Source organism: Pleurodeles waltl, chromosome 4_2 (genome assembly GCF_031143425.1).
Source record: "Pleurodeles waltl isolate 20211129_DDA chromosome 4_2, aPleWal1.hap1.20221129, whole genome shotgun sequence".
NCBI lineage: Eukaryota > Metazoa > Chordata > Amphibia > Caudata > Salamandridae > Pleurodeles > Pleurodeles waltl.
The window spans coordinates 271,628,301-271,700,389 of record NC_090443.1 but is presented as its reverse complement, the minus strand read 5'-3'; positions in this window follow the sequence as shown (position 1 = coordinate 271,700,389).

Genomic DNA, 72,089 nt, shown 5'->3' with positions numbered 1-72,089 from the left:
ATTAAAACTAGTAAAGCTACTTCTAAAATCCCTATTGGTCAGTTAATCGCATGTTCACACTTTGTCCAATAAAACTAAAACTCCAAATCTAAGAATTCTACCATTACTCCGTTAACATGTCGTTGATTGGTTGTCCTGCAATGTCCTCATCATCCGGCTTGTCAGGTAACAATATTGTTGCAGCTTCTACTCCAGTCAGTATCTCCATTATTCTTCTCCTGAGAAAATCAGTCTCACACACATTACACACAAAATGTTACATTAGCAAGAACAGCATCTTCTAGCAGTCAGTTCTCATGAGAACTTTCCGTTATGAGCACATGTGAACAATACAAAATGTAAAATCATAGTTTAACTTTTTAGGACAGCCATTTATTAAACGTTAAGAAATACAGCTTAGACATGAGGCCTGGCAAGTAGGACAAGACACTCGCTAAGTTAAGGCCTACAATAAATAAAACTAAAGCATAATGCAAACCCTTTAATATGTAGTATTACTACATTAGTCAAACATATATTCAACATTTCACAATATTAATCCACTAGTAAGTACACTTTGGTAACATTGATGGCCACTCTTCAAAATCACATTTTTAAATGCGTGTATTATTTTTCTAAGTTATTATATTTTCTACACAATTAAATTATTCAGAATACATGAACACTTGTTAAAAAAAAATATTAAAACACCTGGCTAGCACCTCCTTGTTCTGACCCTTGCACTATGGGTACCTCCATTTCACGTTTTCATAAGCAGAAGGTGTGGTTTAATTCGCATATGTTCTACTCGAAGTTTAATGTGGTATCACTATCTAAACAGAAGATTGACCTTTTTATTGTTGAGCCTGCAATAGCATTCACTAGCGTATGTGTATTGCTAGTAACATGCTGCTGTAGTTAGGAGATGGCTAGGAGCCCACCTGTGGTTTACCATTTGTTGGCTTGTGTGGCACTCTTCTTTACTGCCTCAGAATTCGCAACTGGAGACCTTATCATCATTTCCCTTCCCATCCGTGGAGCAGAGACCAATCACTGATTGATTCAACTTCATCTGTGCAGTCTGCTGCTCCCGACGTGATTGAGGTACTATTTTCTTCTTTTCACTTCTAATGCCCTGCGAAGAGAAGGCACATGACTAGCAAAAATGTGTCCAGCAAGACAAACAAAATTGTGAAGTTGTATTTTCTATACTTAACTTTTTTTGTATTTTGCCAAGACTTCTTTTCTCACTCTGTACTCATTTTTTGTATTTTTTTTAAATTCTAACACCTTGCAAATTGAAAGCATGTGACTGGCAAAAATGTGCCCAGCAGGACAACAAAAAAATGAAAAGTTGTATTTTCTATAGTTAACTTTTTTATTTTGCAAAGTCGTCTTTTCTTACTTTGCACTCATGTTTTATCTTTGCTCATGGGCGCTGTTCTCAAAAGATGACCATTGTCTTGGTCTAAATATTACAAAACAACATTGTTTTTTTCTTACGGGCAATTTTTGAAATTATACTTAAGCACAGAATTATGCAGTATGCTCAATCCACCCGACTCCAATCCAATCTGCCCCACTCCAATCCGAACCACTCACCTCAATCCACTACACTCCCAACCCACCCCCCTCCAATCTGCCCCAGTCCCAGTGCATTATTTGTAAAATATTAAGTGTTGGCACCCAAGACCCTGCTAAGACGCGCACCTGGATCTATAAAATGTCATAGCAGGGAATAGCAAGGCAGAGTAGTCCTGAATCCACCTCAGCCTTCTTCAGTTCACTGCCAGGCACTCCCTGCCCCGTTATCTCACCCTTAGAGGTGTCTGCTTTCTCTCTTTTCTGTATTTCTCTTCCTCTGTTTTTTTTGTTTTGTTTGTTTTTCCCTCTGTTGGTCTCGGGAAATGTCTGATCTAAAGAAATAAGTGCCAGTCCCCACAAATATATGCTGGTGTCCCCCACTGCCAACCACTGGCTCAAATGAAGCTTTACCCACCCCAGTACAAAGCAATCTGCCCCACTCCAATAAAAAAGAATCTGTCCCACTCCAACCTGCCCCACTCCAATCCAAAGCAATCTGCCCCACTCCAATCCGAAACAATATGCCCCACTCCAATCTAAAACAATATGCACCACTCTAGTCTGTCCCAGTGCAAACCAAAACAACCTGCCCCAATCTAATCTGCCCCACTCCAATCCAACACAATCTGCCCACTCTAACCCAAAATAAACTGCCCCACTCCAATCTGCCCCACCCCAATCCATAGCAATCTACCCCTCTCTAATCTGCCCCACTCCAATCTAAAACAATCCGTCCCACTCAGATTCCCTCACTGCAGTCCAATCTGCCACACTCCTATCCAATCCAATCCCCAATCCAGTCCATCTCACCCCAATCCACCCCACGTCACTCTGCCCACTCCAATGCAAAACAATCTGCCCACTCCAATCTAAAACAATATGTCCCACTCCAATACCCCCACTCCAATCCGCCACACTGCAATATACCCCACTCCAATCCAGGCTACCTAATCATGATTCACCCCAATCAAATCTGTCCCACTCCAATCCAAAAAATCTGCCTCACTCCATTCCAAAACAGTCTGCCCCACTTTAATCCAAAACAATCTGCCCTGCTCCAATCCAAAACAATATGTCCCATCCAATCTAAAACAATATGCCCCACTCCAGTCGGCCCCACTACAATCCAAAACAATTTGCCACATACAATCTGCACCACTCCAATCTGTTCCAGTACAAACCAAAATAATCTGCCCTAATCCAATCTGTCCCACTTCAATCCAACGCAATCTGCCACTCTAAGCCAAAATAAACTGCCCCACTCCAACCTGCCCCACTCCAATCCAAACAACCTGACCCACTCCAAACCAAAACAATCTTCTCCACTCCAATCTGTCCCACCCCAGTCCATAGCAATCTGCCCCACTCTAATCTGTTCCACTCTAATCCAAAACAATCTGCCCCACTCAAATTTCCTTACTCCAATTAATCCGCCATACTCCTATCCAATCTACCCCCGCATCCAGTCCACCTCACCCCAATCTGTCCCACTTCAATCTGCCTCACTCCAGTCTGCCACTCGAATTTGCCCTTCTCCAATCCAAAACAATCTGCCCCACTCTAATCTGGCCCACTCCAATCCATATCAATCTACCCTACTCCATTCCAAAACAGTCTGCCCTACTTCAATCCAAAACCGTCTTCCCCTCTCCAATCCAAAACCCAGTAGAAAACAAAATAATCTGCTCTACTCCAATTTGCCCCACTCCATTCCAAAACAATCTGCCACTGCAATCCAAGGCAATCTGCTCTACTCCAATCTGCCCACTCCAGTCCAAACCAATGTGCCCCACTCCAATCCACTCTAAGTGAGAAGGTTATGTCCAGAGGTGAGTCCCTTGCTCTCCATGCCGCTGGAGTCAAGCTAGTCTGGCTGATGAAGGGTGATATCCCGAAACCGGTCCCATGATGCTTTTTTCCAGTCCAGGGAGCACTTGGCTTGGCAGTACGGGCTGGACTTTTCCCATGGGCAGCAAGGTCAAGACTGATTTGCATATGGCTGGGTCCAAACAGGAATAGAATGGGTTGCAAAAAAACAATGGATTTAGGCCCAGATCTCTGTACTGGGGATGAATGTTTGACATTGTTGAGCATTCCATCCATCACTTCTTTTTTTTTTATTTGTTGCCCTAAGTGGGAAGGGTATGCCCAGACGTGGGTGCAGAGCTCCTCCATGCCAATGGAGTCAAGCTAGCCTGGCTGATGAAGGGTGATACCATTAAACTGGTCCCAAAATGCTTGTTTCCAGTCCAGGGAGGACCTGGCTTGGAAGTTCAAGCTGGACTGTTCCCATAGGGAGAAGGGTCAAGACTGATTTGCATATGGTTCGGTCCAAACTGGAACGGCATTGGTAGCAAAAAAATGATGGATTTGGGCCCAGATCTCTGTGCTGGGAGTGAAAGTTTGAAATAGTTCAGCATTCCATCCATCGCTTGTTCTTTTTGCATTTGTCACCCTAAGTGGGAAGGGCATGCCCAGACATGGGTCCCTTGCTCCCCCCCCCCCCACCATACCACTGAAGTCAAGCTAGCCTGGATGTTGAAGGGTGATACCCTTAAGCCGGTCTCATGATGCTTATTTCTATTCCAGGGAGGACCTGTGGCTTGGCAGTTCGGGCTGGAGTGTTCCAATGGGGAGCAGGGTAAAGACTGATTTGTATATGCTTGGGTTCAAACTGGAATGGCATGGGTAGCAAATAAATGATGGATTTAGGCCCAGATCTCTGTACTCGTGGTGAATGTTTGATATTATTCAGCATTCCTCCCATCACTTGTTCTTTTTCCACTCCAACCAAAACAATCACCCCCACTCCAGTCTAAAACAATCTGCCCCACTCCAATCCAAAACAATCTGCCCCAAACCAATCTATCCCTAACCCACCCTAACCCACCCCAGTTCAATCCAGTTCACCTTAATCCACACCACTCCAATCCAATCCATCCCACACCACCATAATCCAATCCACTATACTCCAATTTAATCCACACCAATCCACTGCATCCCACTCCAATCTAATCCACCCCACTCCAATCCAATTCATCCCTCTCAATTCCAGTCCACTCCAATCCAATCCAATCCACCCCATCCCAAACCAATTCACCCAACCCTAATTCAATCCACCCTCACAATCCAATACACCTTTCCACCTCAATCCAGTCCACTCCACTCCAGCCCACCCTACTCCCAATCACCCCACTTCACCACAGTCCATCCCACTCCAATCCAATCCACCTTCATCCACCCCAGTCCAATCCAGTACACCTTCATCAACCCCCACTCCAATCCAATTCATCCCACACCACCTTAATCCACCCCACTCCACACCAATCCAGTGCACCCCACAGCAATCTATTTCACCCCACCTCCAGTCAAATCAATTCCACAATCCACTCCAGTCCAATCCACCCACTCCAGTCCAGTCCACCCCATTGTCAAATAAAGCTGCTTGCAGCGCTGCCCAGGCGGATTAAGACTGCTGGCACCGCCAGGCTGTCGACTGGCGGAAACCTGGCAGTGCTGGCAGTCGGACCATGGAGGCTCCACCACTGTCATAATGTGGAGGCCGACCCGCAGTTTTGGCAGCGGTCCGACCTCCACCGCAAGTCTGCGGTCCCAGGACCGCTAGATTCGGAATGATGGCCTGGGTGTGTGAGGGTGGAATATGAAAGATATTGAATAGAGGACAATCAGGATGTAGAATGTAAAGTGAGTCTTAGAGAGACACAGGTTGGTCCAATTCGGCCTGGTGACCAAAAATACGTGGGGGCAAAATGAGAGCGATGTATTAGAAATGGCATTAGGGCTAGGCATGCAAAGACAGTGTGGGCAAGGGAGCAGAACTGGAGCAGTAGGACTGAGGGATTATGAGAGCACTCCTCAGAAAGTCATTATGCAGTAAGGAGGTGTTGCTCGAAGAATAAGGTTTAGGATCTCTTTTCTACACTGGAGGTGGGATGGTATTTTCAATTATTAAAACTGGTATGAAAAGCCACAATCTCTGTGCATAGTATAAAAGACCTGGCACTTGGTCTACTTCTGCCTGCATTTCCTCTTTTTCTGTCAGGTAAAGCTGCTGTGTGTCTCACGAAGCTGTCCTGATGTTGTGATCTTAAATGTCTGTTATGGTGGTACCACTATTGAATGCTTTGCATTCATATTGCTTAGATGTGCACCACATGTCTCCTGTACAACCACATTTACATCTGTCATATATATCTGTATTGCCTCTATCAGTACATTGTTGTGCTGCAATTGTCCAATACACCGCAGGTAATATAGGGCCACTAGCATATACCTTACCCCACCAGACCTAGATAAATAAATTCTTTATTTCTCCAGACAAACATTGTATTCCAATATGTGTTCTATCCACTTCAACGAACAATCCAATACTACAGTATTATACCTCATTTTCTCCATACAGCTTATATTTCTCTCATCGGATCGAGTTCCAATTTCTCCTTCGCTTAACAGGTACTTCAACAATGATCTCAAACATAAACCCGATCCTCCACCGCTTTATACATTCCTTGCCACCAATACATCTCCCTAACATTTGTCAAGGCCTTCCATTGGTGTCCCACATATACTAACTTATTCATATGCATCACAGGGAAAGGACAGAAATGAGTGGTATTTAAAAGAATACCACACATTCATATCCTTTCCGCTGGGCTGGCGCCCTGTAGGCAGACTAGCGCCACCGCAGTCACCCTTGCACCATGATGCAAGGTTGCCTACGTTGCATGCAGGATTGTTTTTGAGCAGGAAGGGGTACCATTGCAGGAAGCAGCACACATTGAAAGAGGAAAAAATGTGGAGAAACAAATATATTTCTCATCATTACAGCTCTCCTAGGGAGTGTAGCATCCACCCCAGCTTAGGGACCCGCCAATGAATATGCCCCACACGGAGCTATGTATACATACACATATCTTTATTCTTCAGCGTGTAACCGCAAACTTAACATTCTAAACCTGCATTCACTTCACCACTTTCTAAACTTTATGTCATTCTACAGTCATTCAGGATTCAAAAAGTATTCCATCATGCATACTCACAAGACACGACATCTCCTCCTCTGTCCGGATCGTGTCTTTGGAAAATGTGAATCAGTAGTCAGAGTGTCCATGGTCTGTTTTGGTGATATAGGAGAAATGGCTGTCTGAGATTCTCAAAGTGTCCACTCTGACTCTGAGCCAGTCTCAACATTGGCATTAGGGTCTGATGAGCACTGAACCACATGTTTGAAGTCCTAAAAATCTTGTGTGATACATTTTCCTGGACTTTGGACAGTCACCACGGGTCCTTTGCTGGTTACACGGTAACATGGGTTGGCATCAAAAGGAGCATCAGATTTACATTATTGTGGCTGATCAACAAACATTTGATCTTCTCTGGTAAAGATAATGTTCTTTGCATGTTGCCGTTTGTTGGCACAGACCTTAATTTTCTGTTTACAACTCAAGTCTGTTGCACATGTCTCTGTATCAGTTTTTGATCAGGCGTTAATCCACTGAGGAAACTTGGGGGCATATTTATACTCCGTTTGCGCCGAATTTGCGTCGTTTTTTTCGACGCAAATTCGACGCAAAACTAACTCCATATTTATACTTTGGCGTTAGACGCGTCTAGCGCCAAAGTTCATGGAGTTAGCGTCATTTTTTTGCGTGAACACCTTCCTTGCGTTAATGATATGCAAGGTAGGCGTTCCCGTCTAAAAAAAGGACTGCGATGCTATTGCGTCGGATTTCTACTCCCAGGCAAAAATGACGCCCGGGAGTGGGCGGGACTAAAAAACCCGCATTTGCGCCGGATTTTAGCGCCTGGGTCAGGGCAGGCGTTAAGGGACCTGTGGGCTCAGAATGAGCCCAGAGGTGCCCTCCCAAGCCCCCAGGGACACCCCCTGCCACCCTTGCCCACCCCAGGAGGACACCCAAGGATGGAGGGACCCACCCCAGGGAAGAGAAGGTAAGTTGTGGTAAGTATTTATTTTTTAATTTTTTTGTGGCATAGGGGTGCCTGATTTGTGCCCCCCTACATGCCACTATGCCCAATGACCATGCCCAGGGGACAGAAGTCCCCTGGGCATGGCCATTGGGCAAGGGGGCATGACTCCTGTCTTTGCTAAGACAGGGATCATTTCAATGGGGAATGGGCGTCGTAAAAAAATGGCGCAAATCGGGTTAAGACTTTTTTTTGCCTCAGCCTGACTTGCCCCATTTTTAGACGCCCAAACGCCATTTTTCCCTACGCCGGCGCTGCCTGGTGTACGTGTTTTTTTTTCACGCACACCAGGCAGCGCCGGTCGGCTAACGCCATTCAATAAATACGGCGCCTGCATGGCGCTTCAGAATGGCGTTAGCCGGCGCAAATTTTTTTGATGTAAAACTGCGTTAGCGCAGTATTGCGTCAAAAAGTATAAATATGGGCCCAGGTCGGTATGGCTCTCCCGAACATCAGTTGCTGGGCTTTCACCTGTGGTCGATTGTGGAGTCAAACAGTAAGCAAGACAGTTTTGAGGTTGAGCTTCTCTAATGTACATGCTGAACAGCTTTCTTTAACGTACTCGTGAAACATTCATCAAGGCTGTTAGTTTGTGGCGAAATAGGTGTACTCTTCTGATGCTACACAATAAGCAGATTGAGGAAGTCATTTTATTCTCTGGTATTAAAAGGTTGGTCATTGTCTGGTTTCAAAGTCGTAGGAATGTCCCATGTCGCAAGGATGCCCTCTAAACTCTCAATGACTCTTTCGTGAGCGATAGACAAGAGATTTTCAATTAATGGGAAGAAAGAGTATTCATCCACAATCACCATCAGGTGATGTTCATTGTCAAGTAGACCGAAAAAGTCAACAGCATTCCTTTCTCAGGCATGTTTTGCCAACTCTGACATGTTCAAGGGGTGCTGCATAGTTTATGATGACAGGCAGTTATAAGAATGACAGGTTTTCAACTCTTTCAACTCCATCATCGAGATGAGAACTTGATCTCAGAGAGCTTGTTTAGTGGCAACGATTCCAAGATGTCCTTCATGGGCCTTTTCAATCATTTTCTATCATAGACACTCCAGAATGACAGTTCTTGAACCCCTTAGGATGATTCATTTTTGTGACAGACAGTTCATCTTTGACATTTTTGTACTTCTGGTGCCCACCGTCACTTGTAAGAGGTTGAGTATGTTGATTCCATGAGTGATGGGTAATAATGTCTTTTAAATGTAAAATGTCACTTTCTTGACTCATGGTAGTGACAATTTGATCCAAGGAAATGGCAGCAAGTGTGTATGATTTTACAATGAAATGAATGTAGCTTTCAGCAGTCTAAGAAGGGGTATCTTGACATTGTGTACACACTTTTTAGAACTAGTCAGCAGGGTTTTGATCTTTCCCTGGATGATGAACAATTATGTAGTAATACTCTTGCAATCATAGACCACAACATTCAATTTGTGGAGGCATCTTGGCTTTTGGATTGCCAAAGATATTCAACAATGCTTGATGATCTGTCACAATTGTGTAAGGTTTTCCATACAGGAACACAGGGAAATGTTCACAAGCCCACACCACTACTCAGCTAAAAATATAACATTTTAATAGCATTTTCAATAGCTGGTTTAATTCTTTTGAACCATTGCTCGCATTCATGTGTCCAGCGAAAGTCAAATTTATTTTCATCAACTCTCTCAATTATTGTGGCGAAGTGTCTCTCATATATATATATATATATATATATATATATATACACACACACACATATACATATGTTAGGTGGCTATGCAAATGAAATAAAGGCTAAATAATTGGTCTTGTGGAGTGCTGTGAAAATTCTTTGTTAATTATATATTCATGTGGATGGTCCTCATCGTCACAAGCACCAGCAGATGAGTGCGCCACTCGAACAACAGACTGCCTTTGTTTTGAAATATAAATATATATATATATATATATTCAATTGTCAATCATCAATTGCCGCTTGCTAGTTTGCGTCCTGTCACGGCAGACTGAGGCTGGGTAGCAGAACCCCCGTATATTTCTCAGCCATTCCTTTTAGCAAAAAGGAAAACACCTCAGTCACTTACTGCCTACAAAAAATCCATTTAATAAATTATAAAGGAAAATCAGACATAAAAAAACAAAGGTTTCACCCGACGCATTTCGGGAATCCTCGTTCCCTTGTTCACAGGCATTACATTGTCCATATTTCTCTTTTCATTTATTTATAAACTGAAACTAACAGAGAGGAAAATGACATCAACAATGGACTTAACACTACTTTCCATTAAGCAAAACTTGTCTATTTTAATAGAAGCAACTCTGATGATAAACAAATATTTTATGTTGGTTTAGTGACAAGATTAGCTCCCCCGAAACATCAATGACATCTTGCTAATGTGCAGGATGGAATAGTTACCAAATCACATTTATTCAGATGCCCAAAGTCCACATAAATCATACTTTTGTTGTTCGATGCATGAGTGATCACTACTAAAAACAACTTATTTATGGCTCAACAAGCTCAATTATTCCCTCTTCAAAATATACCCCATCAAACCTCTCATTCACTTCATCTTATTCACAAGTATTCTTACCACATATTTTTCACTGGTACATCATTTTGTTGCAATTAAATCTTGCATGGGTAGTCTTTTAGCGTTCCAGTTACTCACTGAATAATTTTTCATTATCCTCCAAAAACATCTATAAACAACCAACTTCCTCTATCAGAACATGTTCTTTCACATTTTCACATCATCCGCAAAGAACTTTGGCGTCTTCAAGCCAAAATGTCTGAGCCACCATATGACACATATGCTTTTCCAAAGCAACTCTCCTCTTGGAATGTAAGGTGGCAATTGCACATTATTTTGACGTGTTGAGTCCAGTTAAAACCATCCCACTTCTCCAGAATTCTCACATCACCTTCCACAAACTAAAACCAATGCAGACTCTTAGCAAGCACATTTTGCCTCTCATCCCATCCGCAGCATTATAAAAATGCAACATAGGCCCTCATTATGAACTCGGGAAATCCCGCTGAGTTCGGTGCTGGCGGTCGAAAACAGTGCCCGCCAGCAGGTTGAAGATCCCGTCGGCCCAATAAACAACATTCCTCTGGGCCGGCGGGTGGAAACTGTGTTTCCCCCAGCCGGCCCAGCGGAATGCTGGGCCTGTACATTGCCCCTGGCTCCACATGGAGCCGTCGGCAATGTAGCAATGCGGTGGGTGCAGCAGCATCCGTCACGCATATCACTGTCTGTAAATCAGGCAGTGACATGCATGACGGGGCTGTGCAGAGGGGCCCCTGCACTGCTCATGCCAAGGGGCCCGAGGCACACATTCCGCCAGCCTTTCCCTGGCGGCCTAAACCAGTGGGAAAACAGGTTCATTATCTGGCGGGCAGCACTGCTTGCAGCGCTGCCATGTTGGATGAGGAACTCCGCCATCGCCAGGCTGCCTGGCAGTGGTGGAGTTCCCCTTTGGCGGTCTCCCCATGTGCATTATATGGTAGTCCTGACCACAATGCCCGTGACGGTAATTTCCGCCACCGCCGGGTCGGGACCGCCATGTTCATGATGAGGGCCATAGTGTTTTTTCATTTATTTGCACATTCTATAACTTTTTGTCTCTTCAAGACTCTGTTCTTTTCTTGTAATTGCTGTGCTGTGCAGTCCAGCAGTATGCCCTCCACAACCACACCTATACATTTTTTGTCAGTGGCTAAAACTGTTTTGATAAAACATAAATGTATGATGCTTTCACACTAATAGCAACAAATGTTACTGTTGCTCTGTTTCTCACATCTTCACCCCTTCAGCACCTTTCTCTCCCACACACTTCATCAGTTCCTCTTTTGGGTACTGATAGACTTCAAAAATAACCTCCTTCTCCATCTTTTTCATTTTTCATGCATATCAAAGAGTCTTCTGAAGACTCTCCTATTGTTGCTGCCTGCTATATCATTGGATTGGTCTTTACCATAGTCTTCCCTGTACCTTCTCCTCATAAATTTGGACACTAAACTCACAACGGGTTTTAGATTCCCTGAAAAAGGCTGTCATGTTTCTGAAAAAGCATTACTTGACATTGCCAATATGCAATATAGAAGAGACTTAAAGATTTTAATCAACAGCATACTTAATGTGTGTTCCAATATATTTGTGTGAAAGTGGTGCAATGAAGTCATATTATTCAAGAATGACTCACAACTAGAAATATAATAGTTATATGCATGTTTTGATAATGACATTAACCGACCGAAATACATGCATGCATTTATATTTAATGTATTTCAAATATGATATTACAGTTAAATGTGTTATAATCCTAGTTATTTGCCATTTACTATTCTTTTGAGGAGAAATGCATGTATTATCATGTATTCAAATGTGCTTTGAATTCCTTGTTAAGTTGTCTCAAGTGAAGGCCTGAAATGTTTTCCTATGCTTAACTTTCAACGTGGGGTTTTGCTTGTGTTGCATTATTCTTTATTTGCAGGTGCATCTGCACAAGTCTACTGTTAATGAAAGGCATGTTCTGTATTTGAGACAAAAGAGTATGGGAGGATATGTTGGCAAGGACAAGGAGTGCTAACGAACGGAAGAAAGAAGAACTCCTTTGTGAGCTCTTGGGCCAGAGAAGAACCCATGGCCATCCTGATCTTTGGTTCTTGGGATGAAAATCTAATGGAACTCACCACTGATGTTTGGCTGACAGATATGCAATATTGTGATATGACTAGTGAGCTCTTTACCTCGCTTCTTGCCCTTTCCTCCAGACCCAAGGATATATGTGCACCCCTATATACATATCTTCCGACCTTAGACACTGCCTCCGATTAAATCAACAGTTCCTGCACTATTACTGTTCAATATTTCTTCCCTTTCTCCTGTCCCCCTTGTGCCCACTCCTCCTCTCTCACCTTATACCCAGACGGCCACATGGATGTTGACAGTCCTTCATCATAATTGACCGATTTCTTTGCATATAAATGTGTTTGTCGGTTGCTACATGCAGTGCTTTGTCTGTATTTTGGCAGCGATATTTATGTAATGTAAAATCCAATAAAAAACATTACAAAAAATAAATATTATTGATTTGATTTTTCCGTACATTTTAGAACTCTCAAAAAGGTCCATAAGACAAGAAGAAACTAGAAAATGGGTTAGATGCAGTCTCAGATGGTAGCAGAGTAGGGTGGTTAGGATCTCGAAATACGGAGAGCTAGAACCCTGTATGCTGGATTAGTTAGTCCCCAGAGCCCCAGCCATAGTGCCCACATCCACCCCTTAAGAATCAGTTGAGTTTTGGAGATTTCAAGAGAGAGTCTTATCAACAGTAGGATTAAGTATCACTAGGGTTGCAAATTGCAGTGGTTCATTTTTAGTTTACAGTGTTTATGGATTTGGATAATGTTTTGTGGGGATGTTTTGAATGTTGTGCAAGTGTGGTGTTGAGTAAAGAGATTGAAGTTGCTATTTGGTCATATGTGACCTAAGATCTAGGGATAGTATTAAAAAGGAGTAGAAGACACCATATTATGACTGTCTACTAAGTCTGGTGGTGCTTGTCATGAGACGTTGTCAATGGCACAATTGAGATAGGGACTTTATCTTTGTGTGAATGCAAGGAGTTTGGTATAGTAGATCTTAATGTGACGAGTGACTCTATACTAATCTGGATGACATCCCGCAGGTTGAGGTTTCATTCAAAGGGCATTATACTCTTGTTGACTGGAAACTATTGATTCTTTAGTGGAGCAGACACAGGTTTTGATGTTGTATTTTGTTATATGTGTCAGATGTTGAAAAGAGAGTGTGCATTGCAGATTGTAAAGAAGGGTTAACCCCGGCAAGGAGTGAGATTGACGTCATAGTGTGCTGCGCTGGTATAGGTCAGTTTGGTGTGTTGCTGCGTTGTGGACATTATAAGGAATCACACTGTGATTGGTTGTTACTGCTGAGCAAGAAATTGTAAATATGGCTTTTGTTTTTCCTGGTCTGAAAGATCCTTTACTGTAATTATTTACATTTGATTGGGAAAATTAAATGTTTCAAGGTTATACAAGACTTGTTTAGAGGCGATGTGCTTATACCTAGTAGAGAGGGAGAAGAGGCACCATCTAAGGATACCCAAGGTCATTACATGGCGATAAATGTAGGGCTCCATACAAGTGTTTGGCTTGGTCGATTGCACGATATCACAGAAAAAGAAAGTGTATTGAAGTTTCCACGATATGGCACATTCAATTTGAGAATTATTGGAAATCTGAGGAGAGTGTTTTATGACATGAAACTGCCCCCTAGACCTGCACAGTATGAGGCACTTATTGCTTGGTAATGTGCTGCTCACGCAAGAGAGAAGGAGAAATAGTAGGGCAAAAGCCCGAAGAGCTGTGTGCACATATGCGGATGCTACTTGGGATGCTGAACAGAAATGACGGAGGACTGATAGGAGAGGAGGAGATAGATTGTATCCAACTTTGACAAGCAAAATATTTGAGGGAGAGAAGGAAAAGAAAAGACACTAGAAACAAAAAGAGGGAGAGCAAAAGAAATCAGATCATAGTAGTGAGGCAAGTGACAGCAATTCTGGAGACAGCCTTTTAGATGTGCTATTGCCTGAATGTCTACCACCATATAATGAGACTCGGGAGGACGGTCAAAGTGGCACAAGTGGTAATGGAAAGGATGCATTCCCTACTGTCAAGGTAAATGTGACTCCTAGTCTTTTGGGGGTCACTTCGGCGAATGTAGATTATGAACCAAGGTGTTCAGGAATTCATGCTACAGCTGATTTTGCCCCAAAGTCTGTCAATGCTCCTACTGTCCCAGTTATTATTGGTCCTGTGGTCCCTATGTACAAGCCTGAAGGCCCAGGAAAGACAACTTATAATTTAGCTGTCCGAGGTGCAGTAGGTGGATCAGGTGAAGTTACTGCAAGTCGGAAACAAGAGAATTTGTTCCATTAGTTCCAATGCACTCAAGTTCTCTATGTGCGTGGAGAGCAGATTTGATGTTAAACCTTTCAGGGTGTAGTTCCATAAGTACATACCAGAGAATGCCAACTACTGGAACAGCCACCTTTAAATCTTAGTAGTGGTACCCAGGAAGAAGAAGATATGCTTAAAATTACTGTAGAAAGTTGGAGTCTTAGGGGGTCATTCCGACCCCGGCGGTCAAGGACCGCCGGGGCCGGGGATGCGGGAGCACTGCCAACAGGCTGGCGGTGCCCCGCAGGGCATTCTGACCGCAGCGGTTTGGCCGCGGTCAGACAAGGAAAACCGGCGGTCTCCCGCCGGTTTTCCGCTGCCCTGGGAATCCCCCATGGCGACGCAGCTTGCTTGTGAAAATCAGTGATGTAAAAATGAACAACCCCAACATATTGCAATAAACATGGATAAATGATTCCTGGCCTATAGTGAGATCATGGCAGTGTTAGCCCAATCTGTTCTTTCTGAGTCAATGAAAGATGCACCCATTCCCATTAACTAATCCTGATCTGGCTGTGGAGACAAGACTGAGGTCAACTGCAAAATGGCTTGCAGCGTGAATGGAAAGTCCTGGCCGGAAAGACCTTTCTAATGACCCTTGGCTCACATGGTGTTTATATAGATTAACATGTTTTGTTCTGCAAAGTAGGCCTGACGTGAACAAGTGCCTAAGTAGTAGATTGTTTACGCAGTTTTGTGGCAGCAATACCAAACATTATCTTGTGCCGTTCTCATTCTGTTCTTGTCAACCCTAGGGCAAGAAACACAATGAAAAATGTAATGCATAACAATGATAATAATGCTTTCGCTAAATAACAACTGTTTATGAAAATGAAACATCACTGCTGAAAGCAGATTATTCTAAAATGATGAAAAATATTGCATGAAAACAAAGAAATTATCTAGGTAAAAGGGCACAGGCTGCAGGCCTCCGCTCAGCTAAAAAATATGTGCTTGAACAAGATAAAAATTGACCCACAACACTCCCGTTCATGCTACGTTTTTCACGTTTGGAAGCGCAATTTGCGTTCTCATGTTGCAAATATCACGTGACCGGCACCACGCAGTTTGTATTGGCACAGCCATTCAGTTTTCTCTGTCTCTCTCTGTGTATGGTGCTGGGCCTAACTTTTAATAGGCCTTTAATCTTTTCGATCCCACCCTTTTCTAAATTATCCACCCCACCCCACCTTTTCCTTTATTTCATCAATGTGTATCTTTGTGTTTGTGTATTTTACATTTCTATCATTTTTAGTGTGTTTTTGGTGACTTTTTGAATACTCTATTTTGTTTTTGCAATTACTTTTTCTATTTTTTTCTTTCTTCCTTCTATTTTTTCCCTTTTCTTTTTCCCACCCAGCTCCATGGCAGATGGAGTGGTGGTGCCGATCCTGCTGCAAGCGGCTTACCTTCTTGGCATCTGCACCACCAACGGGTGCAGCCCGCCCCATTTTCACTGAGGCAGAGGTGGCAGCACTTGTGTTTTTTATGCTGCACCACCTCCCCTCCATGCTTGCAGCAGGCAGCAGGACTTTGAGTGGTTAAGCCTTTCAAGAGCATTGACTGATGTAATGGAGGGTGCACCGGTTGGTTCATCAGTACACTGGGATCCAGCGCACCCAGCAGGAGTTGATGCACCATTGGGCGGACATAATCGACCATGAACAGGACCTGCTTCACCTGCTGGCCATCAAGGTGTCAGGGCTCGGTGAGTAATAGTTATTTATTTGTTGTGTTTGTCCCACAATGCAATTTTTTTTTTCTAATAGCAGTGGTGCTGACTCTCAGAGGTAAGCTAAGTTTGTGATACTATGAATATTTATTATGTGATCCAGTTTGAGCCAGCCAGGTGAGACGGCACATCCTAACTGTACTCGTGGGTGCACATTTGGGCTGATTATTCAAGAAGCCATGCAGGCAGAGACTCCTCCTGTCACCGAGAATAATATAGTGGTATTAGTAATAAGTAATATAAGTGATTTACCATTCCCTTCTCTGTGCCTTTCTTTATGTAGCGTATGCATTCCCTCCCAGTCACATTCTCAAATTATGTGTAGTAAGAAATCATGATAGTATGTATGCATCTATGCATTGAAAAAATGGAGGCTGAGTCACCCTATCAAAGGTGGTTGAGAAGCAAAAATAATTTATTGCAATTGAAGCTATATTTAAAAAGCCCTTTGTGTCACTGGAACTTCACTTTTAGTGGCAATCCGGTGAAGCACACTGCAGGGCGAAATTTACAAGGCCACGTAAAGCCACGCTTTGTGGCTTTTCATGGCCTTGTAAATGTGGACTGAGTCAATGCAGAACAAGTCACTGTGTTGACTCACCCTGCGACAGAGAGGTGCACCATGGGTGTTACAGTGGATGGGTGACATTGGACACATTCCCAAATTTACAAGGCTTTGTAAACCTGGGAATCCGTAAAAAGCCTACACCTCCTCAGGGGAGGCATAAGAGGGATGCAAACAAGAAAAATACCTTTATTTGTCCTCATTTTTTACTTTTTCTGTGTGCTGCATTAAAAAAAAGTTTAACTCCTCTTGTGATTGAGTTTCTGCAGCAAGGTGTCCCTTCCTGTACAAAAACAATCATTACTATGGTGCAGGGGTGCCTGCATTAGTGCATGGCAGACCATTGTGTGCTAATGCAGGGGACAAAGATAGGACCATGCCTTATATTGTAGATATGGTGCATTCCTGCCCTTTTCTTTTGATGCAAGGCAAGGAGGCTTGCGGTGCTGCCCTGCATCAAAAGTTTGTAAATAGGGCCTAAAGTTTAGGAAATCTAGAGCAGGGGTTAGGTGTAGGAATTAGGAAAATAATAGATCAACTCGAGTTGAGTCGATCAATACTAGGCAATATGATTTAGAAAAGTACAATGCTTCTGTTTTTGCCTCTGCTTTTCAAAATATTTGTGCAGAGATTAACTGTACCACTAATCTTTTTTTTTATCTTCTTTATTTCTTACCTCAGAACCCAAGGGGAAGAAGAGGGCAAGATCCAAGGGGGGGCAAGGAGGAGACGAGGGTGCCAGTACCACCACCAGTGCAGATGCTGGCAGACCTGCGTGACCCATTAAGTCTTCCAGTTAAAATATTATTATTGTTTCCCGAATTTTCCCTCTCCACATTTCAAATAATGTTTCTTTTAGTTTTACTGTGCCTGTCTACCTTTTTTGTACTTATTTTCTACCTAAGCTTTGTTAAATTCTTGTTATCTTTGCATTTACCTAATTTGAATGATTCTGTACCTGACTTCCCCCTGTCTACTAGATTTCGTCTGCTTTCTTACTAAGCTTAGATTTCCCTTCTCCCCTTATTTATCTTGTGAACTGGTCCTTTAATACTAAGAGGACTGATTTTTAGGACAGCTCCTCAACCAACAAGATTGCATGCCCAAGTTAGCTTTTCTATACATGTTTGTGAAGGTATTCTTTGCCTTGCTCATGTCCATTGCATTTGCGAACCAAGGGGCATAGTTATACTCTGTTTGAACTGAATTATCGTAATTTTATTTTACTCTAATTCGGTGCAAAACTAACTCCATATTTATACTTTGGCGCGAGACCCTTCTAGCGCCAAATTTATGGAGTTAAAGTCATTTTTTGGAAGTGGAAACCTACCTCGCCTTAATGAGATGCAAAGTATGCGTTCCTGTGCGAAAAATGACTCTAGCCTTAACTCTATATTTATACTCCCGTGCAAAAATGGTGCACAGGAGGGGTCAAAAAATGGTGCAAAGCTTGCTTTGCCCCATTTTTTAATGCCTGGTTCAGGGCAGGCGTTACGGGACTTGTGGGTCTATTTCCATGCTGAAACACCATGCAATAATCCCACAGGTGCTCTCCCCAGGCCCCAGGGACACCCACACCAGAGGGACAGCGGAGGATGGGGGACCCCATCCCAGGTAAGTACAGGTGAGTATTTTATTTTATTTTTTAAAGTGCCATTGAGGGCCCTGAAATGGGGCCCCCTACATGGCAGTGGCCATGCCCAGGGGACCCTGGTCCCCTGTGTGGCCATTGGGGTGGTGGGCATGAGACAGGAGTCATGTGGTATGGATGGTTTTGCATCAGAAAATTACTCTAGGAAGGTTGGAGTCATTTTTATGGGTGAGCACAAAGTGCTCTGTCCATTCTGTAATCACTCTTTGGGCTTCAAACCACGCCCATGCCACGTCAGTCACTTACATTGGTTCGCGTGGGCTTGCCTTTTTAAAATCCGCTTGCTTTCATTTGTGAAAGGCATGCACACGTCATGCCTTTTCTGGTGTTTAGCCCACCTACACAGCACCCGTAAAGTACCAAAAACATACGAAGCTCGATGTTTTCAGCCTGGATTCCGGACTACTTTATCTGTTTATTTTCCACACAGCGTGATTGCGCTGCATTTTACATAGCGCGATTGCGCTGCGTTTTTTTTGCTTTACAACGCTAATAGCTCTAACTCGAACAAATGCGAGACCCATTGCATTGAAATTGCTTGTTTTTTACTCTAACCTGCCTAACGTCATTTTTTGGTGCAAAAAAACCTTTTTCCATCCTACCAGCCCAACCCGACTTAAGTCATTTCTTTTGCCGCTAGCCTACCCTTTGCACAGGATTGCACCATTCCATAAATATGGTGCCTGGCTGGTGCACAGAAATGGTGCAAGCCGGTGCTAAACTTTTTGGTGCAAAACTGAGTTGGTGCAGTTTTGCACCAAAAAGTATAAATCAGGGCCCAAAACCTCACCAAGGGTTCTCTTGGATTGACCAAAGTATTCCACACTGTTATTGTACTTCAGTGACTTAGCTTTGCCCCTCCATTCTGAAATGTTTGTGGTTGATTTGTCTAAGTGGCTTTTCTAACAACTGACGAAGGTGGTCATTACCACCCTGGCGGTCAGTGATAAAGCGGTGGTAAAAGCTCCAACAGGCCGGTGGAAAAAAAATGGAATTGCGACCGTGGCGGAAACCGCCAACATAGACAGCCACTTTAACACTCCGACCGCCATGGCGGTACAAACAAACACCGCGGCGGTAACCGCCAATAGACAGGCGGAAAACAATGTGCCACCCACGGAATCACAACAGGCCAATCCGCCACCTTTTCCAGGGCGGATTCACCACAAACAAAAACACGGCGGAAACAGGACTTGGAAGGGGAAACGCTCACCTCTACACATCCCACGAGGAACCAGGACGCCATGGAACCGGAACTTCATATTCTTCCAGCCTTTATCTTCCTGCTCCTTTAGCAGGAGCACGAACGCCGGCAGCGAAAACCACGGTGAGTACTGCACCTACGACACAGGGATGGGGGTGGGAAAAAACTGTGACACACACACGCAACACGCAACACTCCCACCCTCACCCACGACAACACACACACACTAATACATCAGGATACATCACAGTTACACCCCCCAACCCCGCATGGAAGAATGCAAGGACAAAAGGAAATGAGTCTAATGATTATAATATATTCGAAGACAGTAATCAAAAATATATATACATATATTAAGATATTCTCACTATAAACAAATATATACACCAAGAATCCAAGTCCAAGGTATTCCACTATCATAGTCCGTGGACCACTGGGCCCAAAAGGCATGGGCGGGGCCAACACTCAATACCTGAACAAGACAGAGAGAACACTGCTGGGGCATCAGATAGAAATAAAACAGGCACCTCAGGGGGAAGGGAAGGGGGTGCACCTCAGCCGGATGAGTGCACAATGCCAGATCCACAAGGGGACTCCATGCCCACTGTTCAATCCTGGGGAGTGCAAAGCCACAGTCTCTCAAGTCTCTACAGTGGGTGGTTTGCCCACTGTTCAATCCTGGGGAGTGCAAAGCCACAGTCTCTCAAGTCTCTACAGTGGGTAGTTTGCCCACTGTTCAATCCTGGGGAGTGCAAAGCCACAGTCTCTCAAGTCTCTACAGTGGGTGGTTTGCCCACTGTTCAATCCTGGGGAGTGCAAAGCCACAGCCTCTCAAGTGGATAACATTCTCCACTGGTTTCTGGAGGGGGCTTTGTGCCCAGAGTGCTTCATACTGCCAAGGACAGAGGCAGTTGATGTGATACCCCTGGGAGTGGCTTTGGTGGCTGATTTCTTTCCCCTCTCTGGCCGGGCACTGGACAACTTTTTATGCTTTACAGGTGGGGGACTGCTCGTGCTCTGGCTCCTTGCCACACTGGCTGCCCTGCTGCCTGGCGCACTCCAGAAGCCGGTTACAACTGGCACCACTGGTCCCGCAGATGTTGTGACTGAGGTGCTGGGTTGGGACCTGGAGAGTCAGGCCGTAGGAGACTGAAGGGGTTGGGGAGGTGAGGGAAAGAGGTCAAGGTTGGACAGGAAAAGTTTTTTTGACACACTGGGACGGGTAGTTGGAGGGGGTTTGGGAGTGGAGGAAGAGGTTGCGGTTGTAGGAGGTGTTAGTTTGCTGGCTTTGGGTGAAGGTACATGCGCTGGAGGCTGTCGTGAGGTGGATGGCTGTTGGGTGGGTGTGTGCCTGCGTTTGTGTATCTTCGGAGGGGGTGTCACAGACACACTGGGAGAGGACAAAGGGGACGTGTGAATGGTAGTGGGGGTGGTGACTGCACTTGAGCGGGGTGTGGTGGTGGGTGTGCTGGTGATGGACGTAGTGGCTGAGGATGTAGTGCATGCAGGTGTGAGTGGAGACAGGGAGGAAGGATGGAGACGAGGAGGAGGGGACACAGTGGAGGCAGTGGATGTTGGTGTGTCTGCATGTGTGTGATGCTTGCATGAGTGCCTGTGGGATGTGTGGTGCTTATGTTTGTCAGAGCTTTCCTTGTGTGTTGAGGTGTGTGCATGCTGGTCTGATGGTGTCCTTGGGATAGGCTGAGGTACAGGCGTTTGGGTCTGGGTGGAGGAAGTTGGAGGGGGGAGGCTAAAGACAGGGACAATGGCTGCCATCAGGCCAAAGTCTGAAAAGCTTGCTAATGGGCTGCCTGACCAGAGTGAATGCCCTCCAGGTATGCATTGTTTTTTTGCAACTGCCTCTCTACACCCTGGATGGCATTCAAAATGGTAGATTGCCCAACAGTGAGGGACCTGAGGAGGTCAATGGCCTCCTCATTGAGGGCAGCAGGGGTGACAGGGGCAGGGGCTGAGGTGCCTGGGGCGAAGGAGATGCCCACCCTCCTTGGTGAGCGGGCACGGGACTCACGCAAAGGGGCTGCTGGGAGGGCGGTGCTGGTAGGGGGGGTTGCGGCTGTACCTGTAGATGCGGGGGCACAGATGGGCCCACCAACGCAAGGGAGCTCCCATCAGAGGAGGAGTCCGTATCGCTGGTGTCAGCTCCTGCCCCCGCCGTGGAGCTCCCCTCGCCCTCCATCCCACTGGTAAATTCAGACTCCGTAGTGTCGCCCTCCAGGGCCATGTTGGATGCAGCTCCCTCCTGCTCCGGTGCCTCTGCTCCTCCGCCTGATGATGCTAATGCACACAACAACAGGGAGACCACAAAAAGGGGTGGAAGACAGAAGAAAGACATGTTGAGTGCATGCAATACCGCTACCGTTGGCGGACACTACAGACATAGAAGCCCCATGCAGCACGCCATGCACTTGGAGTTCCCTATTCAATCCAGGGACATGTGTTACAAGGCTATGCCCGATTGCTGCACACATGGATGTCACAGGAGCCTGACTAGGTGTAGTTGGCACTGTACACAGGTGGGATGGGGTGCCACAGGGCCTGCCTTAAGAAGGGCCCTTGCCTACTAAACTCGCCCTGGCCTAGGGGAACCCACAGCCCACCGCCCCACCCAGACACCTACAATGCGTGCTGAATCAGCAGAATGAGAGTGTGCTCACCCCCTTGTGGCTGCTGTGATGTCCTCAAGCGCCCATCCAACTCCAGGTACACCACCGCCAGGATCCTGAACATCAGGGTGGTCATGGTGCGACTGGTACCCCTCCCACGTTGGGAGGCCATCCCCAGCTGGGACTCCGCCGTCTTCTTGCTCCAGCGGTGCATGTCCTCCCATCTTTTCCGGCAGTGGATGCTCCGTCTCTGGTAGAACCTCAGGGTCCGGACTTCCTTGGTGAAGGCACGCCAAATGTCCTTCTTCTGGTGGGCGCTGACCTACAGGAATAGTACAGGGGAAAAAGAGAAGTTATTACCGTCCGCACCGTCACAGTCATTGGCCCGCATCCCTACCCTTGCCATGGCACACATGCACTCACCGTTGTTTCTTGCACGCCTCATTCTCACCCCCACTATCTTTCATCCACACCACTCCACACAGGTATTGCCCATGCAGCATGCTCACAGTGTACTTACCTGTTTGTCTGGAGGACCGTAGAGTAGCGTGTACTGGGGGAGGACCCCATCCACGAGTTTCTGCAACTCCTCCGTGCTGAAGGCAGGGGCCCTTTCCCCAGACACACGAGCCATTGTCTCTTCCAGACTGAGGTCACAGCAGCACTTGCAGTGTAGATCCTCTCCTGTCGAAGATCAGGTATCAAGTGATTGAACAGAGAGAAAATGGTGGTCACATCCGCGGCGGTGCGTACCGTCACCGCCGGCGTACATCGTCATTGGCTCCTGGGACCCATAGGGTCCAATGTTAACCAATGCAGGATAGCGCTGCGGTCTTCGACCGCCTACCGCATCGGTGTACAACGCCAGCACAGTTACCTCATATCCCCTTGTCCCACTTTACAGGCCAGGCAGCGCCATTTCATGGGCCCACATGGCATTATTTTGGACTGCGTCACACATATCTAGGCCTTGCCTAAACACTCATACAGGCATATGTTGATTTGCTAATATTTCAGAGTAAGCTGTGTTTACGTACCTCAGAGTTGGTTGACTCTCTGCTCGCTGTTCTCCTCCATAGGCACCGTCCGCTGGGGCATGTGAGGAGATGGCAGCATCCTCCGGTGTACAGATCGCTGGTGGACCTGCCGACAACGGAGGAGCAGCATGTGATCATCACCTACAGAGTTGATCATGCCACAATCCAGGAACTGTGTGCCCAGTTGGAGCCAGACCTGATTTCAGCTATCCGCCATCTCACAGGAATCCCCCCTCAAGTGCAGGTGCTGTCAGTACAGCATTTACTAGCAAGTGGGTCATTTCAAACTACAGTGGCCATAGCATCAGGGATGTCCCAGCCTATGTTTTCCAACGTGTTGTCCAGAGTGTTGTATGCCCTGCTAAAACACATGTGGAGCTACATCGTTTTCCCTCAGGAGGAGGATTTGCCTGCAATGAAAGGTGATTTCTATGCCCTGGGACATATCCCCAACATCATAGGTGCCTTTGATGGGACACATGTGGCCTTGGTCCCCCCCGCAGGAGTGAACAGGTGTACAGAAACCAGAAGAGTTACCATTCGATGAATGTGCAGATGGTGTGTTTGGCCGACCAGTACATCTCCCATGTGAATGCGAAATTCCCTGGCTCAGTGCATGACACTTACATTTTGAGAAATAGCAGCATCCCTTATGTGATGGGGCAACTCCAGAGGCACCGTGTGTGGCTATTAGGTGAGGACATGGGCCCAATACAGTGTAAATAGTTGTCTGGGTCTGGGATGTCCCTATGAGTTAGTGTGTATCTAACAGTTGTCCCTCGCCATTTGCAGGTGACTCTGGTTACCCCAACCTGTCATGGCTACTGACCCCAGTGAGGAATCCCAGGACAAGGGCAGAGGAACGCTACAATGAGGCCCATGGGCGAACTAGGAGGGTTATAGAGAGGACCTTTGGCCTGCTGAAGGCCAGGTTCTGGTGCCTCCATATGACAGGTGGTTCCCTATTCTACTCACCAGAGAAGGTGTGCCAGATCATCGTGGCCTGCTGTATGCTTCACAACTTGGCTTTGCGACGACAGGTGCCTTTTCTGCAGGAGGATGGTCCAGATGGAGGTGTTGTGGCAGCTGTGGAGCCTGTGGACAGTGAAGACGAGGAAGCAGAAGAAGAGGACATAGACAACAGGAACATGGTGATCCTGCAATACTTCCAGTGAGACACAGGTAAGAAGACAACACAGCCTGCTACATCTGATTTAATTCTACTACCACTCATCTGTCTGTCATTTTCACCCAGTGTATGGTCACTGAGTTGTCACTTTCTCTTACGATTTCACAGATGTGGGTCCCACTGTGTAACATCTGCTTTGTTTCCGCATGGACTAGAGCTGTGTGACATAGGTATGTTGACATTACATTTGATATAGCATTTTGCCACTGTTATTGCAAATACACATTTTCGAAAGCACAGACTGACTCCAGATTGTTTTTTTTACTTAAGGGTGTTTATTTAAGTGCTCAATAGTGGAGGGGGTTGCAAAATGGTCAGGGGTGATAGTGGAGGAATGTCCATGGCAGAGTCCAGTCTATTAGTCTCACAGGTGCATTGTCCAAAGGGGCATAGGAAGTGGAGCTGGGGCAGTTTAAGTATGGACATGGTGACAAAGTGAGACAGAAGGATGACAATCAGGGTGGTCTTATTTCTTGGCGGGGGTCTTGGCATTGTTCTCTGTCTTTGTCCTGGATCTCAGGGACAGTTTGCTGGGTGGTTCTCCATCTGCATGGGGTGGGGTGCTGGTGTGGTGGTCCTGTGGCAGTGCCTCTTGTCCCCTAGCGCCGGCGGAGGTGGTGGGCAGTTCATTGTCCAGGCTGGTGTCAGGGGCCCCTTGTTGTGCCACTGTGTCCCTCTTGGTGTTCACGAGTTCCTTCAGCACCCCTACAATGGTGCCCAGGGTGGAATTGATGGATTTGAGTTCCTCCCTGAAGCCCAAATACTGTTCCTCCTGCAGCCGCTGGGTCTCCTAAAACTTGGCCAGTACCTTTGCCATTGTCTCCTGGGAATCGTGGTAGGCTCCCATGATGCTGGAGAGGGCCTCGTGGAGAGTGGGTTCCCTGGGCCTGTCCTCCCCCTGTCGCACAGCAGCCCACCCAGTTCCCCTGTGTTCCTGAGCCTCTGTCCCCTGAACCGTGTGCCCACTGCCACTGCCCCCAGGTCCCTGGTGTTGTTGGGGTGGTGGGTTAGCCTGGGTTCCCTGTAGTGGTGGACACACTGCTGATTGACGTGTCCTGGGGACAGAGGTATGGGCCAGCTGGGTGGGTGCTGCGCTGGTGGTTCTAGAGGGAGCAAGCTCTGTAGTGGCCTGTGCCAGTGTGAGGGGAACCGACTATCCTGAGGTCCCAGATGGGCCGGTCTTGTCATCTTGATCCAGTTGGACAGAGCCGCTGTCATCACTGTGGGCCTCTTCTGTGGGTGGAGTGGACATATCTGGACCCTCCTGTCCGGTGACGTTGGGTAGGGGTCCTGCAGGGGTGAAAAGGCATGATTATTGCATCTGTATGTGCCATGGTGTGCAATGGGTGGGTGACCGTATACCCCAGTGCTTGCATTCCTGTGTAGGACCTTGTGTGATAATGGTTTAGTGGGGTGTATGGGTATGTGTAGTGGCCATGCATTGGTGATGGGTGTCCATGCTTTGGTGTTACATGCAGGGCTTGAGTTTGGGATGGGTGGTTTGTGATATTGGGACATACGTGAGGAGTTGGAGTGATGGGGGTGAGGGTGAGGGTGGGGGTATGTGATAGCATGCAGGTGGGTGGGGGATGAAGTAGTTAAAGGTTTGACTTACCAGAGTCCGTTCCTCCTGCTACTCCTGCGAGGCCCTCAGGATGCAGTATAGCCAAGTCCTGCTCCTCCCACGTTGTTAGTTGTGGGGGAGGAGGTGGGGATCCGCCACCAGTCATCTGAACCGCGATGTGGTGTCTTGAGACCACGGAACGCAACTTCCCCAGTAGGTCGTTCCACCTCTTCCTGATGTCATTCCGTATTCTTGGGTGCCGTCTCACTGCGTTGACCCTGTCCACGATTCTTCGCCATAGCTCCATCTTCCTAGCTATGGTGGTGTGCTGCACCTGTGATCTGAATAGCTGTGGATCTACCCAGATGATTTCCTCCACCATGACCCTGAGCTCTTCCTCAGAGAACCTGGGGTGTCTTTGCGTTGCCATGGGGTGGTGTGTGTTGTGATGTGTGGGGTGATATTTAGAGGTGTGTTGTGTGAGGTGCGTGGATGTTGTATGAGTGATGGTGTGGAGTGCCTTTGGATGCTAGTTTGTAGATGGTGGTGTCTCTCTCTGGCCCTCAGTCGCAATTGTTGACATAAGGGTTTGTGGGTGATGTGGGTGTGTGTTTTATATATGTATTGGGTGTGTGGGAGTGGTGTGTGTATGTGTATCAGGTGTGTGTATTTCGAAATGTCCAATGTGGTTGTGTTATGGAGATGTGTGTGTATTTTGAGCGCCGCGGTGTGTACTGCCAATGGAATACTGCGGTTGTAAGACCGCCGCGTGGATTCGTGGGTCGTGATAGTGTGGGTGTATTCCTGTTGGCGTGACGGTGGAGGTTTTGCTATCGCCAGGTTATCACTGACCTTTGGTGTGGCGGAGTTTTGTGGGTGTCTGGATTTTGGCGGATTCCGAGCTGTGGGTCATAATGACCGTGGCGGAATTCCACTGCCGCGGCGGTGTGTTGGCGGTCTTCTGCATGGTGGTAAGTGGCTTTTCCCACCAATGTCGTAATGACCACCAAAATTCCTAAAGTGAATGATAGAAGAAGATAGAACTGGAGTGATCTATTGCGTTTGGATTTTGTTGGAATCTAAAAAGTATATCATTTTTCCAGCTGCACCGGCCACCAGTGCAGGGGCCAGTGACAGCATCAGTGCGCCAGGTGCAGCAGCGATTGGAGGGGGAGAACCAGTGGCAGCAGGGATGAGCATTGGTAAATCTTATTGCTCTTGCTCATTGGCAGTTACTAATATACTCACTGCAATGGCATTGCTTGTGAAGCATTTGGTTTAGCAGCTACAGCGGTGGTTGAGTTCCTAATTGCCTCTTCTTTCTGCAAATGAGCTGACAAAAGGTCATAATGAACAGACGCTACAAATGATGGCTTGATGGAAAAGAAAATGAAGGATGGATGGCTAAAAGAAAGGATGGGTGAAATGATATATGAGTGAAAGGATGTGTGGGTAAAAGCAAAGGATACGTAGATTAGTGATAGGGAAGCATGAGTGGGTGAAAGGATGGATGAAATGGGTGGAAGGGGTGAAAGGATGGCTTAGTGGGTGAAGGGTAGATGGGTAAAAGGATGCTTGGGTGCAGAATGGGTAGATGGTAATAAACGATGGTAACAAACAATGCTTGGGTAAATGGAGTGATAGGTGAAAGTAGGGTGTTCAAACGTGTGGATACTGGATATGTGAGTGTATGGATGGACAGGTGGCTATATGGATGGCTGGACTGAAATGGTGAAATACTGGAAGAGAAAGTGTAAAGCCTAAATGGTGGGTATCAAAGGGTGAATAGAATAGATGAATGAAAAGGTGAATGTATAATTGCTTGGATCAAGAAATAAGGGAGCTCTTCTGGAGAGGGACCTGCCTGTTGGCCTACTTCACTTAGTTTGCATGGTTATCAAAGCTTTGGTTCAAAGTGAGGACATTTTAATTGTCTGTCTTCCCTCTTAACTCACTGTAGTTGAAGCAAGGCATATATGTATTCTCCCACCCATAATCATACCCCTCTTCACAATACTCACCCATGCGACTATGATGTAACTGCGGTGTGCTTCAGTTCGTGCTTCAATTTGGCAGTACAATAGTGTTGTCTGTGCAATGTGCATCTGTTTCAGTTATTGCAGCATTTAAAAAGTTGTCAATGCATTGCAAACTAAAAACATGCGCTCCCTTCCCTCCCGCTGCACACTCTGTCACCTTCTATACTTCAGTCTTTTACTCTTTCCAAAGTTCTGCCCCAGCCAGCCAAAAACAAATTGAAAAATCCCTTTTGGAATGTGCCACATTCATGTACACGTGATTCATATTTCATGGCTTCTATAACGGATTTATATCAGCTCAAACTTTACCCTTTTGACATTTCTCAACTACAGTGAGGCATGTGTGGATAAAAAAATGGCATTGTGACTCAATCAGCCACATCAAATTCCATTGGCCCTAGGAGACCAGCAATTTACTGCCACTGTGCCATTTTTCTTTTTTCTTTCCTGCTATAGCTACTCCCGGTGGACTTCACACTCACCAGGAGATAGCAGCCTGGCTGCAGGGTACATGCAATGAATATCAGTAGCTGGTGGCCCTTCAGGAGGAGGAGGACCAGGCTCGGGCAGCAGCCAAAATGCCTTTCAGTCCTAGCTCCTCCAACCAGCAGCCAGTGACACCAGCCTCTTAGCAGCACCACCAGTGCAGCCGCCAGCTGGCATTAGCCTGTACTCGTTCCTCCACTGCTGCCCCCTCACTCTCAGCCAACAACTTCCAACACGCTTCCTGCAAAAATGTGTACGCCTAGACTGCAGGGTGGCACACATCGAGACAACCCTGGACCATCTCTGGACCCGCATGGAGAACACCCTTTTCTGACTCTTTTTTTACTTTATTTTTAGGTGGGAGGGACTCTTGTTGTGGATGGAGAGGTTGGGAAAGGAAGTTTGGAGAGGGTTTGGCACTTGGGCTTTCGTTGTGGACTTTTGTTTCTTTTTGTTTTGGACTTTCGTTGGACTTTTGGGGATGGGGCCATTTGTTTAACAAGAGAGTTGGGTTTATCCAAAGACCTGCCAGCTAACAGGCCACCTGTTATGGATGGAGAGGTTGGGAAAGGAAGTTTAGAGAGGGCTTTGCACTTTGGGCTTTCGTTGTGGACTTTTGTTTCTTTTTGTTTTGGACTTTCGTTGGACTTTTGGGGATGGGGGCATTTGTTTAAGAAGAGAGGTGGGCCTCTGGGGAGGGTTCATCCAAATACCTGCCAGCTAACAGGCCACCTTTTGGGGATGGGGCCATTTGTTTAAGAAGAGAGGTGGGCCTCTGGGGAGGGTTCATCCGAAGACCTGCCAGTTAACAGGCTACCTGTTGTGGATGGAGAGGTTGGGAAAGGAAGTTTGGAGAGGGTTTTGCACTTTGGGCTTTAGTGGTGGACTTTTGTTTCTTTTTGTTTTGGACTTTCGTTGGACTTTTGGGGATGGGGCCATTTGTTTAAGAAGAGAGGTGGGCCTCTGGGGAGGGTTCATCTAAAGACCTGCCAGTTAACAGGCCACCTGTTGTGGATGGAGAGGTTGGGAAAGGAAGTTTGGAGAGGGTTTTGCACTTTGGGCGTTAGTGGTGGATTTTTGTTTCTTTTTGTTTTGGACTTTCGTTGGACTTTTGGGGATGGGGCCATTTGTTTAAGAAGAGAGGTGGGCCTCTGGGGAGGGTTCATCCAAATACCTGCCAGCTAACAGGCCACCTTTTGGGGATGGGGCCATTTGTTTAAGAAGAGAGGTGGGCCTCTGGGAAGGGTTCATCCAAAGACCTGCCAGTTAACAGGCCACCTGTTGTGGATGGAGAGGTTGGGAAAGGAAGTTTGGAGAGGGTTTTGCACTTTGGGCTTTAGTGGTGGACTTTTGTTTCTTTTTGTTTTGGACTTTCGTTGGACTTTTGGGGATGGGGCCATTTGTTTAAGGAGAGAGGTGGGCCTCTGGGGAGGGTTCATCTAAAGACCTGCCAGTTAACAGGCCACCTGTTGTGGATGGAGAGGTTGTGAAAGGAAGTTTGGAGAGGGTTTTGCAATTTGGGCGTTAGTGGTGGACTTTTGTTTCTTTTTGTGTTGGACTTTCGTTGGACTTTTGGGGGAGGGACACTTGTTGTGGATGGAGAGGTTGGGAAAGGAAGTTTGGAGAGAGTTTTGCACTTTGGGCTTTCGTTGTGGACTTTTGTTTCTTTTTGTTTTGGACTTTCGTTAGACTTTTGGGGATGGGGCCATTTGTTTAAGAAGAGAGGTGGGCCTCGGGGGAGGGTCCTTCCAAAGACCTGCCAGCTAACAGGCCACCTAACAGGCCACCCTGGACGATCTCTGGACCCACATGGAGAACACCCTTTTCTGACTCTTTTTTTATTTTATTTTTTGTGTGGGAGGGACACTTGTTGTGGATGGAAAGGTTGGGAAAGGAAGTTTGGAGAGAGTTATGCACTTTGGGCTTTCGTTGTGGACTTTTGTTTCTTTTTGTTTTGGACTTTTGTTGGACTTTTGGGGATGGGGCCATTTGTTTAAGAAGAGAGGTGGGCCTCTGGGGAGGGTTCATCCAAAGACCTGTCAGATAACAGGCCACCTTTTGGGGATGGGGCCATTTGTTTAAGAATAGAGGTGGGTCTCTGGGGAGGGTTCATCCAAAGACCTGCCAGCTAACAGGCCACCTGTTGTGGATGGAGAGGTTGGGAAAGGAAGTTTGGAGAGGTTTTTGCACTTTGGGCTTTCGCTGTGGACTTTTGTTTGTTTTTGTTTTGGACTTTCGTTGGACTTTTGGGGATGGGGCCATTTGTTTAAGAAGAGAGTTGGGTCTCTGGGGAGGGTTCTTCCAAAGACCTGCCAGCTAACAGGCCGCCTAACAGGCCACCCTGGACGATCTCTGGACCCGCATGGAGAACACCCTTTTCTGACTCTTTTTTTACTTTATTTTTAGGTGGGAGGGACACTTGTTGTGGATGGAGAGGTTGGGAAAGGAAGTTTGGAGAGGGTTTGGCACTTGGGCTTTCGTTGTGGACTTTTGTTTCTTTTTGTTTTGGACTTTCGTTGGACTTTTGGGGATGGGGCCATTTGTTTAACAAGAGAGTTGGGTTTATCCAAAGACCTGCCAGCTAACAGGCCACCTGTTATGGATGGAGAGGTTGGGAAAGGAAGTTTAGAGAGGGCTTTGCACTTTGGGCTTTCGTTGTGGACTTTTGTTTCTTTTTGTTTTGGACTTTCGTTGGACTTTTGGGGATGGGGCCATTTGTTTAAGAAGAGAGGTGGGCCTCTGGGGAGGGTTCATCCAAATACCTGCCAGCTAACAGGCCACCTTTTGGGGATGGGGCCATTTGTTTAAGAAGAGAGGTGGGCCTCTGGGGCGGGTTCATCCGAAGACCTGCCAGTTAACAGGCTACCTGTTGTGGATGGAGAGGTTGGGAAAGGAAGTTTGGAGAGGGTTTTGCACTTTGGGCTTTAGTGGTGGACTTTTGTTTCTTTTTGTTTTGGACTTTCGTTGGACTTTTGGGGATGGGGCCATTTGTTTAAGAAGAGAGGTGGGCCTCTGGGGAGGGTTCATCTAAAGACCTGCCAGTTAACAGGCCACCTGTTGTGGATGGAGAGGTTGGGAAAGGAAGTTTGGAGAGGGTTTTGCAATTTGGGCGTTAGTGGTGGACTTTTGTTTCTTTTTGTTTTGGACTTTCGTTGGACTTTTGGGGATGGGGCCATTTGTTTAGGAAGAGAGATGGGCCTCTGGGGAGGGTTCATACAAAGACCTGCCAGCTAACAGGCACTGCTGTCTTTTAATATAACCTGTTTTTCAAATCTGCAATGTCATTGAATTATACTGTTGCTCTACTGCTCTGTAACTATATTGGCCACTAGGGGATAACTGCATTGCCCGTTTTACCTACAAAAACAAGACACACACAAAAAACACCTTCCTCAGTAGAAGTTAATTACTAACTAAACAAGTTGGCTTCAATCCATAGTTCTTCTCTTACCTAAATAGATGAAGTAAAGGCTGATACTTCATTCTTCTTAGTGCAGGGTTTTCTGAAGGTGGCATCTTGTCTTGCCTTATGTAAGCAGTAGTAGTAGTAGTAGCAGGCTAGCCCGCTAACAGGAAAGACATAAGGTGGCACTCCCACCTATGCCAACTCGAACTGCATGATTAATCAAAGGGTTATCCACCACTGTCAACTAGATTGGAAGAAAATAGAGAGTTAATGGGTTATATATTATATCATAACTTTAGAAAGACTGATATCAGACTACCACATTGACATTATTTGACACACGACAAAGAAGACCTGCAATGATAATAAAAACTAGCAGTATCAACCTCTTCTGGGCAACGGGGAGCTAGTATTCAATGAAAACTAAACTTAAGAAATGAAATCCTCGAGTCTGGAGAAGTGGGTTGAGAGTCAGGAGTGGTTGAAAAAGGTTAAGGCTTACACTACACAGAACACAAGGCCTGAATGATGATGTTGATGGTGCCGGTGTGGAATATTGTTCAGGTAATAGAAGGGCATGCAATGAGTTGGGAGTCACTTTAACCACATCCTCCCCAGCAAGTGTTTGATCCATTTATTGTGCAAAATTAAGTCATACCTCAAAGAATCACACAGACCGGGGGAAGACGATTAGGGGCTTGATGAATGGAAGGGAAAGAGGATTTGGAGAAAGGCGGGACAAGAAAAAACACTACACAAAAGAAACAATGACAATATTCATTGGGGTGCTGAGCAGCACACCATCATCATTCTGCTGTGGAAGGAAATGATGAAAGGGTAAGTATGACACACTTCAGTTAAATGCAGATAGCATATATATATATAAATGTTTTGCCTTCTAGGTTTGACAAAATATAAATTATGGAGGATTTAAGTTAGCCCACCCAGTTTTAAAAATGATGATTGTTAAAAGGAAAATGATACTGTATTGCCAAATTGGGTGGTGCATCTTCATTCTTCTTGGAATGTCCCTCTTGGATGCCTGGCTGAACCTGTCCAGAAGGTAAGCTGAAGTTTTGAGCTTTCACCAAGTTTTGTTCATGCAGGAGAGGACTAGGAGAAGGCAAGGCATATTAAAAAAACAGTAACTGTATCATAGAGTAAAGGAGACAGTAAAGGAGACAGACAAAAGTAAGCAAAACAAGCTTCATGAGGAGTCAGAGTGTACCAAGAGGATTCAGAGGGAGAGCATGACCATAAGAGGAGTTTCACATTTGAGCAAGGAAAACAGCAGCATTTCCCAAATCAATGCACCTCTCCCCAGTCCACAGATCTGAGTTAGTACTAGGCCTTAGAATCTTTACTATCCTCATGGTTTCTCTTTAAAGTTGATAAATTTCACCTTCTTGCTATTGAGCCAGGGGTGGTTCCTCTTTGAGGGCGTTGGGGCATCACCCCCCATATTTGCAGCTCCCCAACCCCAATTTGCATCCCCCATCCCCAAATGAAATTAAAAAAATAATACTCCATCAATTATTTTTTTCCTGGCCGCAGCGTCACCTTTTTTTCAGCCAAGGTGCCTCAGGAAGTTTGGAGTAGCTAAATACTGGTCTTCACGTTGCACAGTGGAGCCAGTCACTCACTCTTCAAATTGGCTGTGAGCATGTTGGGTTGGGCGGCAGCCTTTCTGTTGCCAGACTGACATGTGCACTAGCCGCCTCTCTCAAATGCTTATTAGTGAGCTGGGGTGAATCACAGCTGCATCCCCCCTGGCCCCTTAATGAGCGCAAACTTTGCCTGCCCAGTCAAATCCAGACACTGATAGAATGCTGTGTGTTGATAACATAAAGCAAGAGAGCAGTGTTTGGATTGGCTCGAAGAGGCTGGGGTTACCAGGTCTCTGCTGGTGATATGAACCAGCCGCAGCGTGGGGTGGGACGTTCCATTCAGGTTCAGGGAGCTCTTGCCCAATCACTGTTTAGCTAATGCTATGCAGTGACTGGCCCTTAATTCCTGCTGTTGGGGCATGCACTCATCTTCTTCGAGACACTTCATGCTTGATTTGCCAACACCACGGCGTCGTCATTGCAGTTGCTGTAGTGAGTGCACAGTTGGGCAAACAGGCAGTCAAGTGCCTCCAGCACAACATGCATTGAATACGACAAGGCAGAGAAGGACTGGAAGCAATGTAGTCAGAGAGATTGCAATACTTGCAAATGCTGCGTCTCACTCTCAAGCTTCTTAGTCTCACATATGCGGGCCTGGCATCAAGGAGTGTAAAAAAAATAAGAGGTAAAAACAAAATGCAATAAAATGTACTAAGGGCCAGATGTAGCAAAGGGTTTTTCCCATTGTGTGTCAATGGGAAAATGTGTTCGTTCATATGGCCCTAAGTTCAGTATGAGTATTAGGTTAGAGCAGTTTTCAATTACTGTATCTATGTTTTTTTTTTATTATAAAGCCATTCGCAGTGTGTGTGTGAATTGTGATAATAGGCTGAGTTTATGGAAATTTCTGCCGATGGCAGCTGACGCTTAAGGCGTTAGCTTTACATGACAACCAGTTGCACTTACAAGGAGCCTGCACTCAATTGAGGCTGTTGACTGTCGTATAAGAATCCCTTTTACATCACTTTAATGCCCACCGGCACTTTACAACACTGTCCTCAGGGGTGTTCCATAAAGGCTGCATTAAAGTTTTTATTAAAACACCACAAAGGCAGCAGTCAGACGAGGAAGCGAAGCAGTGAGTTGGAAAGAGAGAGGTAGTCTGACCTTGTCACTTCTCACTCTTGCTTGCCCCTCACATGTAACTATTGTCTGGGCCTGTCCTTTGCTGCTGCCTGCTCGTATGTCTGCTTCATCCATCCCAGCCTGGTCTCATTTGCAGAACTTTTCCGTCCAGGATCCATGATGGTGAACATGCTCTCGAATTTTGAAGCATACAGTGCATCAGTGCTTAATTTGTAAATAAGAATGTACCAGTGCCCAAAGCTCTCCTCTGAAGCACGCGGCTGCTGCAATGACATTTGTGCGCACTGACTACTGAGGCAGCTAATCCTAAAGCCATCTTGGGCCTCTTTAATCTATTTACAGCCTATCACTGCCTCTTCAGCTCACTCATGCAGCTTTCTGCCTTCTCCCTTTGTGACACTTTGGGGGTCATTCCAACACTTGCGGTCGGTGACCAACAAGCAGGCGGTCCAAAAAATTGAATTCTGACCCTGGCGGGAACCGCCAACACAGCCCGCCACATTAACACTCCGACCGCCACGGCGGGACCGACAAACAGCGCGGCGGTCACCGCCAACAGGCAGGCGGCAGACAATGTACCGCCCACCCTATCACAACTCACCAATCCGCCACCTTTTCCGGGGCGGGAGCCCCGCCGATAAAAACACGGCAGAAACAGACTACGAACGGGAAAACGCTCACCTATACACACTCCACGAGGAAGGAGGACAGCATGGAGCCCGAATTACACATCCTACCGGCTATTGTCTACCTGCTCATCTACCAGGAGTACGAACGCCGGCGCAGACGACAGCGGTGAGTACTGCACCTACGACACAGGGGAGGGGGGAGGAGGAAAGCTTACGGGCACACACATACGCGATACACCCACCCCCCCAACCCCCCCCCCAATACCTACACACCAATGCAGAGCAACAAGTCAGAGTGACACCCCCCCAAACCCCCAGAAGAATGCAAAGACATAATTCAAATGAAGTTTAAAATTTATGTATAAAATAGGTTCATTTAAGTCATGGTAAATATGCCATATGAAATATACAAAAGAAATAATGAACATAGTGCAAAGTATAAACATAGTCAATAAGTCCTGCACAGTCCGTTCAATATCCATAGTCCGTGGGCCAATGTGTACAAACACATGGGCAAAGCCCACACAGGAGACCGGAAACCATTGGAGAGAACACTGCTGGGGCATCAGATGAGAAAACAACAGGCACGTCAGGGGGAAGGGAAAGGGGGGCACCTCAGCCACATGAGTCCACGACGCCAGATCCACGAGGGGCCTCCATGAACACTGTACCATCCTGGGGAGTGCAAAGCCACAGTCCATCAGATGGATAACCGACTCCACTGGTATTGGAGGAGGCATGGTGCCCAGAGTGCTTCGTGAACACCTGATCGACACAGAACCGGCACTGTCAATGGACCAGCGGTGCTTGAGACGGCGGTGCCCAGCGGAGCGGTGCTTGAGATGGCGGTGCCCAGCGGAGCGGTGCTTGAGATGAAGGGCCCAGCGGAGCGGTGCATGAGATGAAGGGCCCAGCAGAGCGGTGCTTGACAGGAAGGGCCCAGCGTAGCGGTGCTTGAGATGAAGGGCCCAGCGTAGCGGTGCTTGACAGGAAGGGCCCAGCGGAGCGGTGTTTGACAGGAAGGGCCCAGCGGAGCGGTGCTTGAGATGAAGGGCCCAGCGGAGCGGTGCTTGACAGGAAGGGCCCAGCGGAGCGGTGCTTGACAGGAAGGGCCAAGCGGAGCGGTGCTTGACAGGAAGGGCCCAGCGGAGCGGTGATTGAGATGAAGGGCCCAACGGAGCGGTGCTTGACAGGAAGGGCCCAGCGGAGCGGTGCTTGACAGGAAGAGCCCAGCGGAGCGGTGCTTGACAGGAAGGGCCCAGCGGAGCGGTGCTTGACAGGAAGGGCCCAGCGGAGCGGTGCTTGAGATGAAGGGCCCAGCGGAGCGGTGCTTGACAGGAAGGGCCCAGCGGAGCGGTGCTTGAGATGAAGGGCCCAGCGGAGCGGTGCTTGAGATGAAGGGCCCAGCGGAGCGGTGCTTGACAGGAAGGGCCCAGCGGAGTGGTGCTTGACAGGAAGGGCCCAGCGGAGCAGTGCTTGAGACGGCGGGCCCTGTTCAGCGGTGCTCTTCACGGCGGGGCCCTGTTCAGCGGTGCTCTTCACGGCGGGGCCCTGTTCAGCGGTGCGCCTCACGGCGGGGCCCTGTTCAGCGGTGCTCTTCACGGCGGGGCCCTGTTCAGCGGTGCCTGTCTTGGCGGGGCCCTCTTCAGCGGTGCTCCTCACGGCGGGGCCCTCTTCAGCGGTGCCTGTCTTGGCAGGGCCCTCTTCAGCGGTGCTTGTCCTGTCTTTCAAGGGAGCCAGACCTGGCCAAGACTCCCCGCTTAGTCGCCCTCCGACCTTGCGGTAGCGGGGCCCTCCTGTGATGGAGTCTTGTGCCCGTGGGTGTCGTCCGTCACACCCGGTATGGGGCTGGTGGGGGCCTCCTGGTGCGCTCGGCTGCTGCATCTCTTCTCCGCCCTGCTGCCCTTGCCCTCCTTCGCTGCAGCTCTCGGGCCCTTGCCTCCCTTAGATGATGTGGCAGGTGACGTGGCAAGGCCACTCTCCGTGGTGGCAGCCCTCTCAGGCTTTTCACGCCGGCCCTTAAGTTTTCTTGTCCTCTTCCCAGGGGGTGGGCTGGCTGTCCCCTTGCTGCTGGCCGATGTTCCTTCCCTAGGAGCTGGTGGACTCCAGTAGCCCGGCACTATGGTGATACTAGATGCAGGGCTGGTGGTGGCTGAGGTGCTCTTTGGACTCTTACCAGATGGAGGGGGTGGGTCAGGTGATGCAAAGAGGTCAATTTTGGAGAGGAAAAGTTTTTTAGGAGCAATGGGACGGACGGGTAGGTGCAGTGGGTATGGGAGAGGAGGAAGAGGATGTGGTTGTAGGAGAGTCAAGTGTGCTGTCTTTGGGTGCAGGTGCTTGGGCTGGAGGCTGTCGTGAGGTGGATGGCTGTTGGGTGGGTGGCTGCCTGCGTTTGTGTGCTTTGGAAGAGGGGGTGACAGACACAGTGGGAGAGGACACAGGGGACGTGTAAATGGCAGTGGGGGTGGTGACTGCACGTGTGCTGACTGTAATGGAGGGTGTGCTGGTGATGTAAGTACTGGCTGATGGTGGTGTGCATGCAGGTGTAAGTGGAGTCATCACAGGGAGGGAGGAGGGAGACGAGGAGGAGGGGGACACAGAGGTGGTAGTGACTGTTGGCATGTCTGCATCTGGATGTTGTTTGTGTGAATGCTTGTGGGATCTGTGGTGCTTATGTCTGGATGAGCTGCCATTGGGTGTTGAGGTGTGTGCAGGCTGGTCTGATGGTGTGGATGGGATAGGCTGAGGAACAGGAGACTGGGACTGGGTGGAGGGAGTTAGAAGAGGGAGGCTGGAGACAGGGACAATGGCTGCCGTCAGTGCTGAGGCCAGAGCGTTGAACGATTGCTGATGGGCAGCCTGACCCGAATGAATGCCCTCCAGGTATGCATTGCTCAGATGCACCTCCCTTTCCACCCCCTGGATGGCATTCAAAAGGGTAGACTGCCCAACAATGAGCGTCCGGAGGAGGTCAATGACCTCCTCACTGAGGGCAGCAGGGGTAACTGGGGCAGGGCCTGAGGTGCCTGGGGCGAAGGAGATGCCCGCCTTGGTGTGCGAGCGGGCACGGGGTGAACGCTGAGGGGCTGCTTGGAGGGCGGAGCTGGTGCGCTGGGTGGCGGCTGTACCTGTAGTTGCGGTGGGCACGGATGTTGCCGCCACCCCTAGGGAGCTCCCTTCCGAGGACGTGTCGGTGTCGCTGACGTCTCCACGGGTCCCCGTTGTGGAGCTCCCCTCGCCCTCCATCTCACTGCTGAACTCGGAGTCCTTTGCATGGCCCTCCGGGGCCATGTGAGATGCAGCTCCCTCGTGCGCCGATGCCACTTCTCCTCCGCCTGATGATGCTAATGCACACATGTGGGGGGGGAAAATTAAGACAGGTTGAGTGCATGCATTGGCAACACCGTTGGCGGAGAGGACAGACACAGAAGCCCCCTGAACTACGCTGCGCCATCGGGGTACACTACTCAGTTCTTGTGACTAGGCCTACAGGTCTATGGACGACAAATGCACACATGGGTGATTCAGGACCATGGATAGCTGTACTTGGCACCCTACAGAGGTGGGGGGCGGGGCACAGGGCCATGGCTAACGGAGGGGACTAGCCTACAGAAAGCGCCCTGGCCTTGAGTTACCCACAGCCCTCCTCCCCCACCCAGACACCTCCACTGCGCGCAAAGATAGCAGAATGTGCTGATACTCACCCCCTTGTGTCTGCTGTGATGTCCTCACGCGCCCATCCAAATCGGGGTGGCCACCGCCAGGATCCGGGACATCAGGGGGGTCAATTGGCGGCTGGCACCCCTCCTACGTTGGGAGGCCATCCCCAGCAGAGACTCGGCGGTCTTTCTGGTCCCGCGGCGGATGTCCTCCCACCTCTTTCGGCAGTGCGTGCCCCGTCTGTGGTGGACCCCCAGGGCCCAGATGTCCTTGGCGATGGCACGCCAAATGTCGACCTTCTGATGGGCGCTGACCTATTTGACATGTACAGGGTGGGAAAGGAAATATCATCACTTTTCAGCATGGTAGATGTGAGTGGCCCCCCCTCCCCAACCTTGCCATCTGTCACATGTTCCCATCTGTCGTGCGTTGCACTCCTCATTCGCTCCCCTCCCCACCATCTTACATACACCCCACTCAACACATGCATAGCCCATTCAGCGTGCACCCTGTGTACTAACCTGTTGGTCTGGAGGACCGTAGGGTAGCGCATACTGGGGGAGGACCCCATCAACAAGTTTCTCCAATTCTCTGTGCTCCATGTTGTCCTTCCTAGGCACCGTCCGCTGGGACTTGCGAGGAGAAGGATGAATCCTCCCGTGTACCGACCGCTGGTGGACCTGTCGACAATGGAAGAACGTCATATCATACTTACATACCGGCTTGACAGAGCAACTATACATGAACTATGTGCCCAGCTGGAGCCAGACCTGATGTCCCCCATCCGCCAACCCACAGGGATTCCCCCTCTGGTGCAGGTTCTGTCAGTACTCCATTTTTTGGCAAGTGGGTCGTTTCAGACAACAGTGGCCATATCATCTGGGATGTCTCAGCCTATGTTTTCAAAGGTTTTGTCCAGAGTGTTGTCTGCCCTGATGAAATACATGCAGAGATACATTATTTTCCCTGAGGTGGGCGAATTGGCTACAGTGAAGGGTGATTTCTATGCCCTTGGACATATCCCCAACATCATTGGTGCCATTGATGGGACCCATGTGGCTTTGGTTCCCCCCAAAGACAGTGAGCAGGTGTACCGAAACAGAAAAAGTTATCATTCGATGAATGTCCAGGTGGTCTGTTTGGCTGACCAGTGCATCTCCCATGTAAATGCCAAGTTCCCTGGGTCAGTGCATGACGCGTATGTCATGCGAAATAGCAGCATCCCTTATGTGATGGAACAGCTACAGAGACACCGTGTGTGGCTAATTGGTGACTCTGGTTACCCCAACCTGTCGTGGCTACTGACCCCAGTGAGGAATCCCAGGACAAGGGCAGAGGAACGCTACAATGAGGCCCATGGGCGAACTAGGAGGATCATAGAAAGGACCTTCGGGGTCCTGAAGGCCAGGTTTAGGTGCCTGCATATGACAGGGGGATCCCTCATGTACTCACCAAAGAAGGTGTGCCAGATCATCGTGGCCTGCTGTATGCTTCACAATCTTGCATTGCGACGCCAGGTGCCTTTTCTGCAGGAGGATGGTCCAGATGGTGGTGTTGTTGCAGCTGTGGAGCCTGTGGAGAGTGAAGAAGAGGAATACGACGGGGACGACACGGACAACAGGGATACAGTCATACAACAATACTTTCAGTAGCACACAGGTAAGAAACAGCCACCCCAATTTACATTTACTTGAGGCCTCATGCGTCTCCGCTGTCTGTGTTTCCCCCCCAGTTCCTGTTAACTGATTTGTGACTTTCCCTTCCCTTTTCAGAGCTGTATGACCCACTGCCTGACTTCAGCTTTGTTTGCCCATGGACTAAAGCTTATTGAAATTGGTATGTTGTCATCACAAAGTAACTGGACATTATTTAACCGTTATGTGTAATACATTTGTTAAGAATACAAGCAGACTCCTGTTTATTTAAGTGGAATAAGTGATTTATTTAAAGTGCTAGATATATGTAAATGATTGGGAATAGGGGATGGGTGGGGGTGGAGTAATGTCCATGGCAGAGTCCAGTTCTCAGTCGCACAGGTGCATTGTCCATATGCCTGGGGAAGGATGGGGCAGGGACAGTTCAAGGTTGGACAGGGTGACAATGTGGGACAGTGGGATGACATCAGGGGGTATCTTAGGCTGGCGGGGGTCTTGCAATCCTACTCTGTCTTCTTGTGAGATCTCAGGTTCCGCTTGCGGGGTGGTTCTTCTTCTGCAGGAGGTGGGGTTCTGGTGGCCTGTCGTTGTGTGGGGGCCTCCTGTCCACTGGCGCCGGCGGAGGTGGTAGGCTGTTCCTGGCCTGGGCTAGTGACAGGGGCACTTTGGGGTGCCACATGGTCCCGCAATGTGGTGACGATCTGGGTAAGGGCCAGGACGATGGTCCCCATTGCGGAACCGATGTTCCTCAGTTCCTCCCTGAACCCCATGTACCGTTCCTCCTGCAGTTCCTGGATCTCCTGGAACCGGGCCAGTACCGTCGCCATCGTCTCCTGGGAGCGGTGGTATGCTCCCATGATGGTGGAGAGGGCCTCTTGGAGAGTCGGTTCCCCGGGCCTGTCCCCCCCCTGTCGCACAGCAGCCCTCCCAGTTCCCCTGTGTCCCTGGGCCTCTGTCCCCTGGCCGGTGTGCCCACTACCACTGCCCCCAGGTCCCTGTTGTTGTTGGGGTGGTGGGTCAACCTGGGTGCCCTGTAGTGGTGGACACACCGCTGATTGACGTGCCCTGGAGACAGAGGCATGGGCCCGCTGGGTGGGAGCTGTGCTGGTGTTCCCAGAGGGGGTTGGGTCTGGTGTAGCCTGTGGCTGTCTATGGGGAACCGACTGTCCAGAGGACCCCGATGGGCCGGGCTGGTCATCTGGCTCCAGGGAGACAGAGCTGCTGTCATCGCTGGGGGCCTCTTCTGGGGGTGGGATGGACATCTCTGGACCCTCCGTGGCGGTGTGGTGGCGTTCGGGTCCTGCAGGGGTATAAAGGTATGGTTATTGCTTTTGTGTGTGGGATTTCGTGTGATGGGTGGGTGTCCGTGTACCCATGTGCAGGCATTACCTTGTGGGGGCTTTTGTGAGGGTGGTTTGTGGAGGTGATGTGTGTGTGCAGTGGGCATGCTTTGGTGATGGGTATCCATGCTTTGGGGTCGCATGCAGGGCTTGGTGTTGGGATGGGTGGGTTGTGATGGTGAGGCTTTTGCTAGGGGTTGGTGTGATGGGGAGGGGGTGAGGGTGGGGGTATGATTTGGCATTCAGGTGGGGTGGGGGTGGGAAGCAGTAGTGAAGATTTGTCTTACCAGAGTCCATTCCTCCGCCTACTCCAGCGAGGCCCTCAGGATGCAGGATGTGCAAGACTTCCTCCTCCCACGCGGTAAATTCTGGGGGAGTAGGTGGGGGTCCGCCGCCAGTCTTCTGCACCGCTATGTTGTGCCTTGATACCATGGAACGCACCTTCCCCCGTAGGTCGTTCCATCTCTTCCTGATGTCCTCCCGATTGCGTGGATGCTGTCTCACCGCGTTGACCCTGTCCACTATCCTTTGCCATAGCTCCATCTTCCTGGCACTTGTGGTGTGCTGCACCTGTGCCCCGAAGAGCTGGGGCTCTACACGGACTATTTCCTCCACCATGACCCTGAGTTCTGCGTCACTGAACCTGGGGTGTCTTTGGGGTGCCATGGGGTGGTGTGGTTGAGGTGTGGGGTGGCGTTTGTGGTGATGAGCGTGGTGCGTGTGGTGGTGTGTGGTGTTTGGTGCGTGTATTGTGTGTGGGTGATGGTGTTGTGTGCCTCTGTGTTGTGGGATTCTCTATTCTGTGCTCTGTCTCTAGCCTTCGTCAATGATTTCGGGTGGTAGGGGCTTGTGGGTGATGTGGGTGTGTGTTTTATATTGTGTTGGGTGTGTGGGAGTGGTGTTAGTATGTGTATCAGGTGTGTGTATTTCGAAGTGACCAATGTTGCTGGGTTTTCTATGTGTGTGTGTATTTTGACCGCAGCGGTGTGTACCGCCAATGGGATACCGCGTTTGAAAGACCGCCGCGTGGATTTGTGGGTCGGAATGGTATGGGCGTATTTCTGTTGGCATGACGGTGGAGGTTTGGTCAGCGCCATTTTTTCGCTGACCTTTGGTGTGGCGGATTATTGAGGATGTCGGGTTTTCGGCGGTTTGGCTGTTGCGGGTCAGAATGACCGTGGCGGTTTACCGCGGCCGCGGCGGTGTTATGGCGGTCTTCTGACCGGCGGTAAGCGCCTTTTACCGCCGAGGTCAGAATGACCCCCTTTGTCTTTCTTTACCTACATCTTTCACAGATGTGTCTTTTGCTCGCAGTAAACGCCAGACACAGAAAAATAAGTGCCGGCCCCCAAAAATAAGTGTTGGTGCCCCCTACCAGCAACCACTGGGTACCAAATTAAGCACTGCAGTGCATGATAGGACAATGGAGTAGCCTATTGCCAAGATGTATGGCATAGCTTCTGTTCTGTATGTCTGCTTTCTTTATGTTAATAGTCCTGTTGAAGCAACAGTGACACCATTACCATACTCAAATGCTGACATATTTCATGGCATTAAAAACTGAATTGTTTACAAGCAAAGTGGCTGACTTCAACATCTGTCTCTATGCGTTCAGCAAATTTAAAAAGAAATTTACAGCCCATACCCATCCTGAAGTGATTAAGTGACAAATGTCTTTGGAGAAAGCAGCCTTTTTAAACCCTCCTAAATGCAAGCATACATTCAAGTAATTTTTCAGGACATGAACATGGGTCCGGTAGCAAGTATAACAGAACAGATTGGCAATGGAAATAAATATGTATGGTCTCAGAATGCAGTCTGTGTGGTGTAAACTGTCAGAAAAGAAAATCCCAGGAGGCCCCAGCCTTGCCTTAGATGCAGGCCTTGTGACCAGGCCAGGGAGGTCTCAGTTGTAATCTGTTCTATATATACTATCCTTTATACATTACCAGTATAAGATGCAGAACTGAAGTGGCCATTTACTTGCAAGATGTTATAGAATATTTTCTAGAAATAGTTTTAAATTTCATTTTTGTTCGACAGGAATGAATGGCAGTGATTGTGTTGCATGTCATCATGTGTTAAACAATACTTGCTGAAATATATCTACATGCTTAGGCTTTACATATTGCAGTAACAGGTTTATTTTTCACTTTTATATAGTGTTTTATTAACCTACTTCCTTTCTCCAATTTGCTTGAAAATACGCCATTGCCCCACCCTTTTTCTAAATTGTTCTCAGGGGCGACCCCCCTCCCCCAAATTCCCCTTAAGACAGTAGGGCTCGTTTGCAGTGCTCGCTACTGGCCACTCATCCCAAATGTCCTCACCACTTTCAAATGTCACCAACCGCCACTCTGTTGAGGTAGTCCTGCCCTGTGTCCTTCCACCCTCTTCCTCCTGAATCTGAGTAACTCTGTCCCAGTCCCAAACCAAGTGAAGTAGATCTCTGTAGTGCACTACTGTTGAAGAACATATAGAGAGACAGAACTGGAGTACTTTGTGTAGATTTGTGTTTGGTAGCTAAAGTGGCTGGTCTGGTCTGAGGAACCAGAAAATAGGAGTGGACCCTGCAGGTAAATTTCACTAAGTGTGAAAGGCCAATCACGTTCGGGAAAAAAGTAACACCCATCAGCCTCCAAACACTGCAAATCACTGGAACAAATTAAAAAATTGTTGGACTCCCTCAATGTCAGCCATCACATGCATTAATTATCACTCACAATCCTCCAATGTATGACCTACTCATTGGTGCAATAGTTGGTAGTTACCTCATCCAATCCAAGCACTGTGGTTGAACAAAATATCATCTCCTCTTAGACTGTAGCAAACACATTGGAACTTGGCATTGGCACTGGCAGTCTTTTAATCAATGATCTGTTGGGGCAGCCCTGTTAGGTGATGTAAAAAAAAGAATAGGCAATGGCATGTGAGGGAGGCAAGCATTGTCTCCAGTATCATAAAGGGAGTGCGGGGGATTCTTCGCTGCACATGGGTCCAACTTGAAGTTGGCCATATATGTGACTAGAAAATGGCAGGGAAGCATAAATCCAACACAAACATAATGTTCCACTGGCATGTCTATTTTGTTTTTAAAGAAAGAAAGAAATTCAATGAGAAATAATTAGAAAGTTCAGTGGTGGCTCTGGCATATACTCAGTCCAGTAGGTAGAGTTTGTCCTCAAACTCAGGTGGTTCACCCAGAAGTTGGTCAACAGGTACACCCTTGGTTCTGGCCAATCATCCTCTTCTTTCTCCTGTGGTGTTTCAGGAACAGTGTAATCAGATGGCATAAAATGCTAGTTCATTTTGATCATGGTTAATCTTTCTGTTTTGATGTGTGAGACTGGTCCTTCTCACTGCAACAACTGCACCAACTGCACAGAACACACATTCTGCTGACACACTGGCTGCAAGACATGCCAGATACTTTATTGCTAGCCTGCTGAGATCTGCCCTTTGGCGCATCCTCCCATACCAATAAATCAATGGATTTTGATTCACATTTACCTCTTTTGGGTCATCCGGATACTCCTGGAACATCCTCTGAAGTGTCATTTGTGCTGCCACTTGCTAGACCTCTATTGTCTTTGCCTCTGCACTGGATGTAGCACCTTTGACTTGAAACCAAGTCAAAGCAGATATTAGGTCAAATTCTTCTGATTATGTTGTTGACTGTGTTCTTGTTGCTGGTTGCAAGTGCTGCGAGACAAGAGTCCCCTCTCTGTAAGTTGAAGGTGGCATCCCAGAACTGTAGAGTGGACTCTAAGTTCCATATATTCTTCAGTTCTCTGGCTTGCTCAACATTCCACCTCTTGTATTTTGAAACATCCTCTTCAGAAAAACAAAATGAATGTGGGTAGAATTTTTTTGGAGCATGGCTTGAGTACGGTGGCACAGATATACTCTTTGGATGATAATGTCATTTTGCAACCTTGCATTACAAGGCAAGCGAAGGATTAGGCTCTCAACTAAGGCATGCGGTTCTGGAATTTCGTTCACACCTCTGAGTGTAAACCTTTCACATACCTTGTTTAGTTGTTCCTGTAGCAGATGCAACAATGGATAGCTTGGCCCATGGCAGTGTACTCCTTGCTAACTTCCCGTGTGAAAACCTCTAAAGGGAGCAGCATCCGTGTCAGGCATTTGACCAGGCCCCATTTGTCTAGATCCATGGACATAGCTTTCCCAATTGCATCCCCTGCACTTTGAATGACATAGTCATTGAACTGTCTGTACGGCTCAAACAGACGTTGCAACATATAATAGATTGAGTGCAAACGTGTTGACCCCTTCTGTATGATTGATTTAACTGGTACCCTGTTACCACACTGAGTAATCTGCAACTGCTCCCGGCCTTTAAAGGAATGACTGAAATAAGTGGAGATGTGTCTGCAGGTGGTCAGCATGTTGTTGACTATGGCCCTCATTATGACATTGGCGGTAAGTCCCGCTTACCGCCATGCCGACTGCCTCCAACATACGGCCGCGGTTTACCGCTACCCATATTATGACCCACATAGCAATCCTTCACTATACAGCCACACACACAAGTCCGCCAGCCCAAAGGTCGGTGATAAACTGGCAGTACCAAAACCTGCACCGTTACGCCAACAGAACTATGCCCACAGCATTATGACCCACGAATCACTGCAGCGGACATTCAACCGGGGTGAACCATCGGCGGTATATACCGCCACGCTCAAAATACACACACACTAACAAAACAACACTACATTGGACAATTCAAACTACACACACCTGACACCCATACACACACCACACCCACACACCAATCTAAAACACACACACACTACCCACAACCCTTTAAGACTCAAATAAATTGACAACAGAGAGAGAGAAAGACACCAAGAGCACCTAGAGAACCAGAGCCACAGAACACCATCACCCATTCACCATTCATGCACTTTACAGCACACACCCCAACACGTAACCCCACACACCCTCACACACACCACACAGACTACACCCATGGCACCACAAAGACACCCCAGGTTCTCAGAGGAGGAGTTAAGGGTCATGGTGGAGGAAATCATCCGGGTAGAGCCACAGCTATTCGGATCACAGGTGCAGCAGACTTCTATTGCCAGGAAGATGGGGCTATGGTGCAGAATTGTGGACAGGGTCAACGCCGCGGGACAGCACCCCAGAACAAGGGATGACATAAGGAAGAGGTGGAAAAACCTACCATTGAAGGTGCGTTCCGTGGTTGCAAGGCAACAGATGGCTGTACAGAAGACTGGCAGTGGACCCCCGCCTCTTCCCCCACAACTACCAACATGGGAGGAGCAAGTCTTGGCAATACTGCATCCTGAGGGCCTGGCAGGAGTAGCTGGAGGACTGGACTCTGCAAGTCAAATCTCTATTACTATAGCCCCCCTACCTTCATGCCATCACATAACCCTGCTACCCTCACCCCATCACCCCACCACCTCACATACACCCAACCATCACAACCCACTCATCCCAATACCAAGCCCTGCATGCAACACCAATGCATGGACATCACTCATAGCCCTGCATGGACACCTATCACTAAAGCATGCACATTTGAGAGAATCACCTAGCCCACAAAATTATTACTCACCCAAGGCAAAGCTGACAGGGCAATCCCAACCATACTGGGCAACAGAACCATTGCATAAGATGTCAAACACAGAAACAATAACACTGCATTTACATCCCCACAGGTCCCCCACACAACGTCACCGGAGAGGAGGTGCCAGCAATATCCAGTCCCCCCACAGAAGAGGCCCACAGTGATGACAGCAGCTCTGGATGCCTGGATCTGGATGACCAACCTGGCCCATCAGGGATCTCCAGATAGTCGGTTACCCAGGCACAGTCCCATACCACCACAAAGCCTCCCCCCTCAGAAAACACCACCACAGTACCCACCCAGCAGGCCCTTCCCCCTGTCCCCAGGACACGTCAATCAGCAGTGTGTCCACCACTACAGGGACCCCAGGCAACCCTACAAACACAGGATGATCAGGGATCTGTGGTCAGTGGCAATGGGCACACGGTTCAGGGGACAAAGGCACAGGACAACAGGGAAGCTGGGAGGACTGATGTGCGACAGGGGGAGGACAGGCCCAGGGAACCCTCCAGAAGGCACTCACCAACATCCTGGGGGCATACCACCATTCCCAGGAGACAATGGGCCAGATACTGGACAAGTCGAAGGAGACCCAGCGGCTGCAGGAGGGACAGTACCTGGGGATCAGGGAGGACCTGAAAGACATCCACACCACCCTGGTCACCATTGCAGGGGTGCTGTGAGACATGGCCAACAACATGAGGTAGGCAGTAGCACACCACGGGGTCCCTGACACTAGACACACTAATGAACAGCCCTCCACCTCCGCTGCCACTAGTGCTCGGGAGGCCCTGCCACAGGACCAGCAGGCCACCAGCAGCCCCCTCGCAGATGAAGAACCACCCCACAAATGGTCCCTGCGATCCAGGCAGAGGCCAGATAACATTGCCAAGACCCCCGCCAGGAAATAAGACTCTCCTGATTGTGACCCTTGTGTCCCACTCTGTCACCCTGTCCACCTTGAACTGCCATTGCTCCACTTCCTATGCCCCCTTGGACAATGCACCTGTGATACAAATAGACTGGACTCTATCCTGGACTTTCCTCCATCATCAACCCAGCCCATTCCACTACCCCCTCTACTTCTTAGCATTTAAATAAATACCATTGAAAAAATACAAGAATGGAATCTGTCAAATGATTGAACAAAGTATTTGTTTACAAGCTTTAAACACTGCAATACAACTGTACAGGAGTAAATACATAGGAATGACCTGTAGTAGGCTGCAGCCAACACACCAGGTGCCAGAATGGGGCACAGACACCTGAAAATAGAGATGCCAAAGTGTACAGTTAGTGGCCATAGAACTGGGAGAATCTGCCTGCCATGTACAATGTCAAATACAAAACTGTCAATGCAAAGTGAAGTTACAGAGCCATATTTATACTCTGTTTGCGCCGGAATTGCGTCGTTTTTTTTTACGCAATTCTGACGCAAAACGAACTCCATACTTATACTTTGGCGTTAGACGCGTCTAGCGCCAAAGTCCATGGAGTTTGCGTCATTTTTTAGCGTGGACACCTACTTTGCGTTAATGATATGTAAGGTAGGCGTTCCCGTCTAAAAAATTTACTCCGAGGCATGTGCGCGGTATTTACACTCCCGGGCAAAATTCACGCCCGGGAGTGGGCGGGTAAAAAAAAATGACGTACGGCTGCTTTTGCGCCGTTTTTTAGCGCCTGGACAAGGCAGGCGTTAAGGGACCTGTGGGCTCGGAAGGAGCCCAGAGGTGCCCTCCCATGCCCCCAGGGACACCCCCTGTCACCCTTGCCCACCCCAGGAGGACACCCAAGGCTGGAGGGACCCATCCCAGGGACATTAAGGTAAGTTCCGGTAAGTATTTTTTTATTTTTTTTGTGGCATAGGGGGGCCTGATTTGTGCCCCCCTACATGCCACTATGCCCAATGACCATGCCCAGGGGACAGAAGTCCCCTGGGCATGGCCATTGGGCAAGGGGGCATGACTCCTGTCTTTGCTAAGACAGGAGTCATTTCTATGTGGGTTGGGAGTCGAAAAAAATTGCGCAAATCGGGTTGAGGCGAAATATTTGCCTCAGCCTGACTTGCCCCATTTTTTGGCGCCCAAGCTCCATATCCCCCTACGCCGGCGCTGCCTGGTGTACGGCGTTTTTTTCCACGCACACCAGGCAGCGCCGGCGGCTAACGCCGGCTAACGTCATTGATTAAATACGGCGCCCGCATGGTGCTTCAGAATGGCGTTAGCCGGGGCTAATTTTTTTGACACAAAACTGCGTTAGCGCAGTTTTGCGTCAAAAAGTATAAATATGGCCCACAGTGTCTTACCTGTGTGTCACTTGAAGTACTGTTGGATATTAGCTGTACTGTTGTCCTTATCCTCATCCTCAGCCTCCTCATCTTCACTGTCCACAGGGTCCACTACTGCCACACGCCATCTCCAGCCTCGTCCTCCTGCAGAAAAGGCACCTGGCGTCTCAAGGCAAGGTTATGCAACATGCAGCATGCCACGATGATCTGGCACACCTTCTTGGGTGAGTAGTACAGGGATCCACCTATTAGATGAAGGTAATGAAACCTGACCTTCAGGAGGACGAATGTCCTCTCTATCATTCTTCTTGTTCGCCCATGTGCCTCATTGTCACGTTCCTCTGCCCTTGTCCTGGGATTCCTCACAGGGGTCAGCAGCCATGAGAGGATGGGGTAACCAGAGTCACCTGCAGATATCGAGGGATACCTGTTAGCCAAAGACTCACCCTTATGGCCAACACCATACCCATACATCAACACATACTGGGTGGGAACTATGGGCTCACCTATTAGCCACACCCTCTGCCTCTGCCCACATATGGGATGCTGCTGTTCCTCAGGATATAGGCATCATGTGCAGACCCAGGATACTTTGCATTGACATGGGAGATGTACTGGTCCGCCAGGAACACTATCTGCACATTCATCGAGTCAAAGCTCTTTTGATTTCTGAAGACCTGTTCATTTTTCCGGGGGGGGGGGGCAAATGCAATATGTGTACCATCAATAGCCCCAATAATGTTGGGGATATGTCCCATTGCATAGAAGTCAGCTTTCACTGTGGCCAAATCCTCCAGCTGGGGGAAAACAATGTAGCTGCGTATGTGTTTAATGAGGGCAGACAACACTCTGGTCAGCACTATTGAGAACATTGGCTGAGACATTCCTGCTGCCAAGTCCACTGTCACTTGGAAGGAGCCACTTGCCAAGAAATGGAGCACTGATAGGACTTGCACCAGAGGGGGGATCACAGTGGGCTGACGGATAGCAGATATCAGGTCAGGCTCCACTTGGGCACACAGCTCTGTGATTGTGGCCCTTGTCCAGTCTATAGATGAGGATAATGTACCTGTCCTCCATTGTTGCCATGTCCACCAGGGGTCTGTACACGGGGGGATGTCTCCATGTCCTATTCATCCGCAGCGGTTGTAATCTTGGGGACAAAACAGGGAGCTACTTGTCAGTATTCCAAATTTCCAAACACTACACTGCATTGCATGTTGTGACTGTAACAATATGTCGTGCGATAGGCCCAAATGGTGCCTATGTGTCCTGTGACTCGAGTGGGTGCAATGGCCTGCCCACTCCTGAAATGGCAACTGCCTGTCCTGTGTGGATGGACATGTGGAAATGAGGTAATGCCAATGACGTGCGCTGTTGCGGGAGGCGTTCAAGTACTGCTGTGCAAATCCTCATTGGTTGTCATTGGGTCCTATGAGTTACAGTGGCCAATGGTGATGTACACCGGCGGTGACGGTACGCACCGCCACGGACGTGACAGCCATTTTCTATCTGTTCACTCACTTGCTACCTGACCTTCAACAGGAGAGGACCTATACTGCAAGTGCTTCTGTGACCTGTTTCTGGAACTGACCATGGCTTGTGTCACTGGGGAAAGGTCCCATGCCTTCACCGCTGCGGAGTTGGAGAGACTGGTGGATGGGGCCCTACCCCAGTACCGAATGCTGTAGGGGCCTCCAGACCAACAGGTGGGTACACGTTGAGCACGATGCATGGGGCATGAATGCATGGAGTGTATGTGTGAGGGCCTCATGTTGAAGGGTCCGTGGAAGGGTTCTGGGCAGTGTGATGCATGTATGGTGGGCAATGTCTGAGCGTAAGGGGATGTGAGGGCTATGGTGGGCCATGAGTGTAACAGGCTGGACAGTATGATTGATACCTTTTTCTATATTTCTTTTTCTGCAGGTCAGCGCTCATCAGACGTGCGGACCCTGGGGGTCAACGGCAGGCGGAGCACCCACTGTCGCAAATGGTGGGAGGACCTTAGATGCTGGGCAAGGAAGATGGCGGAGGCTCAGCTGGGGATTGCCTCCCAATGAGGAAGGGGGGCCCGTCGAACCCTGACTCCCCTGATGGCCCACTATCTGGAGCTAGATGTGCGCCTGAGGGCATCACAGCAGCCACAAGGGGGTGAGTACAGTTTCCCAATATACTACTCGCACAGGGTGGGGTATGTGGGACTGTGGGTGCTATTGGCATTAGGTTTTCCTGCCCATGGGCTGGTGAATAGCATTGTGACTGTTAGTGCATTGCCTAGTGTGTAGGGCTGCTCCCTGTGTGTGTGTGTGTGTGTGTGTGTGTGTGTGTGTCGTGTACGCCAATGGTGGTGTTGTTGCTGCCATTGACTGAGTGTATCCTTTGTCTCTTCCCCCCCTTTTTGTTTTGTCACCCTGTCCTTATGTGCATTAGCATAATCTGGAGGAGGAGCAGAGGCACTGGTGACGGAGGGAGCTGCATCCCACAGGGCCCAGGAGGCCGAATCCACCAACGTTGAGGGCACCAGTGGGACAGAGGGTGAGGGGAGCACCACGGCGGAGACAGGTGGGGACTGTTCAGACATTGTTACCTCCTCAGATGGAAGCTCCCACCTGGTGGTGGACACCTCTGTGCCCACCCCATCTACAGGTATAGCCACCACCCCCATACCAGCACCGCCCTCCCAGCAGCCCCTCGGCGAGTTTCCCGTGCCCGCTCACCCAGGAGGGTCTCCTTCGCCCCAGGCACCTCAGGCCCTGCCCCAGTTAGCCCTGCTGCTCTGAGTGAGGAGGCTATTGACCTCCTGCGATCCATCTCTGTTGGGCAGTCAACCATAGTGAATGCCATCCAGGGGCTAACAGGCCATTTGCAACAAACAAATGCATTCCTGTAGGGCATTCACTCTGGCATGGCGGCCCAACAGAGATCAATCCAGGTTCTTGCCTCCTCCCTAATGGCAGCCATTGTCCCTGTCTCTAGCCTCCCGCCTCCAACTTCCTCTACCAAGTCCCATTCCCCTCAGCCCCAACTTATCCCAAGCACACATTCAGACCAGCATGCACCCAAGACAACACACAGGAGTGACTCAGGCAAACACAAGCACCACACATCATCCCACAGGCACTCACACAAAGACCATCTAGATGCCGACCTAACAACATCCACTGCCTCCACTGTGTCCTCCTCCTCCTCTTCATCCACCACCCTCCCAGTAGCATCTCCACTCACACCTGCATGCTTTACATCCTCATCCACTAGCCCCATCACCATCACGCTTATCACTACACACTGGCAGTTACCACCCCCGCATCCATGCACACCTCTCCCACTGTGTCTGTGTCTCCTCCTCCCAAAGTACACAAACACGAACACTCAGACACCCAACAGACATCCACCTCACAGCAGCATCCACCCCATCCACCTGCACCCAAACACAGCAGACAGACACCTCCTACAACCACTCCCTCTTCCTCCACTCTCAAACCTTCACACTCTTCCCGCCCCAGTGTCCCTAAGAAGCTTTGCCTCTCCACCGTTGACCTCTCCCCCCCCCCCAGTCCTTCACGTCGGGCCACGGTGGACAGAACCCAGGGGAGCACCTCAGCCACCCAGTCCACGGCCACAGTAGTGTCGGCAGCTACTGCAGGTGGGAGAGGCTCCAGGGAACCAGCCATCAGCACTGACAGTGTGCCTGCACCAGCTGCCAAATGGAAGGGCAAGGAGGCACCACCAGCTGCCAAGGGGAAGGGCAAGGAGGTACCACCAGCTGCCAAGGGGAAAGGCAAGGAGGCACCACCAGCTGCCAAGGGGAAGGGCAAGGAGGCACCACCAACTGTGAAAGGGAAGGGCAAGGGGCCTGCACCTGCAGGCAGGAAGGACAGGAGGCCTGGTGCTGGGACTGATCTGATTCTGAGCCCCCTCTATCAACCATGGCGGTTCAGCTGTCCAAGGCTGCAGGAGAAGGGCTGGAGCCTCCCCCCACCACTGGCGTCCCCGCCACCAGCACCACCACCAGCACCACGGCCAGCAGCAGCAGCTCCAGTGGGCAGCTGTCTGAGGCTGCAGTGGAAGGGCTGAAGCATCCCCCCACCACTGGCATCCCCGACACCTGCATGGCCACCAGCACAGCCAGCAGCATCACTACCAGCAGCAGAAGTCCTAGTGGGTAGCTGTCTGAGGCTGCAGGGGAAGGGCTGGGGCATCCCCCCACCAATGCCTGCACCACCAGCAGCACCCCTGGCAGCTCAGCAGCCTCATTAGGCAGCCGTCCGAGGCTGCAGGGGAAGGGCTGGAGCCTCCCCCACCACTGGCATCCCCGACACCAGCACCACCACTGCTGCTACGTACCAGCCGTCACCATTGGTGGGCATTGTGTAGTCCTGCCTCCATGGGCTGTAGTGCATCCTGGACCCTGCAAATATAGTGGGTCTGACACCCAGGTGAGAGATTGTGACCTTGCAGTCCCCAAGGGCTGCATCACAGGGCACAAGACCCCTCCAGAACCAGTGGAAGAATCCATCCACTCACCCTCTCCTTGCCAGGATGAAGCACACTGGGCACAAGGCCTCCTCCAGAACCAGTGGGCAACCCACCCACTTGAGAGGCTGTGGCTTTGCACTCCCAGGACCAAGCAGTAGGCAAACCACCCACTTGATAGACTATGGCTTTGCACTCCCAGGACCAAGCAGTGGGTAAACCACCCACTGGAGAGACTGTGGCTTGCACTCTCCAGGACCAAGCAGTGGGCAAACCACCCACTTGAGAGATTGTGGCTTTGCACTCCCCAGGACAGAGTGATTGGCATGTTGCCCCCTCCAGGAGCAGTGGCGTAGTACCATCTTCTGGCTGAGGTGTCCCCCTGTTCTACGTCCCCCTGAGGTGCCTGTGTATTTTCGACCTGATGCCCCTGCAGTGTTCTCTCCGTGTTGTTGCAGGAGTCAAGTGGGGCCTTGGCCTATGTGATTTGGCGCTGTAGCCACGGACATTGAGGACTGGGCAGTGTCCCTCCAATTGTAAATATGTATATACTGTTTTCAATTTGAAGCATGAATTTCTTTTATTTTATCTTATTACACTCACTTTAATCAATTCCTTTTCTCCTTGCATTATTCCTGAGGAGTATGGGGTAGATATGTGATGTTATTGCATCATTCCTGAGGGGTATGGGGTAGATATGTGATGAAATTGCATCTGTTGTGTGTATGGTGTTGGGGGTGGGGGTGTTGCATGTTGCCTGTGTGTGTCACTCTCTTTTTCCTCCCCCCTCCCTTGTGTGCTAGGCAGCAGTACTCACTGTGGTCGTCTCATCCGGCGTTGCTGTTTGTAATGCATGAAGAGGTATACAACCATGGGGAAGATGTGCAACTCGGGCTCCATTGCGTCGTGGTTCTTCCTTGAGTCTCCATAGGTGAGTCCTTCGCCTTCTGTATACTGTTTCTGCCGTGCTTTTGATGACGTTGGTACAGCCCCGGAAAAGGTGGCGGATAGACCTGTTGTAATACTGTGGGCGGTGCATTGTCTTCTGTCTGGCTGTTGGCGGTTACCGCTCCGGTGCTTGTTGCTACCGCCGTGGCGGTCGGTGTGTTAAAGTGGCTGTCTGTGTGGACGGTTTCCGCTGTGGTCATAATTCCATATTTTTTACTGCCGGCCTGTTGGCGATACTAATGCCACTTTATCACCGACCGCCAGGGTTGCAATGACGGCCTACGTCTTCTTTTTTTAGAAAGTCTTGTACAACCAGGTTTAAGCAGTGCGCCAAACACACGACCATGAAATAGCCACCGTCTGCCTTGTCCTTGATTATGTTACTGATATTATCCATGGCAACAAGTCTAATTGGGAGACCTGTGGGTCACAGCCATTCAGACACCTTGCTATTAAATTCATCCAAGATGTTTGCAGCAGTATGTAATTTCTTCATGGCAAACATGGCTACTGTTGCATGTCGCATAACACTCTTATAAATATCTTCAGGGACAAGACCTATAGACAGCATTTCCTTTACTCCCACAAAAGAGATCCAGTGTGCATCGATGCACATGTTATCAGTAGCCTGACAACTGGTCCACATGTCTTCCGTCAGGTGGATAGTATGGACAACACTTTGCTGCAAAGCTTGTCCAACCGATTGCAGCATATCATGGTGCAGCGCTGAAACAGCAACTCTGGCAAAATAGGTCCAACTTGGAACCTTCCATGTCGGGCAGATGGCTGACACGAACTCTAAGAATACCACTCCTCGCACAGAAGAAAAAGGGTGGCGGTCCGGTGCAAACATTTTTGCCAGCTTCCCATTGTACAAACATGTCATTGGGTGGTTGCGGTCAGAGGGCCTATCCTTCCCAAATATGCCTGTAATTGTAAACTGGATATTTCTTCTTTTCTGTGGCCACTGACCAATGCAACTTTTGAGATGTAGGTGGAGGTAGACTCAATGTGTGTCATGAAGGTCACTGTATGCCAAGGCATCTCCATCTGACCCATTTTCTTCTTGTGCCATTGTGAGGTCACTAAATTGGGTGATTCTGGAGCACTGCTAGGGACAGGGCTGCTTTGCATGAGGATGTCACCCTCTTCTTCGTTACCTTCCACCTTGACAAGTTGTAGCTAATGTTTCCCGGCTCCCCTCACCTTGACCACCGCAAGCATGTTCAGCAATTTGTTTTAGGTGCTCTTCCTAATGGTTTGCATGGTGTTTTTTCAGAAGGGTCATCTGGCCTCCAGTACAATAATGTGAACCAGGCTTACCACGATTAACACTCGTGCAACAAATGAAGCATGTCTCAATGTTCTCCTCCTGTTTGCTAATCGTAAAAAAGCCCCAAACTGGGGAGAATAATTTTCTTACTGGGCCACTGCCAGTGCCTGCCAGAAGAATTGGAGGGAGGTGGGTGTGTCAACTGCCTCTCTGCAGTGTATATTTCTACTGACGGACAGGTTGGTGCAAGTCTCTACTGGGATTTACAAATATGGGAGCTGGTGGTGCTGCCTGTGCCACATCCCTCGGAGCAGGTTGGATAGTAATGTTGGACTCCTCTGTGCCATCTTCCACAATGACTGATCATCATCCTCCTCCTCACCATCATCCCCTTCCATGATTCTAAGGCTTTCTGGAGCTTTTATTTTCCCTTTTTTCTCCATGTGTCTCCTGTACTCTGCTGGGGTCCACTCCATATCGCTATCATCATCATCAAAAGTGGTGCTTTGGAGAAGACGATAGATGTTGCTGGAGATCTGTGAGCCATTGATTCTAAAAGAGTAGATTCCTGCTTAGCAGGAAGCTCAACTGCCTGTTCTGTTCCAATTTCGGGAACAACTACTATTGCTGGCTGTGGAAGCTGTCCACTTTGCTCTGTTTCCTGAAACAATTGAGTAATACTTTGCGAAAAGGACCAATCCAATTCAACGTCAACGCTTGCCAGCGTCACAATGTTTGCAGTGGCTGCCTCACTGACAGACATCATCTTGGGCTGAGGTTGGGGTGGTGTTGTAGAAATGGGAGTGCTGCTCCTAGGATCTTGCCCAGAGGGGGGTGTGGCTGGCGCACATCTCCCAAAAAAGTGGTGGTTGGTGCACCACTGGTGGAAAGCTGCTTCTTGTCACTGACCACTTTCTTGGGAGAAACTTTAACTGGGGCCATTTTAAAGCTGCCATGTATCAGTGCACTACGCTGTACAAGCGGAAGATATTTGACAACTTAACTGTACAGGCCTTCTTTTTGGCAGATCTGCAGGTGATATGACGTCTTTTCGCTTGTGCACCTAAAAGCAATTAAGCAAGAAAAACATGTAGTTAGTGAACATGGCATTGTTGCAGGTTAAAATTGTACAGACAAATGCAGTCTAAGTGCGGCTGTCCACTTATGTAATACATACAAATTTAATAAAAAATTGGAAAGTCAAACCACACACCACACCATAAAATTTTATTTCAAATCAGGCAGCACAACACGCAGATATAGCTGTTTTGCTTTTTCTCCATCTGTTTTAAAGGAGACACCTGGGATAGTCAGAAAGAGGTGTATGGGTAAATGGAATAATCCTTAAAAAGCTATGGTGGTACGGTGGTCCAGAGGAAATGGAGTAATCAATAAAAAATTTATTATGCTTCTGATTTGTTTGCACCCATCGTGTCCAGGAGGAAATGGAATTATACTCCTAAAGAAACCAAGGGACATATGTACGAACACATTTTCCCATTGACACAGAATGGGAAAAACCCTTTGCTACATCTGGCCCCAAATGCTGTAGTGTGGCTGTAAGTCTTGGGTGGATGGATGGATGGATGGAAGAATAGATATGGATGGATAGATGGATAAATGGATGAATGCAAAATGCAGAATTAAATTAAATTAAATTAAAAATAAAAATAAAAATATATTTAAAAAAAAATTAACAATAAAATAAAAAATGCTAAATTAAAATAGAAACTTAAACTAAAAAATGAAAAGAATGATAATTAATAAAAACAAATAAAAAATTAAATAAAAAAATAATATAATTAAAAATCAAAAAAATATAATCAAATAAAAACTGTAAATATAAACCTAAAATAAACAAATGACCAATAATTAATGATATCTTTATGTAAGCCTATGGCAAAGACACACTGGCTGGATGCACAAAATGGCTGCCAGCCACACAGTAAAACAACAAAGAGCAAGAAGGCATTGGCAAACAAAGAACAGATGCAAGCATTTGGATAAGGGACGCTGGCTGGATGGACAAAATGGCTGCCAGCCACATGGTCAAACAACAATAACAAAGAGGAAGGAGGCATACGGAACAAAGAAGAACCCATGCAAGCCTATAGCAAATGGACACTGCATGCAGAAAATGGTTGCAGCCACATGGTCAAAACAACAACAATAAGGAGCAAGGAGGTATGGGGAACAAAGAAAGAACACATGCAAGCCTATGCCTAAGTGACACTGGCTGAATGGAAAAAATGGCCACCAGCCACATGGTCAACAACAACAAGGAGCCATGGGGAACAAAGAAAGAAAACATGCAAGCAAATGAGAAAGGAACACTGACTGGATGCACAAATTTGCTGCCAGCTAAATGATCAAACAATAACAACAAGGAGCAAGGAGGCTTTGCAAAAAAGATCACATGCAAGCCTATGATAAAGGAACACTGGCTGGATGGACAAAAGGGCTGCCAGCCACATGGTCAAATAACAACAAGGAGCAAGGAGGCATAGGGAACAAAGAAAAAACATATGCATGTCTATGGCAAAGAAACTCCGGCTCCATGAGCAAAATGGCTGCCAGCCACATGGTAAAAAAAAAAAAAACAACAAGGAGCAAGGAGGCCTAGCAAACAAAGAAAAACCATATGCATGTCTATGGCAAAGAAACACTGGCTGCTTCCACAAAAGGCTGCCAGCCACATGGTCAAATAAGGAGCAGGGACAACAAAGAAAAATCCATACAAGCCTATGGCAAAGACACACTGATGGGATGCAGAAAATGGCCACCAGCCACATAGTCAAACAACAATAGTGATCAAGGAGACATGGAGAACAAAGAACACATGCAAGTCAATGGACATAGACCACGCAAAATGTCCCCTGGCCACATGGCATGAAGAACAAAGACAAACACACACACACTCTGGCCATGAGGTGGCATGGTGGTAACACTGAAAAAACACTAACATGTATTCAGCAATGCAAAACATGAAAATGAACTGAGACATAAACATTTTACAACAACTGTACACACATACTTCAGTGCCATCAAATATTACCAAAGAACATATGCACTTTTTGCAAAAACAATAGTCAACATTTTTTATTTAATCCAACGCCATCCCTGCACTAAATTAAGTTTTAAAAACATATAGCGCTAAAATATGTATTTCATGCACTGATGACTACTTGTACTGGGCCTACTGGCTAGATGTCCCTTTGTAAATCTAGGCAACATAGTAAAATAATATTGCAAATGTTACAAATATGTAGAAAAGGACAGGTACTGAGCTGTGCAACAATTTTCATTTACAAAAGATAAAAAATAAATTAAATGCAAAATAAATAACTAGAACCTACTTAAACTCTAGGCCACCGACCACTATACATTTTTAAAGCTAAATTAAAGTACAAGGAAATATTGGTACATGCCTAGGCAAACAAACAACAACCTTATTCAATAGTTTTGGAAGTTACTTGTGTGGTTTCACAAAAATAAAGTTGTTAAATCCAAAGGTATACCCAGGAGACAAAGAGAGTGATCCTTCCACCTCAAAATCCAAGTGAAAAGTGGAGCTCGACAAAGCACTGGGAGGAGTCTGCAGGATAGGAAGAGGAAGTTGGAGTCTCTGGGGCACATCTTTCCTGTTTGAAAACAAGAAAGACTTCTCAATCTAAAAGGGTCAATTGGAGAAGAAAGTCTACTCAAAAAACACTTTTTGTCTAGATTTCGATGTATCTGGAGTAGAAAATCTTCTCCAGGTGCTTTTGCAGTCACTAGTGGGACTGTTATGTTGCTTTAGTGGCTGGAAGCAGCACGAGTAAATGTGAAGTCTTGCACGTGTGGCTACAAACAGCGCAAGCAAATGCAAAGTCTCTCTTGTGCACGCTCGCGGCCTGAGACTATTGTGGCACTCATGAGAGAGCATCAAAACCCAACCTTGCATGCATAAATGAACTCTGCTCCACACCGGATTGTGGAATTCAGGAACTCCGCGCTACTCTGTGTATTGTGAAGTGACTGAATTCTGCAAACTCCACCAGAGGAACAGAGATCTAAACTTGGGCTTAGACATTACCAGTCGTGCAGGCCACGTTTAGGACAAATTAGTGGAGTTGACCCACATATATGAAGTAGACTTGATGAAGATTAAAGCTTTGCAGAAGAGCTATTGTGTATGTTTTAATGAAAAGGATATAATTGATGTGAAAATTCCAGGGATGAAAACACAACTTGAAACATTGATTCAAAATATTCGGAAAATGATTGAGCTGGATAAATGGGATGGCCGATGGGCGGGAAAGAAAGATCCAACCAAATCCACAGGAGAACCCCCTCTTGGAATGGGAGAGGTTTGCTCAACAAATGTCCCATCGAGAGAAGTGCCTGGTGGAGCATTGGAGTAGAACTGATCTTGCATCATTCACTAATGACTTCCCAAAACTGAGAGAAAAGCCATTGAAGTGGTACAAGCAAGTTGAGAGGTTTGTGAAGATTTTGAAGGTGTTGTGGGGCAACTTGAACACTCTGTTTGACATTGTGGTTCATAGTGACTAGTGGTCGAAATGTAAGGTGTCTGTTCAATAGCCTGAGTCAGAACCACGATGTTTGGTGACAAAGGGTTAGTGATGAAAAAGTGTCAGCAGGTGATGACCTTTTTGAAGTTGAAGGTGCCACCTTAAGACATAGATGAGATGATTAAAATTGACAGAATGACTTAGGAACCCAAAGAATTGATTCTTGCTTACTATGAGAGATTGTTGCCAGCATTCAAGCCGTATAGTGGCATGGAGATACTTGACATCAAAGATATGGGACGTTTTGTGTCAAGGTTTGGGACAGGAAAGAGATCTGAGATTAGCAAGATGATTCAGCAACATGCAGTTAATTGGCAGAATAAATCAGTTGATGAGATCTTGAGGTAACGAAGTATTGCAGTGAGGAACTAGAGATGGAACCGAATAAGCTAAAGAAGAAGTACATGGTTGCTCAGGTGAAAGCTGCTGAGACGAGTAGTCAAATTCAGCTGTTTGTGGTGTATGTTGGTGCTATGCGATGCAAGGAGTATAAAAACAGGGACCAAATCAAATGCAGGGCAGAGGTTGAGGAGTCCCACTTGATTCCAGTATAGGGATCGATATTATCCCCTTGTCATTTCTGTAACAAGTTGGGGCATGTGGAAGAAGGAATATCTCATAACCCAGCTATTCAGCTTCAGAATACAGTGTTTGTACCACCTCAGAATGATAACCCTGCATGAATGCAAAATGTTCAAAGGCAGAGAGCAGAATGCTAATGGTCTTAGATTGAATTCAAACCAAGGCCCAAACATGAACACAAATGTGTTTCAAGATCATAATCCTTTACAACAGTTTCCCATGTTTGAGACAGTTGAGAACTATGGCTATGAGCAGTCAGCCTGATGGTGCCTAAGATGGGAGGAAGACTGGATATTTGGCACGGTCTTAAAGGTAGACCACAGTGTTCCATTAGTAGATGTTGAACTGAATGGCCACCTCTTATCATTTTTGGTTTACACTGATACTACCCATTCTACTTTAAGAACAATAGAAGTACCAAGCCAACCTCTCTCTGGAAAAATAGTCCAATTTAAAGGAGTGACAGATAAATGAATGACAACCCAAGAAACCACAGAAAAACCTGTTAAAATAGGATCTTTTGTAGAGAATCACTGATTTGTGGTGTGTCATTCCAGCCCAGTGAGTCTTCTAGGAATGGACCCTCTCTGCAAGTTGAACTGTGTCATCTATTGTACACCAACAGGCACAGAGATGCAGACTCATGATGAGGATGTCGCCTTTAAATTGGTGAATGATGGATCTTACAGCCCATTGCTTACTTTGTTTACAAGTAATGACTTACTACCAGATCTTAAAGATAGAGTCAAGTCAGAAGTGTGGGATTTTTCAGGGAAGGATATCCGACTGCTTAAAGGGTATGAACGTGTCCGAATCACAGTTAACTCAAATACTGAGTAACCGAGAACATCTCAATACAATTTGACACCCAAAACGATTTCTGGGATAACTCCAATGATTGAGTCCATGATTCAACAAGGAATTTGAAAGAAAATATGGGGAGTCCTTGCAGTTCAACCATTATGAGCTTACAGAAGCTGAGTGGGAAGTACCGAATTGTGTAGGACCTACGAAGGGTGAACAACATCTTTGTGTCTTGTTGTCCCATTGCACCAAATCCAGCTGTGATATTATTTCGGATTCCATTGAAGGCTGAGAGGTTCACTGTCAATGATATGTGGCAGGTATTCTTTTCGATAACCTTGCATAAGGATAGTCAGTTCCTCATCCCATTTCAGCTTGGGAACTGTGTTTTGGGATGGTGCCGAGCATCGTAGTGGTATTCTGAGAACCCCTCTACTTTCAACAAGATTCTTAAGAAAAATCTGGAGTTCCTGGTTATGCCTTGCAACTCAATTCAAATGCAGTGTATTGCTGACCTATTGGTGGTGTTGAACACTCAAGGAGCTTGCAAACAAGATATGCTTGCACTGTTGAACCACCTGGCTGAGAATAGACGTACAGTATCCCCAAGTACCCCCAGGAAAGTTTTAGTATTGTGAGAAAGAAGTTCAGTATCTTGGAAATCACATTGAAAAAGGAGCAAGAATATTGTCACAAGAGAGAATTTCAGAAATTACAAAAATGAATCTGTGAACTACAAAGAGAGAAGTCAGGATGTTCTTGGTAATGGTGGGCTATTGTCGTTAGTTCATACCCAACTTTTTCCTAGTGGCCAAGCCTTTGTAAAGGCTGACACACAATGATGTGTCTGATCTGGTACACTGGGATAACAATTGCTTACTTGCCTTCCTAGAGCCAAAAGAAAGTCTCTGTTGTGTCCCAGCACTGGGAATGCCTGATTATAATGGGTCATTTGGATATTCTACAGTGAGAGGGAGGGCTGCACTCTCTCAGTGCTACCAAGACACATGGAAATGCTAGAAGGCCAGTACATAACTTCTCTACTACACTTGATCCCATAGCTTACTTCTCTACTACACTTGATCCCATAGCTTCTGCACTGCTTGGTTGCCTAAAAGCAGTGGCAGCTGCAAGTGTCAGCTAAGAGAGGTATGAGAATATAGTTATGAGTCACCCATTATCTGTGTATGTTCCCCATTCAATGAAGTTGTTGCTGACAAGGACTAGAACCCAGTACCCGATAAGTAGCTGCCTTACCAAGTAGGAATAGAGCATACTTGCAGCAGAAAACATGACTGCTAAGCACTGTGGTGTTCTAAATCCTTCCACTTTGTTACCTGTACCTGAACCTGATCATGAAAATGATGAATGTGAAGTGGACCATGATTGTCTCGATGTCACTGAACTATGCACCAAACCAAGCCCAAATATACGAGATGAGCGGCTACATGAATCTGATTTTGTGATGTATGTTGATGGCTTATGTTTACAAGACAGTGGATGAAGTCTGAGAGCTACTTATGCTGTCTGCACAATTTCAGGAGTTGTTGAAGCTTCCTGGCTTAAAGGAATATTCCCCACGTAAGTGGCTGAATTGTTTTCTCTTACTAGGGTATGCTGTGTTTCAGACCAGTTGAAATTGTCAATTTTTACTGATAGTCATTACGGCTTTGATGTTGTTCATGACTTTGAATAATTGTGGTCCCAAAGTGGGTTTATGACGTCTTCCAGATCCCTATTCCGGAATGGTAAGCAGGTACAGAACCTCCTTGAAGCGCTACTGTTACCTGAACAGGTTGCAGTGGTCAAGTGCCCTGCACAACGTGCTGGGACTGATCTTTGGACATTGGGTAATAATTATGCAGAACAAAATACTTTGCTCACAACATTTATACCTTTGCTAACAACTGCAGGTACCTGGGAGAAGTAAAGAGGCTCCAGGTAGAAGTGTTAGAGGAAGAACAGCAGATTTGGGTCAGAACGCGTTGTGTCAAGAGAGATGATGGCATTTGGGTTTCATTAGATGGAAGACCAGTGTTGCTGAGCAGTTTGTTAATATTATTATTGGTAGAGACACCATGGTGAGGTTGCATAGGCAAACGTGGTTTCATACCAAGTTCAGGTTGTTGGCTAAAGCATTGTGTCACAGATTTGTTGTGTGTCAATAGAACAATGTTGGAAATAGAACTGCAATAACACTAAGGGGGTCATTACAACCATGGCGGACGGTGTTAAAGCTGCGGTAAGACTGCAAACAGGCCGGTGAAAAAAAAAAGGGAATTATGACCTTGGCGGAAACCGCCAACAAAGACAGCCACTTTAACACTCCGACCGCCACGGCGGTACAGACAAGCAGCGTGCGGTCACCTCCAACAGACAGGCGGGAGACAAAGTACCGCCCACAGTATCACAACTTACCAATCGGCCACCTTTTCCGGGGCGGATTCACAGTGGATAAAAACACGGCGGAAACAGCCATTTCAATGGGAAAATGCTCACCTCAACACACTCCACGAGGAAGGAGGGCACCATGGAGCCGGAACTCCATATACTCCCTGCGATAGTCTTCCTGCTCCTCTACGATCATCAGCAACGCCGGCGCCGAAGACAACGGTGAGTACTGCACCTACGACATAGGGGAGGGGGAGGCAAAAGTCAGGGACACACACACGCAACACACCCACCCTGACCCTCACCCACTACAACACACACACCAATGTATATCCAAACATCACAGTAACAACCCCAACCCCCCAGGAAGAATGCAAAGACAAAAGGAAATGAGTTCAACCATTGTAATGTAGCAAAATATAGTAAGCTAATATATACAGATATATATACACATGCAACAAAATATACATCACGATTAGTAGTGCAGGTATGCACCATTCAATGTCCGTGGACCACTGGGCCCAAAATGCAGGGGCGAGGCCCACACACGATACCTGTACAGAAACGGAGAGAACACTGCTGGGGATCAGATTGAAATACAACAGGCACCTCAGAGGGAAGGGAAGGGGGGGGCACCTCAGCCGGATGACAGCACCACGCCAGATCCACGACCGGGCTCCATGCCCATTGATGTATCCTGGGGGGTGCAAAGCCACAGTCTCTCAAGTCTTACCAGTGGGTGGTTTGCCCACTGCTTTATCCTGGGGAGTGCAAAGCCACAGTCTCTCAAGTCTTTCCAGTGGGTGGTTTGCCCAACCACAGTCTCTCAAGTCTTTCCAGTGGGTGGTTTGCCTACTGCTTTATCCTGGGGAGAGCAAAGCCACAGTCTCTCAAGTCTTTACAGTGGGTGGTTTGCCCACTGCTTTATCCTGGGGAGTGCAAAGCCACAGTCTCTGAAGTCTCTACAGTGGGTGGGTTGCCCACTGCTTTATCCTGGGGAGTGCAAAGCCACAGTCTCACAAGTCTTTTCAGTGGGTGGTTTGCCCACTGCTTTATCCTGGGGAGTGCAAATCCACAGTCTTTCAAGTCTCTTCAGTGGGTGGGTTGCCCACTGCTTTATCCTGGGGAGTGCAAAGCCACAGTCTCTCAAGTCTTTTCAGTGGGTGGTTTGCCCACTGTATCATCCTGGGAAGTGCAGAGCCACAGTCTCTCAAGTGGATGACAGTCTCCACTGGTTCTGGAGGGGGACCGGTGCCCAGAGTGCTTCATCCTGTTAAGGACTGAGGTAGTGGATGCTGTTCTCCACTGGTTCTGGAGGGGGACTGGTGCCCAGAGCGCTTCATCCTGTGTAGGACAGAGGTAGTGGATGCTGTTCTCCACTGGTTCTGGAGGGGGACTGGTGTCCAGAGTGCTTCATCCTGTTAAGGACTGAGGTAGTGGATGCTGTTCTCCACTGGTTCTGGAGGGGGACTGGTGCCCAGAGTGCTTCATCCTGTGTAGGACAGAGGTAGTGGATGCTGTTCTCCACTGGTTCTGGAGGGGGACTGGTGTCCAGAGTGCTTCATCCTGTTAAGGACTGAGGTAGTGGATGCTGTTCTCCACTGGTTCTGGAGGGGGACTGGTGCCCAGAGTGCTTCATCCTGTGTAGGACAGAGGTAGTGGATGCTGTTCTCCACTGGTTCTGGAGGGGGACTGGTGCCCAGAGTGTTTCATCCTGTGTAGGACAGAGGTAGTGGATGCTGTTCTCCACTGGTTCTGAAGGGGGACTGGTGCCCAGAGTGCTTCATCCTGTGTAGGACAGAGGTAGTGGATGCTGTTCTCCACTGGTTCTGGAGGGGCACTGGTGCCCAGAGTGCTTCATCCTGTGTAGGACAGAGGTAGTGGATGCTGTTCTCCACTGGTTCTGGAGGGGGACTGGTGCCCAGAGTGTTTCATCCTGTGTAGGACAATGGTAGTGGATGCTGTTCTCCACTGGTTCTGGAGGGGGACTGGTGTCCAGAGTGCCTCATCCTGTTAAGGGCTGAGGTAGTGGATGCTGTTCTCCACTGGTTCTGGAGGGAGACTGGTGCCCAGAGTGCTTCATCCGCTGTTCTCCACTGGTTCTGGAGGGGGACTGGTGCCCAGAGTGCTTCATCCTGTTAAGGACTGAGGTAGTGGATGCTGTTCTCCACTGGTTCTGGAGGGGGACTGGTGCCCAGAGTGCATCACTCTCCCCGTGATGGTCCCAGTTCTGTCACTGCCCCTGTCGCACATGGGCTACTGGTGCTTGACTTGGCGGTGTTTGCCCTGTTCAGCGGTGCTTGCCATGGCGGTCTTTGCCCTGTTCAGCGGTGCTTGCCCTGTTCAGCGGTGCTTGACTTTGCTGTCTCTGACCTGTGCAGCAGTGTTTGCCATGGCGGTCCCTCATTGCCCAGCGGGGCTGTGTCTGCCGGGGCCCTCCTGGGCACTGACTCTGGCGGTGGTCTCCTGACCACTGACGATCGGACTGCCCTCCTGGGCACTGACTCTGGCGGTGGTTTCCTGACCAGTGACGATGGGGCTGGCGGTGGCGTCTTGGGCAGCGGGGAGGATGGCAGCCTTCTCCGCCGTGCTGCTCTTCTCAGACTTTGGAGATTTCTTCTGCCCCTTCACCACCTTGAGAGGAGTCACCGCTGACTCGACACTCCCCCCGGGACCCTTGTGGGCGGCTTTGCCGGCAAGTGTCTTCCCCCTCTCCCGTCGGGCACTGTCCAACTTCTGGTGCTTCACAGGGGGTGGACTGGCTGTGCTTTGGCTCCGTGTCACACTGGCTGCCCTGGTGCCCGGTGCACTCCACATACCTCTAACAGGCACCACTGGTACAGGGCTGAGGAGCTAGTACGGGACCTATGAATTGGAGGGGGGGTGGGAAAGAGGTCAATGTTGCTCAGGAAAAGTTTTTGACGAACACTGGGACTGGTAGCTGGAGGGGGTCTGGGAGTGGAGGAAGAGGAGGTGGTTATAGGAGGTGTAACTTTTGATGATTTGGGTGCAAGTGCATGTTCTGGAGGCTGTCGTGAGGTGGATGGATGTTGGGTGTGTGTGTGCCTGCGTTTGTGTACTTTGGGAGGGGGCGTCACAGACACACTGGGAGAGGACACAGGGGACGTGTAAATGGTAGTGGGGGTGGTGATTGCACGTGAGCGGTGTGTGGTGATAGGCGTGCTGGTGATGGAGGTAGTGGCTGAGGATGTAGTGCATGCAGGTGTGAGTAGAGGCAAGACTGGGAGGGAGGAGGGAGACGTGGAGGAGGGGGACACAGTGGAGGTAGTGAATGTTGGTATGTGTGCATGGGTATGATGCTTGTGTGAGTACCTGTGGGATGTGTGGTGCTTGTGTTTGCCTGAGCCACCCTTGTGTGTTAAGGTGTGTGCATGCTGGTCTGTTGGTGTGCTTGGGATTGGCTGAGGTAGAGGGGATTGGGTCTGGGTGGAGGAAGTTGGAGGGTGGAAGCTGGACACAGGGACAATGGCTGCCATCAGTGCTGAGGGCAGAGCCTGAAATGCTCTCTGTTGGGCTGCCTGGCCAGAATGAATGCTCTCCAAGTATGCATTTGTTTGCTGCAACTGCCTCTCTACACCCTGGATGGAATTCAGAATGGTAGACTGCCCAACAGTGAGGGATCTCAGGAGGTCAATGGCCTCCTCACTGAGGGCAGCAGGGCTGACTGGGGCAGGGCCTGAGGTGTCTGGGGCGAAGGAGATGCCCACCCTCCTGGGTGAGCGGCCATGGGACACACGCTGAGGGGCTGCAGGGAGGGCGGTGCTAGTCGGGGGTGGCGGCTGTACCTGTTGATGCAGTGGGCAAAGACGGGCCCACCACCGCAAGGGAGCTCCCATCAGAGGAGGAGTCGGTGTCGCTGCTCTCTGCTCCTGTCCCCGCCGTGGAGCTCCCCTCACCCTTCATCCCACTGGTGACTTCAGACTCCGTTGACTCACCCTCCAGGGCCATGTGGGATGCAGCTCCCTCCTGCTCCGGTGGCACTGCTCCTCCGCCTGATGATGCTCAGGCACACAAGAACAGGGGTGACCATAAAAAGGGGGGGGGAGAAGAAAGACATGTTCAGTTCATGCAATACCGCTACCGTTGGCGGATACTACAGACACAGCAACCCTCTGCAGTACGCCATGCACTTAGAGTTCCCTAATTAATCACAGGGACATGGGGTACAAGGCCTATGCCCGATTGCTGCACACATGGAGGTCACAGGAGCCTGACTAGGTGTAGATGGCTCTTACCACTGGTGGGGTTGGGGTGCCACATAGCCTGCCTCACAAAGAGTCCTTGCCTACAAAGCTCGCCCTGGAATAGGGGAACCCACTGCCCACCTCCCCCAACCAGACACCTCCTAATGCACGCAGAGTCAGCTGAATGAGAGTGTACTCACCCACTTGTGGCTGCTGTGATGCCCTCAAGTGCCCATCCAACTCCAGATACACCACCGCCAGGATCCGGAACATCAGGGGGGTCATGGTGCGATAGGCACCCTTCCCACGTTGGGAGGCCAGCCCCAGCTGGGCCTCCGCCATCTTCTTGCTCCAGCGGCAAATGTCCTCCCATCTTTTCTGGCAGTGGGTGCTCCGTCTGTGGTGGACCACCATGGTCCGGACGTCCTTGGCGATGGCACACCAAATATCCTTCTTCTGGTGGGCGCTGACCTAGAGGAATAGTACAGTGGAAAAGGAAAAACTTTAACCTGCCGGACCGTCACAGTCATTGGCCCACGTTCCCACCCTTGCCCTGACGCACATACACTCACCATCTGCTCAAGCAGGCCTCAGTCCCCCCGTATCTTCCATACACACCACTCCAAACAGGCATTGCCTATACAGCATGCTCACAGTGTACTCACCTGTTTGTCTGGAGGAGCGTAGCGTAGCGTGTACTGAGGGAGCACCCCATCCACTAACTTGTCCAACTCCTCCGAAGTGAAGGCAGGGGCCCTTTCCCCAGACACATGAGCCATCGTCGCTTCCAGACTGAGGCCACAGCAGCACTTGCAGTGTAGGTCCTCTCCTGTCGAAGGTCAGGTATCAAGTGAGTGAACAGAGTGAAAATGGCGGTCACGTCTGCGGCGGTGCGTACCGTCACTGCCGGCGTACATCTTCATTGGCTCCTGGGACCCATAGGGCCCAATGTTAAACAATGCAGGATTGCGCTGCGGTCTTCGGCCGCCTACCACGACGGTGTACAACGCCAACTCAGTTACCTCATAGTCCCTTGTCCCACATTACAGGTCAGTTAGCCACCATTTCAGGGGGCCACATGGCATTATTTTTTAATGCGTCACACATATCTAGGCCTTGCATACACACAGAAACAGGCACATAGCGGATTGAAAAATGTGTGCAATAAATTATTTTTTTACTACCTTAGAGTTGGCTGACTCTGTGCTCGCTGTTCTCGTCCTTAGGGCACGTCCACTGGGGCAGGTTAGGAGATGGCGGCATCCACAGGTGAACAGACCCCTGGTGGACCTGTCGACAATGGAAGAGAGACATGTAATAGTCACATACAGACTTGATCGTTCAACAATCCATAAACTGTGTGCCCAGTTGGAGCCAGATCTGATTTCAGCTATCCGCCATCCCACAGGAATCCCCCCTCTAGTGCAGGTCCTGTCAGTACTCCATTTCCTGGCAAGTGGGTCTTTTCAAACTACAGTGGCCATTGCATCAGGGATGTCCCAGCCTATGTTTTCAAACGTGTTGTCCAGAGTGTTGTCTGCCCTGCTTAAACACATGCGCAGCTACATCGTTTTCCCTCAGGTGGAGGATTGGCCTACAGTGAAAGGTGACTTCTATGCCCTGGGACATATCCCCAACATCATAGGTGCCATTGATGGGACACATGTGGCCTTGGAACCCCACCGCAGGAGTGAACAGTTGTACAGAAACCGGAAGAGCTATCATTCAATGAATGTGCAGATGGTGTGTTTGGCCGACCAGCACATCTCCCATGTGAATGCCAAGTTTCCTGGCTCTGTGCATGATGCTTACATTCTGAGGAATAGCAGCCTCCCTTATGTGATGGGGCAACTCCAGAGGCACTGTGTGTGGCTAATAGGTGAGGACAAGGACCCTATACCCTGTGAATAGTTGTCTGGGTCTGGGGTTGTCCCTAAGGGTTAGTGTGTGTCTAACAGTTGTCCCTCGACATTTGTAGGTGACTCTGGGTACCCCCAACCTGTCATGGCTACTGACCCCAGTGAGAAATCCCAGGACAAGGGCAGAGGAACGCTACAATGAGGCACATGGGCGAACTAGGAGGATTATAGAAAGAACCTTCAGAAACAACGTGATACAGCAATACTTCCAGTGAGACACAGGTAAGAAGACATCACTGCCTCCTACATCTCATACAGTTGTTAGACCTATCATATGTCTGTCACTTTCACCCAGTGTATGGACCCTGACCTGTCACTTTGCCTTTCCATTTCACAGATTTGGGTCCCACTGTGTGACCTCTGCTATGTTACCTCATGGACTAGAGCTGTGTGACATAGGTATGTTGACAATACAATGGACATTGCTATTTTCCTCAGTTATTGCAAATACACATTTGTGAAAGCACAGACTGACTCCAGATTGTTTTGTGATTCAAGGGTGTTTATTTAAGTGCACAATAGTGGAGGGGGTTGTAAAATGGTCAGGGGTGATGGTGGATGAATGTCCATGGCAGAGTCCAGTTATTTGTCTCAGAGGTGCATTGTCCAAACGGGCATAGGAAGTGGCGCTAGGGCATTTTAAGGATGGACAGGGTGACGAAGTTGGACAGAAGGATGACATTCAGGGTGGTCTCATTTCTTGGCGGGGTCTTGGCATTGTTCCCTGTCTTTGTACTGGATCTCAGGGACTGTTTGCGGGGTGGTTCTCCATCTGCAGGGGGTGGGGTGCTGGTGTTGTGATCCTGTGGCAGTGCCTCCTGTCCACTAGCGCCGGCGGAGGTGGTGGGCAGTTCATCATCCAGGCTAGTGTCAGGGGCCCCTTGTTGTGCCACAGTGTCCCTCCTGGTGTTCACAAGGTCCTTCA